Below are 72,089 nucleotides of genomic sequence, written 5' to 3' on the forward strand. Positions count from 1 at the left end.
GCGAGAGCAATTATGGGCGTCTCTAAGTATGCCCATATCACTCCAACACTCCGCAGTCTGCATTGGTTGCCGATCAGTCATGGAATCAATTATAAACAAATCAATTACTCTCCATTTAGAAACTAATAACTTGCTATCTAACAAACAATTTGGATTCAGAAAAAAATTATCCTGCAACCTGCAGCTTCTCCACTGCAAAAATATATGTACAACTCATCTAGATTAAGGGAAATCTATAGATGCAATTTATATTGACTTCTGCAAATCCTTTGATTCAGTGGTCCATGACAAACTACTCCTAAAACTCAAATCCTATGGCATCTCAGGATCCCTCCACAGCTGGATTATAGTATTCCTGTCAAACAGACAACAAGTGGTCAAAATAGGAAGCACCATATCCACCCCCACTCGGTTAAAGACCTCGATATATTAATAATAAAAGATTTAAGTGCCAGAGCCCACTGCAACAACATAGCCAAGAAGGCTTCAAGAGTTGTAAACCTAATCCTACGCAGCTTCTGCTCTGGCAATCTCACACTACTTACCAGAGCTTACAAAACGTTCGCCAGACCCATCCTCGAATACAGTTCATCCGTTTGGAACCCAAATCACATCTCAATCATTAACACCCTTGAAAATGTCCAAAGATACTTCACCAGATGAGCCCTTCACTCCTCCACTTGAAACAGAATACCCTACGAGACTAGACTTTCAATCCTGGGCTTACAAAGCCTAGAACTAAGACACCTTAAACAAGATCTAAGCAGTGTTCCCTGTAATTTTTTTTTGGGGGGGGGGGGGCGGAAAAGTATAGTGTCTGAGCGACAGTCCCTTCAGGACTGGGCGGCACAGAAATAATAAATAAATAAATAAATAAATAAACAAACTCAGAGAATATCAAAATAAAATACTGTAAAATACTGTACTGTGTGTCTATAGCAGTGAGCTCATAATAGGGCAACTCTATCAATATCAAAATGCCACTTAAATAGTTGAGCTAGTTTCAAACTAGATTTTGATTTTCTTTCTCTCTTCCTTACTCCCATTCTTTTTCTTTCTCTTTTCCTTCCTCTCTTTTTTCTATCTGTTTCTCTCTCTTCCTCTCTTTCTCCTTCCCTCTCCCTCTTTCCCTCTCGGCTTCTGGGCAGGTTTGGAAAACTCTGAGTTGATGATGATTTTTAAGTGAGCGATTGCTCACTGCTCAGCTTAGAGGGAACTATGGATCTAAGTATTGCCCACAAGATCATATGCTGCAATGTCCTGCCTGTCGACGACTACTTCAGCTTCAACCACAACAACACAAGAGCACACAACAAATTTAAACTTAATATTAACGTCTCCAAACTTGACTGTAAAAAATATGACTTCAGTAACTAAGTTGTTGAAGCGTGGAACTCATTACCTGACTCCATAGTGTCATCCTCAAACCCCCAACAATTTACCCTTGGATTATCCACGGTTGACCTATCCAGATTCCTAAGAGGTCAGTAAGGGACGAGTACAAGTGCACTAGAGTGCCTTCCGTCCCCTGTCCTACTGCTCTCCTATATCTCCTATACCTTCCTTCTATTCTTATATCTCTTCTTCTATTCTTTCATTGATATGTTCTATTCCTATAACTTCTCTTCTATTCTGTCTTAGATATATTTTACTATGATTACATCCTCTATAACCTTCATCATGTATTTTACTATGTGCTTACCCAATAAAACCCTCATTGTGTATTGGACAAAATCAATCAATCAATCAATCAATCAATTAATAAAATGTCAGAACAGCCAAGATACCTAGCAGCTATTGGAATTTTTTTTTTCATAACTCTGTGTAAAAGGAACATTGAAGGAGTGTGTGTGACCAAAGATCTCCACCTCTCCTGAGCCACATGAACTTTTTTTGCTACTCTTCTCTATATCCTCTTTAGAGTTTCAACATCTTTTTCTATTATGGTAAAAAAAAACACTGAATGCAGTATTCCAAGTATGTCTTACCAAAGTAGTATAAAGCTGTACTAGTATTTCATGTGACCTTGATAATATTGCTCTATTGATATAGCCTAGGACTTCATTGGCTTTTTTAGAAGCTGCTGCACACCGCTGGCTCATATTTAAGTGATTGTCCATTGAGACTCCTAGATCCCTCTAAAAATTAATGTTATTGAACTACATGCCACATATTTTATACCTAGCCATTTGATTGTTCTTGTCCAAAGATAAAACCTTACTTTTCTCACCACTGAATTTGCACAGCACTGAATTTGCATTTTAGAATCTTCCAGTTTTTCACTACAAAGATGAGGTACCAGTAAACTTGAACCAGTAATTATAACCTGGATCATTTGGTTTTACCATGTACTAGAAGAGCCACCTAACACTTTTATCATTGGATGCCATTTCTATGAATCAACATAATCCCATCAGGATTACGTTTGAATTGAATCATTTTCAAAAGCATTAAAATCTTTCTTTTTCATAGATCCTGTGAAAATCCCATTTAAACAGAGATCAGACAGAAAAAATAACCACACTGGCAGTTCCCATTGTTATCCTGCTGAATCACACTTCTGAGCAATCATGTCAATAATAAATGCTGTTCCAAGATAAGCTTAAAATTCATTTCTATAGGTTCAATCATAACACTCTAGATTACCAAGACATGATGGTACTTCCCACTGTCCATGAAGACACTTAGCTGGGTTGGTCCCAATAATGGCATGTTGTCGATTGCATTTGTATTTCACAGTGTCACCATGCCTGTATATGAATGACTCAACATCGTCAACAAATCCGTTTCTAATTATTGGAGGTCATCCACATGTTTTTGATTCCTCTGTTGAAAGCAGCAGAAAAAGGAATTACTACATAAAGGTATTAATAATTTAGCTTCTTCTAACAATTTGCCCTTGTTATAAGTTATATATCCACTATAACTCCATTATCAAACAATCAATCAATATAAAAATTACGGACAGTTTTTATTTTTTCAGTTTTGTTAGAGACCTTTAATATCTGTAACAGAAAGTTCTGACCAAATGAAGGAGGAAAATATATGTGAACATCCATATTCCAGCCAGTGTTCCCTCTAATTTTTTTGGGGGGTGGGCGGAAAAGTATAGTGTCTGAGCGGCAGTCCCTTCGGGACTGGGCGGCACAGAAATAATAAATAAATAAATAAATAAATAAATAAATAAATAAGCAAACAAACAAACAAACAAACAAACAAATAAAAAACCAACCCTGTTTTGCCTCAGAGAATTTCAAAATAAAATACTGTACTGTGTGTCTATAACAGTGAGCTCATAATAGGGCAACTCTATCAATATCAAAATGCCACTTAAATAGTTGAGTTAGTTTCAAACTAGATTTTGATTTTCTTTCTCTCTTCCTTACTCTCATTCTTTTTCTTTCTATTTTCCTTTCTCTCTTTTTTCTATCTGTTTCTCTCTCTTCCTCTCTCTCTCCTTCCCTCTCACTCTTTCCCTCTCGGCTTCTGGGCAGGTTTGAAAAACTCTGAGTTGATGATGATTTTTAAGTGAGCGATTGCTCACTGCTCAGCTTAGAGGGAACTATGATTCCAGCTAACACTCAATTCGTACTGATGTCAACTTGCAAAGCTTTCCAGACCAGTTTTCAAGTTGCCCTAAGTAGTAATGTGGGGAGCACTGACAGAGCTGCTCAGCTGCCTCAACCAAGAATACATTCCAAACATGCCTTTCTACAGATTGTATCCCAGGCTACCAGAGCCAGCAGGAGGAGTGTGGGTTTTACAGTCAGCCAGCGTGTTCCATTGGAGAATGTGATTTATAACACATGTAGGTGGGAGTGGGGAGACAGGGTCATGAAGTCCCATAAATTACCTGGGGTCAAAGCTGACTTTACTGGAGTAATTGCTGCAATATTACTCCTAATAAATGACTTTATTTCTTTTAAAACTTTGCTCAAGACTCATGAATTAATTAGGGCATCTTTCGGAAACTTCACAGAGAGTCAGCTCTGACCACATGTAATTCATGGACACCTGTGATCATGTCTCCCCCCAAGGTGTGTCATAAATTACATTTTCCAATGGAACATGTTAACTGGCTGTAAAACCCACACCCTTCCTGCTGGTTCCGGTACAACTGTATTACCATAACTTAAATATTTGTATGGCTAATTATTTGAATCATTTGCTGCAATTTCTTGTCAAGTTATCATTTAATTTTTAATATTGAAGTCTTAAACCTGTTATGGTACTTCTAATATGATTTCGTGAATCATCTAGCTACATTAAGCCCACATTTCCAATACATTTTTGAAAATATCACAAATTTTCTGAATATCATGCTACCTCTAACCATATCTGATTTTACCATTTGTTCTCATGGCGCCATGGAAATGTTACAAAGAGGAGGACAACTCTCAATTTCTACTTCCTGTTTGGAGGGAAAAAAGACTCGAGTGTTAGACTTAAGTACAGGAATATATTCATGACTCATGAGATTATTAGAATAAATCAGAATATAATTTAATTCCTCTATAATTTTGTTACTTAAACACTGGAAAGTAACCCCTTCCATTCTCTTCTAATGTATTGGAATCTGTTTTAAAGGAAGATTCCAGTTTACACACAATGGAACACTCCCCCCACCACTCCCCCTCCCAGATAAGTACAAATAACTACCATGTTACATTTACAAGTCTGTCTGCTCATTTTTCTTCTTGTGAACACATCTTTCAGGCAGCTGCTTTTTACCTATGCATGTTGCTAAGGGTGTCCATTCACCATCCACACACTCTATGATTTTTGATCCATATAGCACAAATGAGATATCACAATGAACTTCCAATAGATCACCATGCTCAAAAACTGCTTTATGTTCAGCAGTAATTATGCCATGTGGAATGATTGGTAATGCCAGACAATGTTTAACATTTTCTAGAAAAAAAGAGAATATCATTTTTATTTTTTATTTCTGCTGCACGAATCGCAGCGACCAGTTAGGTCCCACAGAGTTGGCCTTCTCCGGGTCCTGCCAACTAAACAATGTCATCTGGTGGAACCCAGGGAAAGAGCCTTCTCTGTGGTGGCCCCGACCCTCTGGAACCAGCTCCCCCAGAGATCAGAATTGCCCCCACCCTCCTCGCCTTTCGTAAGCTTCTTAAAACCCACCTCTGTCATCAGGCATGGGGGAATTGAAATATTCCTCCCCCCCAGGCCTATACAATTTATGCATGGTATGTTTGTGTATATGTTTGGGTTTTTTTAATAAGGGTTTTTTAACTATTTGAAATATTAGATTTGTTATATGCTGTTTTGATTATTGTTGTTAGCTGCCCCAAGTCTACGGAGACGGGCGGCATACAAATCAAATCAAACAAACAAACAAACAAACAAACAAATCCGACCGGCAGCTTAAACCACTGGCCGAAATTGCCCTCGGAGCAGGGGGATGCTGCTGGTGGCTCCACGGAGCCCCAAACTTCCGGTTTCATGTGAAACCGGAAGTTCGGCTTTTGGCAGCATGCCAGGAAGGCACGCTGCATTATGGGTTTAAGGGGAGGTCCTGGATCGCCCTACTTGAGGGTGGTCTGAACAGGACCTCCTCCTTGCTGTGCTGCCCCTGAAGCGAACAGAAGGCTTTCTGTTCGCCTCGAAGACCGGACCACATGGCGAGTCCTATCGAGGCCTCACTTCAGGTTTAATTTTGCTAAGTCAGAGGCCGGCTGGCCTCTGATTTTCTTTAGGTTTCGCTACCAGGAATTCATTCTTTGGGGAGTAGGCTTAGCCTACTTCCCATTGTGGTGGGGAGGGAGCCTTACACCCCCCTGTGACCTACCTCCCCCCCGTGACATCCCCCCTTACTTTAGGGCTGGGCCAGGGTGGGCTGGTAGGGGCTACTTAATAGGGGTGGGAAGGGCGTTCACTCCCCCCCAACCCCGCCCTCACACTTCGGGAGGGGGCCAGAGGAAGGGTAGCAGGGGTGGTGGGCCACCAAAGGCCTTTTTTATTGGATAAAAGCCTCAGTAGTACAGTGGTTAGAGTGCAGTACTGCAAGCTACTTTAGGGATTTTAATTTAGGGATTTTTAATTTAGTAGGTCTGTTTAACAGGGATTTAGCTAGTTTTTTCCCCTTTTAGGGCCCCAGGACCCCCCATCTGGGAGGCTTGGGTGATTTGGGTCTGCTTGTTCAAGAGCCCATTAGCTAGCAGGTTTTAAAAAAAAATAGAGTTTTTTTCCTTTTTAGGGACCGGCTACAACATGGCCCCCAAGTAGAGAGCTTCGACCCAGGGACCCCTGGGATCTCACCCCTGTAGGACACGGGCTCCTTCGATGCGGGCTAGGGAGGTGAGAGAAGCGACTCCTACCCCCCGGGTATGGGCCCCTTCTAAAAACCAGGCCACGGTAGGCCCTGACCCAGGCGTATCTGTCCAGTCATTTTCTGCTTTGTTGGATTGTCTAGATCAAATGGACACACACTGGGAAGCCGCCTTTGGAGCATGCTGCGGATCAGGACCCTTGGCTGTGCTGGGAGCCCCTCCGGGCCCGGAGGAATTACAAGACCCGGCTCTGGACCAAAGTGGCCCAGCAGCACAGGATTCAGGTTCCAGCGCTGTGGCCCTTGGATCCCCATCAGATGGCAGGGGTGAGTCAGTTACCAACACACTCACACTGGGTCTACAGGGGTTAGCCACCCTAACCCCCCTGGTGGGGCCAACCGGTCTGGGCCCCCGTTGGGGTCCAGCACCTCGGTGGTGTGCTCCCAAGTTTGGGGGGCCACTGCCCAACTGGCTCTGGTCCTGACTGGGGCATCACATGTGAAAACAATGACAATGGTGGGGGGAGTGGAGGCATTGGTTCCCCCGTTCAGTGGCTTAATCCGATGCCCTTATCTTCAGGGCCATCTGTACCATTAACGGGCATAGCAGATAGTGTGGGTGCCTTGGCAGCACCCGCCGTGGCAGGTGGGTCATCAACTGTACAGGACTGGTCCCCCTTGCTGCCGTGTTCGCTGCAGCAGGGATGGCTCACACCAGTTACCTCAACTGACCCCTTAGCGGCGGCTGGGGGGGCGATCCCCTTTGGCCTCCCATCTACCCCTTTGGGATATCATCTGCATCCCTCCATTAGGGAGAAGATCTAGCGGGGGGGAATACATTGACCTGTCTACCCTACTTAATCGGGAGGTCCCGAAAAAAGAGAGGGATGAGGAGGCCCGAACTGATCAGGCCAAGAAAGTTAAGGTGCCCCGATGCTTTAGGTCCTGGCTTTATGCCTTCTTAACCTATGCCACCATAATTATTCAGAAGGAACCAGGCAGGGCCACGGCATTGCTCAAGTACATCGACCTCATCGCAATGGCACACTTTGAGGTTAAAGGGGATGCTTGGCAGAAGTACGATGAGTCGTTTAGGATGAGGGTGGCTTTTGATAACACCCTGCCTTGGGACCAGGAGGTTCCCAACCTCTGGTTCCATGCGACTCAGAAAAGCGGTACTGGACAAAGGACCGACAGCGGTCATTTGATGGAGGAGGAGGAGCCGGTCACACCCCCCCATACTGGTGCGGGGCAGGGTGTGCGACCCACCCAAATTTGTTTTGAGTTCAGTGCCAAGGGCTCTTGTGCATGCTCCTCTTGCAAATTCTGGCACGCTTGTGGCAAATGCAGAGGCTCCAATGCCACACATGCATGTACCCGCCCCAGTAGGAACAGGAACAACAGGGACAGGAATAAACCAGCCGTTCCTGCGGCTAAAGGGCCCCAGCCCAGTGAGGCTTGACCGGTTGGCCAACCTCCTGTGGGGATATCGCCCGCCCAAGCGCATGGCTGCTATCCTTCAGGGTCCAAGCAGGACTTTTATTTCACAAAACCTTAGGTCAGTAACGAGGAACAAAGAACTAGTTAGGGCTAAAATTAAGAAGGAGGTTGATGAAGGAAGGATCCTAGGCCCCTTCCCTTCCCCCCAGTACCTAACAAGGGTATGCCCCCTTGGTGTAGTACCCAAGAAAGCGCAGGGCGAATATCGGCTTATTTATCATCTGTCCTTCCCCTGGGGGGAGTCGGTGAATGACTTCATCCTGGAAGACCTTTGTTCTGTACAGTACGCGTCGTTTGATGCTGCTGTAGCCATGGTACGGGCTTGCGGTATCGGGGCACTTATGGGCAAAAGCGATATTAAATCAGCCTTTAGGCTCCTGCCCATACACCCTGATGACTTCGACCTCCTCGGCTTCCGCTTCGAGGGAGGTTTCTACCTGGATTGGACTCTCCCCATGGGATGTTCGATTTCATGCGCTCTCTTTGAGAGTTTCAGCACATTCTTCGAGTGGACACTCAGGAGGCGAATGGGATCCAGGTCAGTCATCCACTATTTGGATGACTTCCTGGTGGCGGGCCCGGCAGGCACGCCTCAATGCCAAGCCTTAATGGCGGCATTTGAAATGCTATGTTCTTACTTTGGGGTTCCCCTAGCGCCCGAATAAACGGAAGGGCCATCCTCCAGGATTTCCTTCCTAGGCATAGAATTAGACTCTTCCACGCAGTCTTGTAGACTGCTGGAGGAGAAGTTAGTGAAGATACGGCTCAAGCTGGAGGGGTGTCCTGCCTTAAGTAGGTAACCCTCAAACAACTCCAGGAGCTCACAGGGCTGCTTAATTTCGTATGCCGGGTGATTGCACCCGGTAGGCCATTGTTACGCAGACTGTATTCTTCCATGCAGGGCTTGAGCTCGCCCCACCATCGTGTGTGGCTCAATGCAGGAGCCAGGGAAGACTTGCAAGTCTGGCAGACATTCCTGGCCCGCTTTAACGGGGTTTCCTTTTGGTGGCAAAATTTGCTTTTCCAAGCAGACTTGCAATTGCACTCCGATGCCTCGGGCTCCCTTGGCTTTGTAGTAATACTGGGAGATAGGTGGTGCCACTCCTCATGGCCTACTGATTGGGCAGCGGCTGGTATTTGTAGGGACCTTCCCTTCTTAGAATTCTTTCCCCTAGTAGTAGCAATGGAACTTTGGGGAGAACAGCTTGCCAACCGGACGGTCCACTTTTGGTGTGACAACCTGGCGGTCGTCCACGTGATTAATTCATTGTCATCCAGAAACGAATAGGTAATGCACCTTGTTCGCTTTTTCGTAAGTAGAGCTTTGGCTTTAAACACAATATTCACAGCGTGCCATGTCCCCGGATTGGAGAATGGTGCAGCTGATGCTTTATCCCGTGGACAGCTGGCCAGGTTCTGGGCTTTGTCACCCAGGATACGAAGCATACCAGACAGGATGCCACGGCATTTATGGAGCCTGGCAGGACTGCCAAACCCTGGAGGCAGGAGGCAGATCGGGCCATTGGGCTGTCTTTAGCCCCGAGCACCCAGGCTGCTTACCAAAGAGCAAATAAGGAGTTGTGGGACTTTAGATCAAGCAAGGGTTACAGGCAGATTTGGCCCATACCAATTGAACAGTTGTTGGAGCACTGTGTGCTGTTACATCAATGGGGTTTGAATGTTAAAACTATCAAGGGTAAGTTAGCAGGCCTGGCGTTTATCGCCAAGGCTCATGGGTTTACTGATACCTTTAGGGACTAGCGCATTAAGAGGATATTGGAAGGATGGTCCCGGGAACGCCCATGGCCAGCGGCCGACACTCGGCGACCATTGTCCATCCCACAGCTGTCGGCCTTAATCCAAACGTGGCCCGGGCTGTGTACTTCTCAGTATGAAGCCTGCCTGTTCCATGCGACAGCAATGATGCTTTTCTTTGGGGCATTTAGGATAAGTGAGGTTCTGGCCATTTCCAATAGGGATGTTAGTTTGCGTGTGCTCCAATGGAGCGATTTGCTTTACCAGGAGACAGGGTTCTCCCTCTGCCTGCACCAGTCCAAAACGGACCAGCCATTGGCCGCTGGAGGTCCGCAGCCTTCCATTCGTATGTTAGGGCCCCCCCAATAGGGTCCCCGTTATCGGCTGTGTTTTAATTGTTGCTTGTTCTTGCAGCCATTTCTGGTTCCCGGTCCGTCGTTTGGCTCTGTGGCCACAGTTTTGTTTTTTGGGCCGGAAGGTTTGCTGCGAAGTCTCCCTTCGGATTGCAGCTGGATGTCATTTGGTTGGGTCGCAGGTGTCTGCATTGGGAGGGGCTCCTCCCCCTGGTTTTTGGCCGGTGCTGATCCGAGAGAGCCCCCGAGTTGTTGGTGATCCACCTTGGGGGCAATGACCTCAGTGTTTTGAGTGGCTTGGCGGTGAGCATCCAAGCCCGTGATGACCTCAGTGCCATTGCTTCTGCGTTTCCAGACACACATATCGTGTGGTCCGAGATTCTCCCCAGACTTGTCTGGCAGAACACTGTGTCTCCCAAAGACCAGGAGTTAACCAGGCCATTGGGAAGGTTGTTAGGGAGTTGGGAGATACGTAGTGAAACGTCCCCTGATTAAATTTGGAAGGCCCTGGCTCTACCGGGCCAACAGCGTTCACCTCTCAGATAAGGGGAATGCCATTTTCCTGTTGTACCTGCAGAGGTGCCTCCAGGAAATAGTTTAGGAGGCTGGGTGGGAGTCGGGGGGCCAAGATTGAGATCTGACCCCCTCTCCATGGCAGGTTAGGGGTGGAAATGGGCAATTAGAAGCAACTGTGCATGCTCCTTTGGGCATCCTTTTAAAGGGTGATGGACCGCCTCTCTCCAGGAACTAGAGGTTGGAACAACATCGGGGATTGGAGAGAGGATGTCCATGGGAATCACTGGATCCAATTTTCCAAGGGGATTGGAAGGTGAGCTCCTCCCACACGACTAAGGGGTGTGGCTTGGATCCAGGTGAAGGTGGCTACCTTCACCTGGTTCAGCAAGGAGTCTTTGCCCAATGTTGCCAAGGACGTTTCTGGTAGGAATTTCCGCCCCGTTAGTTTTGGCCTCTGCAGGTCCTTAGTTATGTTGAATTTAAATATTTAAATTTACGTATTTAAAGTTACGTTATTTAAATTTATGTTAATTTAATAAAATGACCCTTTATTTAATCCACAATATGTCTCTGCGTCTTTACTACGCTTCCGGGGCAATTTGAGTGTCTACTCAGGTCCCACAGGGATATGCTTCATTACTATTGTTATATCTATAGCAACTATTACAACAACCAGTAGAAGAACAGCAGTAGGTAATGTTTGTTTAAAATGTCAGTATAAGTCTGGTGTCCAAGAGTATACATTAGAAATAGCCTTAAAACATAAATAAATAGATTTTTTGTGTCCACTATTGCTATATGTTACTCATTTCCTCCCATACTCTCAAAAAGATGCAAAAAGTGGTGTATTAAGTTTGCAAATCTTACAAAGACATATGAAGTTGCAGTAATAGCTAGAAATACTCTTCAGCAAGTCTACATGTGAGTTTTCAATAAATGTCTTCTTCAAAGCATGAGAAAAGTTAGAAGAGGATCAACTCTCATGCTTTGGTACTAAACAATGGGGGGGGGGGAATGAATGAATAAACATGGGAATAAACAATGAATGAAAATATTAGAAAGTTGAGGAAAGTTATATTTAGAACCAAGTGCTCCATTTTAAGAAATGTCATGCTGAACATGGTCAAACATTTATCTTAAATGCCTAGAAGAAATCTCAAGAGGGCCAGTTGCCGAAATATCAGTGCAAAGGCAACATTCTCCTTCAGATTAAATACTGAAGAAAACTCAAAAATAAATACCGGTAGCTTTTGAGTCATCCATGGCTGAAAAAAACAGGAACCATTCATAGCATCAATTACAATAACCTTCTGGACTAGTTTAGGACGTAGGAAGTGGAGCATTTATTGAGCATTTCTTCTTATTCCAGAGCTGCTTCCACTCAATGAAGGATGGAGCAGTCAGTGTAATCTGAACCTATTGCTTTGCGGTGTGACTAAAGGCTTAGCACATCCTGTTCTAAACATCTGTATGAAGCTGTTCAGGGAGGTCATTCACCAATTTCTGTACAGTATTATCCTATTTCAATTACACCTAATTGTACATTTCCTTCCCTAATTGTTCAAGTGAAATTCTCACAATCCTGTCACAGTATTGAGATGGCTGTGAGAGTCTGAATGGGGAAATTCTGAGTGGAATTGCACTTCTTTGCTTGGGTTCAGTTCATACTCCTTGCACACATGGCTCCTGTTTCAAAAGCAAGTGGCAAGTGTGGCTGGGGAGCTTTGCAAAACTTTATCTTGCATACCAATTGTGTTTGATCCTGACTCAGACCAAGAAATAGAGATAGAAGGCTAAAATGCATTTTATTAATATTGCATATAGCAAACTTGCAGACTTAAATGTCTTTCCCCCTCCTCCTTTTATATGCCGTGTAAATTAAACTGTTTTTTGTACAAATAGCTCCTCATTTGGGCTTTCCCAATTTTTATTTGCTCACTGATTTAGTAGCAGCTCTTCTCTCTATCAAGGACAATTTAATTTTTATAGGGAAACTTCTTACAGCAATTAATGCCTGAGTCACCTCCTGATTGAATTATTGCAATGTATTGCACATCTGACTATGAAAATTCTGGAAAGTTCACATGGTCCTGAATGCAATGATTGAATTATTGCAATGTATTGTACGTGGGACTATGAAAATTCTGGAAAGTTCACTTGGTCCCGAATGCAATGATGAGGGTAATTATGTACATCTCTGTTGTGGCTCCCAATAGACTTCAAGGTGCAATTGAAGGTGCTGGTTGCCATCTATAAAGCCCAACATGGCATAGGATTGGCTACTTGCAGGGCCAAATCCTCCCAAGTGTTCATATTGATCTGATTTCCTCAATGAAAAATGCCCTCTTATGGCACCCAGGTTATGTGCTTTTCTGATGGATGCATCAGCCTTTTTCAAACATTTCCCCTCAAAAATTGGTTACCACTTTAAACACCTTTAGAAAAGGTGTTATATATGTATTATGCTTAAAATGTTTTATAAATAAAAAAAGAATTGGTCCTCACCTTAAACACCTTTAGAAAAACAGATAAGATCTTTCCTTGGGCCTTTGGGACAGAAGAACCAGATTTCTCAAATGTTGAGTTTCTTACCATCATTTTATTTTCTTAGAAGATGTTAATGGAATGTTTTTATTATTATTGATGGGGTTTTTTTCATTTTGTATGCTTTTTCTTGAGCAGGGAGTTATACTAGAAGACCTTCACATTTCTTTCCAACTTCTGTTATTTCTTTATATATTTTTCGTTATCATATTCTTAACATTTTTTCTTTTCTATATCTGTTTCTTTTTTCATTCTTTTCTGTACTTTCTGTTTTTCTTTTTTTCCCAGTTTATATCTTTACTGTTGTAATCTGTTTAAAAGTTCTATTAAAATGTATGTTGTTTAATGATTACAATAAAGGAATGGACTTCAAATACAGCTGTTACTTGTCAATACAGGGGAATTGCCCATTTCTTTCCTTTTGCAATATACATTTCTGGTTTTGTGTAGGTGTTCAGTTCAATATTTTTATTTATTTATTTATTTATTTATTTATCTATCTATCTATCTATCTATTTATTTATTTATTGGATTTATATGCCGCCTCTCTCCCAAGACTATTACAAAAGATTTGTAATTCTGCTAGCTGACTTCTTTTTTGCTTGGCTATGTTAAAAGTACATTCAAAAGTCCTTTTAGTATAATAAAAAAGAAATATTCCCATTGCCTCTAAAAAATAAAAAACCTATAAAACAATTAATATTACTATTCATATAAACATTATATGAGTTTAAGAATACACTTCTGTTGTATGTTATATATGTATAAATGAAGATGTGAAAGAGACCTATTCAATATATCCTGCTAAGAGAAATCTGTTTACTACTCATTGATTAGCATTCCTCACACAATCTAGAAAACAGAATATATATATATATATATAGATATATAGATGAAGATGACGAGTGAGACCTCGTCGAAACGTCGCCAGAAATTTCCAAATCCTACACGGGAAGAAATCCGAATATACCAAGACCGTCATAACTGTACCCGTGAAAATCTACGAATATATATATGTGTGTGTGTGTGTGTGTCAAATGTTTTTTTAGCTGTTTTTAAATGTTTAAATATACCAGGGTGATCCAACATAAAAAAACAACAACAACAACATGGGGTAGCAATTGGGGTCGTTGATGTAGCTGAGGTATGCTGATTAGTTAGTGGTTGTAGATTAGGCGTGATATCCTGAGTAGTTGGAACTTGCAGGCTACTTGATTGTTTTGCAATGCGTGTTCTGAGTCTGGTTTCTATGGCTGGGATACGTTTGAGGGCTGGTTTCCAGATGTCTGGTAAGCGAGAGGTATCATCCCGCTTGTTCATATTTTGGGGATGTTTTTCTATCTCGATGCCTTCCATGATTATTCTTTTGCTGTAGTGTTCTGTTTTGGAAATTAATTTGGTACTGTCAAAATCAATTTCATGTCCTGTAGTTTTGAAGTGTTAGAAAAGGGAGGGTTTTTTTTCTATTTTCTTTAATGCATTCTTATGTTCTGCAACACGTGCATTTACTCTCCTGTTCGTTTGTCCAATATATGTGGCTGGGCAGATTTTACATGGTATTTGATAAACTCCCTGGTTTTCTAGTTGGATATTGTCTTTCGGGTTTCTTAGGATGTTGGCTATTTTTTAATCTGTACCAAAGGCTGTCTTGATGTTGTGTTTGCGGAGAATTTTACTGATTTTATCTGTGGTGCCTTTGATGTAGGGGAGGAGGGCGATGCCATTGTCCTGTTCTGTGTCTTGGTTCTTGGGGGGTGTCTCTTTTTGGATTAAGTTGTTGATTGCCTCTCTTTGGAATCCATTGGAAATTAATACATTTGTGAGACGGTGTAATTCAGGTTCCAGGTGGTCTTTGTCGGCTATGCGTTTGGTTCTGGAAATGAGGGTCTTGGCTACGGAATTGATCTGTGCGGGGTGGTGGTGGAATTTTGCGTTCAAGTAGCAGTTGGTGTGTGTCTTCTTTTGGGAGATGGTGTGTCCTGGGGAGATTTTTTGTAGATTAGGACATACAGGAAGGGAAGTTTGTTGTTGGTTTCTATTTCCATGGTGAATTGTATTTTGGGGTGTAGGCTGTTGAGATATGTGAGAAAGCTGTCCAGTTTTTCTTTCCCGTGTGGCCAAATTACGAAGGTGTCATCTACATATCTAAGCCAGAGTTTGGGTTTGTATTCAGATTTGTCCAAGGCATTGGTTTCAAAATATTCCATGTATAAGTTTGCGATGACGGGTGACAGGGGTGATCCCATGGGGGCTCCTCCTATCTGTTTGTATCTTTGTCCATTGTGGATGAAGTATGAATTCATCAGGCAGTGGTTGGTCAGATCTAAGATGTGCTTCGGGGGGTTGTATTTGTTTTGGATGGCTGTCAGGGCTTCTTTGATAGGCACTTGGGTGAAGAGAGATATGACATCGAAGCTTACGAGAAGGTCACTGGGTTGTAGGTTTTGTTCCTTTATGATTTCTATGAAGTGGAATGAGTTTTGTACATGAGACATGATGGATTCTGCATAGGGCTGGAGTTGTTTGGCGAGGAATTTGGCAAGATTCTGTAGGGGTGAGCCTATGGAGCTGACTATGGGTCTGAGTGGTGTTCCTTCTTTGTGTATCTTGGGGAGGCCATAGAGCTTGGGGCATCTGGATGATTTTTCTCTAGGGATGATTCTTTGCTGGATTTCTTCACTGATGGGAGAAGCTTTTATTTTGGATTTGGTGTTTTTTTCCAGGTAGGTGGTAGGATCTGTGCTTAGAGGTTTGTAAGTGGGGTCTTGGAGAAGGTTGGATAGCTTGTCTTGGTAGTCAGATGTGTTCATCACCACAGTGGCATTAACATTATATGAATTTAAGAATACCCTTCTGTTGTATGTTATATATGTATAAATGAAGATGTGAAAGAGACCTATTCAATATATCCTGCTAAGAGAAATATGTTTACTACCCACTGATTAGCATTGCTCACATAATCTAGAAAACAGAACATATTCCCTAATTTTCCTCCTCTCATCTAAAATACAGTAATAATTCTTAAATTGCCCATTTTTACCTTTACACGTTGGAGGCTGTGGAAACCATCCAAAATAATTACATTGTGCAGATTCAGAGCCAACTCTTGTAAATCCTTTGTTGCATTTAAAATGTACCACCATTTTATTCTGAAATATGTCCTCTCTTGGTTCAATTGCACCATTTTCCAAAAATGTAGACAGGGGACAGAAAGCATGCTGGTGCACTTATGCACGCCCCTTACTGATATCTTAGGAATCAAAAGTCACAGTGGATAGTCTAAGGGTAAAGTTTTGGGAGTTAGATGATGATACTAGAGTCAGGTAGTGAGTTCCATGCATTAACTACTCAGTTATGAAAGTCGTATTTCCTGCAGTCAAGTTTGGTGCAGTTTACTTTAAGTTTGTATCTGTTATGTGCTCGTGTGTTGTTGTGAGTGAAGCTGAAGTAGTCATTGACAGGAGTTGTAGTAGATGATTTTATGGGCTATACTTAGGTCGTGTTTTAGCTGACATCGATCTAAGCTTTCTAAACCTAGGATTGTAAATCTATTTGCGTAGGGTATTCTGTTGTGAGTAGAGGAATGGAGGGCTCTTCTAGTAAAGTATTTCTGGACATTTTCTAGAGTGTTTATGTCCAAAATGTGATGCGGGTTCCAGACAGATGAGCTGTATTTAAGGATTGGTCTAGCAAAAGTTTTGTATACTCTGGCTAGTATTGTGAGATTACCTGAGCAGAAGCTATGTAGGATTAGTTTAACAACTCTTGAAGCCTTTTTGGTGATGTCATTGCAGTGGGCTTTGACACTTAGGCCATTTGATATGAATATTCCAAGGTCCTTAATGAGTGAGGGTTGTCTGCAAGATCTTGTTTATTCAGCTTGTATTTGGTGATCTCATTCTTTTTGCCAATGTGTAGGACAGAGAATTTTTTGGTTGAGATTTGGTCTGGAGAGAGACAAAGGCAGCTGAGAATCGGGGCGAGGGAACTCAGATGCTGCCTTCTCTCCAAAAACCCGTCAGGCCTGCTGCTGTTTGCGCAGGGCAGGGTGGCTGACTGGCTTCGGATTTCTCCTTGCTTTTGGGTGAGGAGGAGGGGGAGACGGCCGACAAGGCGGGCGGCAGAAGCCGGCCTCGGTCACGTGGTGCTGGCGCAGAGGAGCAGCTTCTGTCGCCTGCAATTTTCCGCCGGCTGCTCATCACCCAGCTTTTTCTGGGGATGCTCCCCAGGCGCGGCTTTGTGGTAGCAGAGTCAGGCCGAAGCCACCGATGCCTTGCATCGCTTCGCCTTTGCCGCGTGGCTCAGGTGACTCTTCTGCCCGGCGGTGATGTAAGGCAACCCCAGCGCTCGCTCCCTCGCTCGCTTCGAGGAACCAGCTTCACCTGCTGGGGCTGAAGTAGGAGTCTTTTAAAAAAGGCCCTCCCCTGCCCGGCTCTAGAGGTTCAAGTGGCACCCTGTCACCAGCGGTGCCACTTTCTTTTGGGAAGGAGAGTCTGGGGCCAGTGGGCGCTTCTGTCCTACCTTGGAATGGCGGGAGGAAGGGGCTTCCTGAGCACAGAGAGAGGTGAAAAAAATGGGGCTGCTTCGGATGGGATCCGATTCTGAATTATGGAACTAGGCCATCGAGAGGGTCTGGCTGTGTTTTTAAGGCAGACCCTTCCTGGCGACGGAGCTTGCTTTTTTGTGGTGGCCCCGATAATCTTTCGACGAAGGACCGATAAAGGACGAAGCGGTAAAATTCCAGGACTGAGAGCTGTGGCTGGAAGGAGGAAGAGAGCAACGTATTGAATTGAATTGAATTTTTCTAAGCCTTTCTGCTGAACTAAAAAAGCTCTTCTCCCTCTTGGGTGATTTTTTTGAGTATTTTTAAAATAAGAATAAGAATAATTTAATATTTATTTAATATCACGTTTGTCCATTTTTCTCAAAAGGGATGCTTTATTTGGGACAAACTCTTAAGTTTGCATCCTCCCACTTTTGCTGCTACGTCAAGGGAATGATTTCTCTAAAATTGCATGCTGATTGATTGATTCATTGATTGATTGATTGATTGATTGATTGACTGTTCTGTTATGTGTTGTGAGCCCCCCTGAGTCCTCAGAGAGGGGTGGCATAATAAATAAGAAATAAATGATATGATGCCCAACTCCTGAAGGACTCTGGGCATAAATGCATATGCCATCTAAACATGAAGGTGGCATCCTTTTTTCCTTCAGAAATTATACTTTCACTCCAATAACAATGTGTATAGAAGCGATCAACTGTTAAAAACTAATTTAATTCATCAGTGGAAGCCTATGTTGACTTAATGGAAATATTCATTATTCTAATTAAGGTTAAGTTCTTAGATAGATGGGCATTGCTTTTGATTCCTCCTTACATAAATGAAAATTTTAAAAAGTTTCTTCAATTGGAAGTCTTCTGGATTATAATCAAATCTCTTCCTTCCCATTCAAATTTTGCAGAAGAGACGGAGTAACGACACGGACACAAGAGCAGGATTTAAACTGGGTCATTTTTATTAATAATAAATTAGCATAATTTATTTTATTAAATTAGCATAAATTAACATACTCAACTATGACCTGGCAATGGACCTGCAGGGTCAAACAAATACTTCCGGGGCGAAAAATGACGTCAGAACAAACTTCCTGGGCAACTTATGGGCGTAGCTCGATGCTAGTCCAGGTGAGGGACCCCTCCATCACCTGAGACCATGCCATGCACTTGCATGAGGGGGGTCCCGCCGGCTAACCCCTAACAGGGCACTTAAAGGTGCGGGACCCAAAGACAGGTTCCCCCCAACTACTCAGGAAGCCCCCACCACGAGCTTGGAGAGAACCTGTCAATCATCCCCAAAGATGCCCAAGGGAGAACGCGCAGTTGCTAAACCACCACCCAGTTTTCCACCCCTAACCTGCCACGGAGCAGGGGTCAGATCTCTATCTTGGCCCCCCGACTCACCCCTCTAGCTGCGCCAGCTCACGCAGAGACCGCTGCAGGTCCTGTAAGAAAATGGCGTTCCCCTGTTCTGACAGGTGAACGCCGTCGGCCCGGTCAAGGCATGGCCGATCTACAGTGATGAGGGGATGGGCCACTACAACCCCACCTAATTCCCTAACTGTTTTGCCCAGGGCCCTATTTACTCTATGCCTGACCCTGTGAATGGCCCTAAGGGAAATGGCGTCCCTCCACACGATCCTCGGGAGGATCTCTGACCACACCACTTGCGTGGTGGGCCACACCGTGCGAAGCCACCGCAGGTCTTCGCGCACTTGGATGATCAAAGGGAGACCACCAAGCAGGCATAGGTCATTGCCACCGAGGTGCAAGACCAGCCATCTGGGTGCAGCAATGGGATGCCGCCACCCAGTCCCGCCGGGTGCAGCCGTGGAATGCTGCCTGCCCAGCAACACCGGTAGGAGACCCTCCCACCGCATACCTCTTCGGCCCATCCAAACAACCTTGACCCACCTTCCCAATGACAACTAGGTCCCAAAGCTGCTGAGCGGCCGGCCCAAAAAATCATGCTGTGGCCACACAGCAGCGCCGTCGGTTTCGTGTTAGCATGGGGACCTGTAAGAGGACACACAGAGAGGTTACCTAGCCTAAGCCCTGCCTATAATCCTCAGCAGGCCTAACATAACCCAAATATGCCACTGACCGCCAGGGGCCGATCTCCCGAATCCGATGGGCCGGGAAACCAGAAAGTGCCGTGCTAGTGGCGGCGCCGATACGGAACGAATGCGTTCCATAGCCGGCGGGATCCATGCCTACCTGAGCCATTGCCCTGGACACTAAAACCCAAAATTGATAACGGGTCAGAGGGGTACCATCCAAATGCTTAAAAAGGTACCCTTGCCCCGACCCTCGCAAGCTACAATAAAGTTGTAAGGCGGCCACCGGACACACAGACTGGTCAGCGGCCGCACTGAGTTGGATACTAACCCCTCTGTTCAGCTGATCTGTCTTTGAATGCCTTACTACAAGAGATACCCCCCCCTGCCTAAAGGCTAGATCAGAATACTGGAAGGCACGGAGCGACGTGTCAGCCTGAGACGATGCCATGGCCTCACTGACCCTGAGGGCCCCAAAAAACATGACACAAGTCGCCGCCCTAAAAAGACGGGCCTCATACAAGGAGGCACACAGACTGTCAAAGGCCCGATTAATCAGGGACAGCTGCTGAACCGTCAGGGCCCGACGAGAGTCACCAGGGCCCCCCAATCGCTCCCTCATCCAGCCCTCCAACATCTTCCGAATGCGGAAGTCACCTGAAAAATCTGCAAACCCCTCCGCCTTGGACAAAAAGGCGAGGCCGGCTAACCGGGACCTGATAGTCCTAACTGACAGGCCCCGCTGCCTGAGCTGGACACAAAATGCAGCTAGGTGCCCCACTGGGGCAGGCCAACTCTTGGGGTAACCCCTACCCTGCCTGAAATCCCCAAACTCCTTACCTGCACGCTGGTAAACCCTGAGGGTGCCCGGTGCTACCGAGAGGGCAATTGCCCTGGAGGCCTCGTCTCTCCACCGCTCGGGAGCCCTCCCAGGCTCCAAAGGTGGTCTGGGAATGCCTCTGGCAACTCTCAGGCCCACGGGACCAGGGTCCGAAACCTGGACAACTGACCACGGGACAAGGCGTCAGGGACCCCGTTATCTAATCCGGGGACATGCCTAGCCAAAAACAATGTGTTTAGGGACAAGGACCTCTGCACGAAATGACGGACAAGCCGCATGACCCTGTCACTGTTAGAGGACAGGGCGTTCACCACATGGACAACCACTAGGTTGTCGCACCAAAAGTACACAGTCTTGTCCCTAAACTGCTCCCCCCACAGCTCTAAGGCCACTATCAAGGGGAAGAGCTCCAAGAAAGTCAGATCCCTAACCAAAGAAGAGGCACTCCATTCCGGAGGCCACGCTGACCAGCACCACTGGTCACCTAACACTACCCCAAAACCACAAGTCCCCGCAGCATCGGAGCAGAGCTGCAACTCAGCTTCCAAAAGAAGCTCATGCCTCCAAAAAGACCATTAAACCGGTCCAAAACCTCCCGCCACACGCAGAGGTCAGCCCTGACCCCTGCGCATAGGCGGGTACGATGATGGGGCAAACGGAGCCCCTTCATCGCAGTGTACAACCTCCTAGAAAAGGCCGTGCCCGGCACCACCACCCGGCAGGCAAAATTAAGTATCCCCGCTAGTTCCTGAAGCTGCCGGAGAGTGACCCTCCAGCAGCCCTGAACCTCATCGAGCTTACCCTTGATTTTAGTCAGCTTATCCAGGGGCAATCTAGAAGATTGCTCCTCTGAGTCTAATTCAATACCGAGGAAGGTAATCTTGGTGGCGGGGCCTTCGGTCTTCTCAGAGGCTAAAGGCACCCCCAACTGAGCGCAAAGGGCTTCGAAGTCCCGCATTAGAGCAAAGCATTGCTCCAAACGCGCAGGCCCCGCCACCAAGAAATCATCAAGGTAATGAACGACCGAACCCAGACCACTGCGCCTCCTGAGCGCCCACTCCAAGAAGGTGCTAAAGCTCTCAAAAAGAGAGCACGAGACAGAGCAACCCATGGGTAAAGCCCTGTCCACATAAAAACCACCTTCGAAATGGAAGCCCAACAGCTCGAAGTCGTCTGGGTGTATGGGGAGGAGCCGGAATGCCGACTTAATGTCGCATTTACCCATAAGGGCTCCAACCCCACACTTCCTAACCATGGCCACGGCCGCATCAAAGGATGTGTACCGGACTGAACAAAGTTCGTCAGGAATGAAGTCATTCACTGACTCCCCTTTTGGAAAAGACAAATGGTGAATCAACCTAAATTCACCACTCGCCTTTTGGGGGATCACACCCAATGGGGACACCCTAAGATTCGGGAAGGGCGACTCCGGGAAAGGCCCAAGGACCCTACCCTCAGCCACCTCCTTCCGAATCTTCTCCCTAACAATGTCTTCATGTCCCACAACCGACCTGAGGTTGTCGGACATGAAAGCCTTCCTAATCGCCATGTAAGGGATCCTGAATCCCTTTGAGAATCCTAGCAAGAGAGCAGCCGCTCTCGAGCGAGGGTGGTAGTCCTTCAACCAACCCTCAAGAGCTAGTAAATTAATTGGGCTGGGCCCCTTTACCCCCAGCAGGTGGGGGAGGTTTTGCTGGACCCCCACCCTTCTTTTCTGCCCCCTTCTTGGGGCGGGGGCACACGGAAGAGGCATGGTTCCCCCCACAATTCCCACACACATGCTTGTACCTGCAAAAGGGACGAAAACATGCCCCCTTTGCAGCAAACTCATGGCACGCCAGGGAGGCCCCCTTCCTCGCTCCCCCCGCAGCCGCCTTGGCTGGCGTGGAAGCCACGGGCTCCTCCTCCATAAAATGACCGCTGTCGGTCCTATCACAACCTTCCTTGCCGGACATATACGTGGCATGGAACCAAAGGTCCGGCACCACCATATCCCAGGGCAAGGAGGGGTCATGGGCTATACGCATCCGAAAACCCTTATCATAATGCCGCCAAATAGTACCTCCGTACTCGAAATTAGCCCTGGCAATCAAATCAATATATTTAAGCAGGGAAGCGGCCCTAGCCGGCTGCCTCTGAATCACCACGGATGCGAAAGTCAAGAAAGCGTATAGCCATGAGCTGAAACACTTGGTGACTTTGGTCTTTTTCACCTTCTCCCCAGGCACTACATCCTTGTCCTGTTTGGGGACCTCCCGGTTTAATAGGGAGAAGAGGTCCATATACTCCCCCTGCCAAATCGCCTCCTTCACCGAGGGGTGGAGGTGGTACCCCAAGGGAGTGGCTGGTAGCCCACATGGGATAGCCCCAGGCTTGATGCTGGCGAACGGGTCCCACACGGTGGAGGCCCCCGTTCCCAGCACGCCTAGCCCTGGTGGATACACCAAAGGGGGCGGGGGCATAATAGCGGGTGCTGGAGGGACCCAACCCCCTGCCCCAGGTCCTGGTGGGAAAACTACCCCCGGTGGGGCCAGCGGAGCCCAAACCTGACCACATGTGCCAGAAGTGGACCCCATAAAACTAGCGCCACTCCCCAAACCAGGCGGGTTGAACCCTGAACCCGGTAGGGGGAGGAGCGATGTGGTGGCTAAGTGTGGTGCAACCTCACCTGCCCCATACAGGGCTGAAGACATCCACGGGGGGCCCATCCGAGCAGGGCCCTGGAATGTCGCCATCTGCCCGGCCTGGGCCATCTGCCCGGCCTGGGCCATCTGCCCGGCCTGGGCCATCTGCCAGGTCTGGGCCATCTGCCCGGCCTGGGTGACCTCTTCTTCAGGATCCCTGCCCCAGGCCGCCGATGCAGCCGGGGGGAGCCCGCCCGGGCCCGATCCAGACCGCCACCTCTCCAATTCATCCAGCCTCTCCAGGACCCTGGCCCAAGAAAGAGAGGGAGAAACATCAGGGTGAGGGGCAGTGGGCAGAAATCCCACCACCCCCTCTTATGGGACCACACCAGGGGGCCCCTCCATGTTGGCCCAAGCTCGGGCCGAAGGCCTAAGAACCCTCCTAGGCCGTACCGCTGGTTGGGCCGGAGGGGCCCTGGCTTGCCTCTTCTTCGGGGCCATCCCACCTACTACCAATGCAATGTGGTAAAGGAAACACTAACCCCAAATCCCCCGCACTAAGGCCACAGGCCCTACCAGGGGAAGGCCCCGCTGACTGAACACCCTGGGGCAGAAGAACCCTACTACGGGGCACCCCCCCCCAGTGGCCGCAGGTGTCCCAGAGGCCAAACCCCCCCCCAACCCTGGGCAGGGCCCCAACAATGCCCCTTCCCAGCCGGGAGCGTTTCACCACTCCCCCTCGAGCCCGAGGGGGACCAAAGACCACCAGCGCCGACGCGCTCAGAAGCTCTCCGCTGCCGCCGTGAGCTCTGCAAAGGCCTTTTCGCCGAACTGAGGTGCCACAAAATGGTGGCCGCAACACGAGGCCGCTCCAAAATGGCTGCCACAAGCAGAACTCAGCCGAATGTCTGCTCGTGGCTGATATTCCGGGCGAAAAGCCTCAGCCTGGGCCTGCACGCCCTTATATAGGGCAGGCAAGCCCCGCTCGGACCAATCAGCAGTCAGGCCTTGTTGGCCTGACTCTCGGGCGAAGTCTCGTCTCGCGAGACTTCGCCCGAGACCCAAGATGGCGGCCGCCAGGAGCCCGTTGTCTTCCCGGCCCTTCTGCAAATGCTGCCGGCGGGTAAGTCCGCCGGCGCTAATATGAAAGTTATATGAATGTATTGCTGTCGTATGTTTATTGTGGAGGTAATATTAAATCTATGTGCCCTTTCTTTGTACAGTAGATTTCTTTTTAGGTAAATGGTGTTAAGTTTCTTCAACTGGAGAAGTTAGAGAGTTCTTAAATTTAAAAAAAACTCTGGATGATGCTAAAATTTGTTCCTTCCATTCAGATTAAAATTGTTATGGAATTATTGTTGCCTTATAGAGGTAATGTTAATTTTATATGACCTTTCTTTGAAATCATTTTAATGAATGACACGATGTTATTGGTTATGCAGATGAATCATGGCTATTTATCATTCCCACAAACGTGATGATGCTGAATAACTACAAAGAATAAAAATCCACATCTTTCTGGAGGCTATTTTTTATTTGAAGGATAGTTGAATAATTTTCAAAATTGTGGAAAAAGTTAAAATACTGTACTTGCATATCTAAGTGAATGAACAAAAGCTTTCTAGAACTTTGTTTTTAACTTCAGCTGATTGGTGCAAGTTAATCATAGCCCCTTTTTCAAATTCATCTGGCTTTTTAATTTTAGCTTGGAACAGTTCAGTTTTTTGAAATGGATTTTAGTTATAGGGTATGATATAATCATCAGTGGCTAATATTGAGACAGTGTCAGAAATTTAGATTCTGCTTCTATGAGAGACTCATATAGTAGTGTTGACAAACCATAGATGGCCAGCTAAATCTACCACTCTAATTTAATTTATAAACAAACTCTGAACTTCCTAAACACAAACCTAATAAATACATGAAAAATATACTAATTGTATTGAATTGAAAAATCTGGCCAACTAAATCAAAATTTCAACAAATCTTGTCTACATGAACAGTGGAGTAGGGCGTACTTGTATTTAGCACTTAGAAACACTTGGTCTGTGAAGGATCTCATGTGTAGACTAGCTGAAAAAAAATCCTAGAAGGCAATGGCAAGACCATTTCCATATTGTAGCCAGGGGTGGGCTACTGCCCGGACTGGGAGGTGGGGAGATGCAGTGGGGTAGCAAAATGGAGCTCCATCCCAGAACATCCAATTTGCACTGAAAGATGATGAAAGAAAATGCAGGGCGTCCTGCATAAACAACGCCCACAGTGTGGTAGTAAAAAGTTTGGTAGCCCTTCACTGATTGTAGCCCTCCACCCCCGCAAAAAAACCCACTTTATGAATCTACCTATGTTGTCATCAGGAATAAAATTCAACTCAAGGATTTGATTACCGGTATATTATTGCCTTCCCGTTCTTTGAAAATTTTTCTGAATTCTGATTATTTTATTTATTTATTTATTTGTTTGTTTTATTTTATTTTATTTATCATACAAATATAGTATTGTATTGTAGTATGTTTAACATAATATAAGTATAAAGTAGAGATAGAAAAGATAAAGAGACATTAGGACAGGAACGGTAGGCACTCATGCACTCTTAGAAAAGGGGAGAAGTCTATTGTAGATAATGTAAGGTTGAAGATTTTGGGATTGGGGGAAGAAACAACAGAGTCCGGTAGTGAATTCCAGGCCACTCTAGTGCTGAAATTGTATTTTCTGCAGTCTAGTTTGGAGCGATTTACATTTAGTTTGTATCTATTGCATGCTCTTGCGTTGTTGTTGTTAAAGGTGAAGTAGTTGTCAATGGAGTACATTGTGATGTATGATTTTATGAGCAACAGTTAAATCAGTTCGGAGGCGGCGTATTACTTTCAAATGATGATACCAAAAATGGACTGTATATTCACTAATGAGCTCTATGCATACATTTACTTCCTCTGGCTCTGATTTGGCAATTGAAGTCAATAAAGAGAATGTTTAGCATTATATTTGATAAGTTGACTGCAACATTTATATCAATAATTTGGTTTTGCATGGGTTTTACTGTATCTTGTGAGATTATGAGCATCTCTATTGGGCTGACTGTATTACAGGATCTATATGACATTAATAATCCTGTGGAATAGATAGTCACCTTGTACAAATATGATAGGTCCCACAAAATAATTTATATATGAAAATATTTTTGTACTGCTTTAGAATGAGCACAACATTATGTCCCGTTTAAATGCCAGTGTCAAATGAGATAACAATGATTTTCCTCCCATTTATCTTAATATATCAACTGTGCTTTGGTGCTTTTTGAAAGAGAAAGAGATGAATTGAGGAATCTGCCACATATAATATAGATCCTGGACCAGGGAAGAGGAGGGAAAGATAAGGGAAGTGAGCTTCTTTGTCCTTCGTATGCACAGGAATCTGTTCCCCAAATATTGCTTCTTTTGTTTTTCATAGCAATACCAGTAATGCAATTATATTTCTTGAGCATCATACAATTCTCAATAATAAATTCTTTGAATTTAGTTAATCTGGTTTTCTGGTATCTTCAGTATTGAAGATGTTGATAATATCTTGTCTTCATTCTCACAGTGGATCTACTTCCTATCTATTGTCTTTCTACCCAGACATGAATGGAAGAAAGCTCCATTTTTCAGATGAGAGACCTGCCTCTGAGCACACTTATTTTGGAATGGAGCCACACCGGCTTTTAACATTGTTGTTGTCCTCTACCAACAATTTGTAATACTGTACATTAAGGTCAATGTTGCAAATACAGAACTAAATAATTCACATGCCTTCTGTGGAACTAGAGGGTCAATAGAACTAGAAGGAAGTTTAAGCAGATTCTGTGACATCTGTACTCTAAGAGCAAACAGAATATATTGTAATTTCTAGGGTTCCTAATACTAAAAAGCCCAGGAAGTTTATGGAACTCCCTCAATGTGCTAAAGTTTCCTAGCTCACAGCATTTCAAGGAATTGGATTTAAAAATTGGTTCTGTGACTTTTCTCTGAAAGTGTGATCTGTATGACGGTAAGACATAGAATGGAGTTCCATATAATACACGTCTTAAAGAACCCACAGTTATTCATTATTGGACTTCTAGACCATTCAGAAGCCGTGATTCTCAGCCATTTTATGATGGTGCAGAAATCAAGCACGAGCCAAGGATAAATGTGCACGTAAGAGAGGGGGAGGATGGGAGAAATGTGGAAGATTTTTTTGAGAAATAACTCTTGAAACAATATCCTGTAAAATCTTAACAGGAAAACTGATAAACAAAATAATGTGTTTATGGAAAAAACCTCCTTATGTTTGGTTCCAAAAATAGTGCTTTCTGTGATAGGAACATGAGAACTATGGGAGAACTCATTTTTCTTCACTGTTAATATCTTTTTCACTGCTGTGATTAGTTGATGAAATAACATCGATGAGCTATACGTTGGCATGGAAGGTGCTGTAATACTTGTAGTTTGGAGTTGAAACTCTCATTGTTAAAGGAGACAATCACACCTTGAGTTTTAGATATGCTCACAAATACATGCATAGCATTTTTGGTTAATCATTCCAATATTGCTAATGTTTTTTTCTGTTCCAGCAATGGAAAATCCTGCTTGTAGGCAGCTGCAGTACTCAGGATGATGCACACTTATACAGTGTAAAACATCATGCATCAATGTACCAGCTTCTGGAAGATCAGTTAAGAAGAAAACTTAAATTTTTCTTTATGAATTCCTGTGAAAAATTCTGGGCCCGAGGAAGGAAACCGTGGAAGCTGGGTATACAAATTCTGAAAATAGCTATGCTCACTATCCAGGTGAGATACACAGCTGCAGTACAATTATTACTTACACATTTTTAGCTACTGCTATATAAATTCAAGAAATTATAGCCAGTTGAGTGTCAACCTCTGATTTACTGCTTCTTTAGAGACTTGTGTTTTTAGAACCATCTGTACGGTTGGTATTTGAAACTTTCAGACCTTAATACAGGCAGTCCTCGACTTATAACCATTTGTTTAGCAACTGTCTAAAGTTACAATGGCATGGTCATATGATTAGAATTTGGGCGCTTGACAGCCAGCATATACTAATGATGGTTGCAGCATCCTAGAAACATGTGACCTGCATTTGCAGCCTTTCCAGCTGGCTTCCAACAAAGTCATTCCAACAAGCAAAGTCAATAGGGAAAGCTGGATTTATTTAGCAACCGCATAATTCAATAAATTACTGCAGTGATTCATTTAAAAACCATGCCCCCCCCCCATTTTTTTAAATAAAATCAGGTACAACTCATGTAATAATTGCCTTCTTTAGCAAAGAGAAATGTTGGTCATAATTGTGATTGTAAATCAAGCACCATCTGTAAGTATTGAAATTACCTGTGTTCTTACACACTGAATATTTTGGAAGAAAATATTTTTGTCAAGTATTTAGTATTGACAAATTTAATAATGTTATATGTATCTTCATCATATGTTCTCCATCTGTGTTGCAAAAGAACTTTCATAAGTGCCAGCTAACATAGCTATCTCGTTAAGGAATTATAGAACTTTTAGTCCAAATATTTGATGGATGCTGGATTGGGGTAATGAACAGAATAAGCTATTAGTCAAGTGGAGACAATGAACAATATCAAGATTACACCTGCAGTTTCATTTTATTATTATATATGTCACTCTTCAGCCTTCTACTAATTAAATGCTCATTGTTCACCAACTATAAGGAAATCTGTGTGTTCAGAATATAGTATGAAAATGTCCAATATGAACTATACTAATATTATATTATGTTTTTATTCAGCAAACCAGATCCAAGATCAAAAAGAATAAAATAGTCATGATATTGAACTGGGCTAAATTATAAGTATAACAAGAATACAGTTACATAAATATAGGAGGAGTCTTTGACCACTGAATGAAAATAAAAGTTATAAAATCAGAGGGATGGTACCCAGCTTTTTTTCCCTATATGTTCAATTCCTGATTTATTTACCTTTCACACTCTCAGAGTAAAATGAAACTACCAAGAGAATGAGTAGGGAATGGTGGTAAATTTTCAAAATATACAGATAAGAGGCACCCTTTTCCTCCCTAAAAGAGGCTGAAAATTTGGGTGTGACTTATACTTTGAATGTTACTTTTTCAAAGCTTTTTTCCACAGCCCTAGCAAGGTGCTGACAATGTTCTCTGCTTCCTATGCCCTCCGAAGAAGGTTTTTTCCAGCCCTAAGTCTTTGCAGGCTTGCTTTCATTCCTACCCCCTCTGAAAAAGGCTTTTTCAGCCCTAACCAGAGGATAAAATAATGTGTTGAAGCTGAATTGACTAAGAACACTAGCCAGATGAATACCTGATACTAGCCAGATGAATACCGAAACTAAGGCGCGTCTTACACTCCAGTGTGTCTTATACTCTGAAAGATACGGTAGCTACGAATACTCCATCAATTAAAAAATTTAATATATTTGTGGTCAGAATGGACTTTTTGAGTATTTTAGCTGAAGAATTCCCTTTCTATTGATATTTTCAGCTTGTAGTTTTTGGGTTAAGCAATCAAATGGTGGTTACATTTAAAGAAGAAAACATGGTATCCTTTAAGCATCTATTCCTGAAAGGCTATATGGACAGCATGGATGACACCTATGCAGTGTACACGCAAACAGAGGTCTATGACCAGATCTCTTTTGCAATAAACCAGGTAATATCTATCTATCTATCTATCTATCTATCTATCTATCTATCTATCTATCTATCTATCTATCTATCCATCCATCCATCCATCCATCCATCCATCCATCCATCTATCTATCTATCGGCTGTATGTTCCAGCATAAGTCTGGAATGGCTCAAGCAATTTTAAACAAACTTGGTACACAGATGATTTACCCTCTGGAAACAAATACTGTGGGAGTAAGACACCCTAGCACCCCTTAGTGTATATATGTGTTCCAGCATAACTCTGAAACACCTGGGCCATTAATGAGAGCGAGTGCAGCGTCCTAGAGTGGACATTGTCTGTGATGTCACTTCTGTCACAGCTTCCTCTGGAAAGCCAGCCATGACATTCGCCCTCCACTGGACCAATGGGAAAGCACCTGATATTCCCTTCTCTTGACAGAAGGTGGGCCAAAGTGCCATGATTGTAGAAAGGGTGGGAAAGAGGAGTGCATTGGAGCGGGGAGGGACAGGACAGGGGTGATGGGCATGGGGGTAGGGGGAAGAAAGGCCCCTCTCAATGACTCCCTGTCAGAGGCAGACAATGCCCCCTGGTGGATTTGGGGCAAAGTGCCAAGATTGTAGAAAGAGCGGGAAAGAAGATCGCATGGGAGGGGGAAGGGGGAGGACAGGGGTGATAGGCATGGGAGTAGGGGGCAAAAAGACCCTTCTCAATGGCTCCCTGTCAGACAAATGCTTTGACGTCTATAAATACCTGTGTAGCGCTGGGTTTTCATCTAGTATTTTATAAAACATTGTACACTGAACCTAAAATAAGCTTGAAAAAGGCCAAGTCATTATATGTAAACAGATATGAATGGAAGGAAAATCACATTGGTTTCCTATACCATAGAGCTTGCATTGGCTCTAATGAGGCAAGAGATGCAGACCTTTTAATTCCATAATAACCTCATGAGATAAAGGTAACACAGGCAATTGGCCCATAAAAATGAGGTTTTCTATGACTGAATCCATTTGACCAAGTTTTATTTGAACCTTAATCTTTGTAATTCTATTCATGAGATCAATAAATCTGAAAAGCAGTATGTTCCATCGCAGACATTCTCTTGCGTCTCCAATTAGTTCAGTTTTCATTATCAGGCCGCTCCATTAACTGGTTGTACCTTGTCGCTTAGTTCTTACAGCTGCGTGCTAATTCGTTTGAAAATCACGCCTACGAAAAGAAAGGATCAGAAGAGATGCCCATGGCAATATGTCAGTACTTCTACAAGAGAGGAATTATCAGCCCTGGAAATGACACTTTCGATATTGACCCAGAAATTGAAACTGGTGATATACTGAACGACTCAAATCAGATAGATTGTTTCTGTGTGTGAGAGAGAAAGGAGAATGAGAGTGGGGTGGGCAGAGGTCAGAAAGAGAGACAACTTGAGCAAAGTCATAGTGTTTAAAAGCAAACACATAGTAATTTCCAGTATCATTACAATATAATGGGTAGACACTTCAGATATTTTATTTGTACAGGAAGAAATTCAACTACTGCAGATAGTCCTCACTTAGCAATTGCTTCATTCAGTAATAGTTCAGAGTTACGACAACAGTGAAAAGGTATATTTAAGACCAATCCCTGAACTTGCAGCTATTGCAACATCCATTGTTACCTTCTCAGCTTGTTTCCAACAAGCAGAATCATTGTGGAAAATGGCAGGAAGTCACAAAAGTCACATGCCATTTTGCTTAACGACCTGAGGTGATTTGGTTAATGACTGCAGTGGAACTATCGTGTGATGTTTCACTTTATGACTATATCACTTAGTAACTGTGATTAGTAAGTGAGGACTACTTGTACATTAGAGTCTTGTTTAAGTCATGAAAAACTGCAGTAGTGGTGCTTCATTTAATTCCTTGCCCCATTTCACTCAAATGATGTCAGCTTCCGTCAGACCTAATATATTCCATATAGCTGTACATTGTTTATATCTATGGAGATTCTCAGTCATCCAGGTTATGGTTGTCCTGAAGGTGCTTTTTCAAAAAGTAACTGGACTTTCTGGTTTTTCTTTGAAGATGTTTTGCTTCTCATCCAATAAGCTTCTTCAACTCTGAGCTGAAGAAGCTTCATGGATGAGAAACAGAACATCTTCAAAGAAAAACCAGAAAGTCCAGGTGCCTCTTTAAAAAAGCACCTTTAGGGTGTACGTGGTTTAGTTTCCAAGTGGCCTGATACCCTGCTGATAAAAATGGCTCACTCATAGCCCAGTGTGTTGACTTTATTGTATCTGAAGCAGGTTCTTCATACTGGTAATTATTGAACAGAGTTAAGGTGCATCTACTTGCAAGATACTGTAGTACAGTGTTTTTCAACCAGTGTGCCGTGGCACACTAGTGTGCCGCGAGACATGGTCAGGTGTGCCGTGAAGCTCAGACAGAGAAAGAAAACAAGACTGAGAGAAAGAAAGAGAGAGAAAGAAAACAAGAGAGAAAGAAAGAGAGAGAGAGAAAGAGAGAGAGAAAAAGAAAGCAAGAGAGAGAGAAAGAGAACAAGAGAGAAAGCAAGCAAGAGAGAGAGCAAGAGAGAGAAAGAAAGAAAGCAAGAGAGAGAGAGAGAAAGAGAGGGAGGAAAGGTGGGAGAGAGAAGATAGAGGGAGAGAGAAAGAGAGTAAAAAAGAGGAAAGAAGGAAGAGCGAAAGAAGGAGGGATGGAGAGAGAGAGAAAAAAGAGGAAGGGAGAGAAAGAGGGAGGAAGAGAGAGAATTTTTTTGTCCAAACTTTTTTTAGCTGCCCCCACCCCCAATGTGCCCCATGGTTTTGTAAATGTAAAAAATGTGCCGCGGCTCAAAAAAAGATTGAAAATCACTGCTGTAGTATAATCAAAATTGAAGCAATTGATGTCCCTCATCCACAAAAGGGTCTTGCAACTCAACATTGCAAACATCACCAACACTAATTGGTGATTCAGGTTCAGGGTGAACTTTACTATTAGGAAAAGTGAGGCAGTGCCCTCAGACTGTAGACATGTGATAGAAAGCATTAGTAACCTGTTGGATGACATAAATGTTTGCTGTGTGGATTATTTTGCGCTCTTAGTTTTGCCCTGAAGTATTGAAGAAAATGTCACCTTACAATGCACTTACAAATCCAGTTAGCTTATCTGCCTGAGCCATCATGTTTATGTGCTTTAGGCAAATACCGAAATATATTGGCTGACTCTACTGGCCTTTGAAACTTTGTGAATAAATTGAGTGGACAGTCTTAACTGTTCAACATGAATATTGAGTACTGAACATATAGAATTATTGGTAGTGTCTGTTATGAGAATTCAGAAGCATTGTGACTTATTTTTGGAGTTTAGAAATAGTGACATAAATAATCTCTTAGCGAACTAATGTAGTAAACATATGTGCACAACATTTCCAAACAATACCAAAAGCTGAATTGTGTAAGGATACCTTAGCTTAACCCTCTTGGGTTTGAAAGGTATCAAAGGACTGTTGAAAGATTGAGGGTCTTTTCTGATATATGTATGCAAGTATAAAATTGGGTTTATTTTTAACAAGCAGATATTTCCAGGGATTCTTTATCAAATAAGAATTCCCATAAGGCAGAAGTTCAGTAAATATATGCATTAAATTAATGAAAAAACATAGCTGCTTTTTTCTTGCAAGTATGAAGAAAGATTTTACATCTCGTATTATTTAGATAAGACTACGAGTGACCAGACTGGATTTAATTTCCTTATTACTGATTTTCTGTCTTCCTCATCTTATTAAATATTGAGCATTTTCTATATGCCGTAAAGCAGAGGTCCCCAACCTTTTTTGCACCAGGACCGGCTTTAAGCTAGACCTGTTTTCCATGGCCCGGTGGGGGGGGGGCTTTGGTCATATGGGGGTGGGGTTATGGAGGGGTGGAGCCAGGGCCGCCATCAGGAATTTTGGGGCCCCATACAGCCTAAGTGTCTGGGGGGCCCCTCCCCGCCATTTTAAAACTACTTTATTTTGGCGACATACCAATTATGTATGAAATTACCTTCTTTGGGGAGGGGTGAAAGGGAGAGTAAGAGAGGAAGGAGTGAAAGAAGGGAATGAGGGAGGAAAGAAGGGAGGAAGGAAAAGGAAAGCAAGAAATGGAGGACGGAAGGAAAGAAAGAAAGAAAGAAAGAAAGGGGGAAGGGACAGGAACAGAGGAAGGAAGCAAGGAAACTTATGAAAGGGGAGAGTAAGAGAGGAAGACTGAAGGAAGGGAGGGAGGGAAGACGGTAGGAAGGAGAAAGAAAAGAAGAAATAGAGGAAGGAAGGTAAAGAGAAAGAAAAAGAGAAAGAAAGAAAGAAAGAAAGAATGAAAGAGAAATAAAAATAGAGAGGGGGAATGAAAGAAATGGAAGGAGGGAAGGAGAGAAGAAAAAGAAAGAAAGAAAGCAAGAGAGAAAAAAGAATGAAAGAGCAAGAGAGCAAAAGAAAGAGAGAAAGAAAGAAAGAAAGGCAACTTCAAAGAAAGGCTCACTGAGCATCTCTCACTCTCTTTCTATCCCTCTTTCTTTCTCTCTCTTCCTTTCTATCTCTCCTCTTCCTTTATCTCCTCTCTCTCTCTCCCTCTCTCTTTCTCTCCCCCTCTCTCCCCCTCTCTCCCTCTCTCCCTCTCTTGCTATCTCTCCCCCCTCTCCCTCTCTCTTTCTCTCTCTCCCTCTCTCTCTTTCTCCCTCTCCCTCTCTTTCTCACTCTCCCCCCTCTCCATTTCTCTTCTCCCTCTCTTTCTCTCTCTCTCCCCCTCTCTCCTCTCTTTCTCTCTCTCTCCCTCTCTTGCTATCTCTTTCTCTCCCCCTCTCCCTCTCTCTTTCTCTCCCTCCCTCTCTTGCTATCTCTTTCTCTCTCTTTCTCCCCCTCTCTCCCTCTCTCTTTCTCCCTCTCCCTCTCTTTCTCTCTCTCTCCCCCTCTCTCTTTCTCTCTTTTTCTGTCTCCCCTCTCTCTCTCCCTCTCTTGCCAGCTCTTTCTCTCCCTCTCTCTTTCTCTCTCTCCCTCTCTTGCTATCTCTTTCTCTCCCCCTCTCTCCCTCTCTCTTTCTCTCCCTCCCTCTCTTGCTATCTCTTTCTCTCTCTTTCTCCCCCTCTCTCCCTCTCTCTTTCTCCCTCTCCCTCTCTTTCTCTCTCTCTCCCCCTCTCTCTTTCTCTCTCTTTCTGTCTCCCTCTCTCCCTCTCTCTCTCCCCTCTCTTGCCATCTCTTTCTCTCCCTCTCTCTTTCTCTCTCTCCCTCTCTTGCTATCTCTTTCTCTCCCCCTCTCCCTCTCTCTTTCTCTCCCTCCCTCTCTTGCTATCTCTTTCTCTCTCTTTCTCCCCCTCTCTCCCTCTCTCTTTCTCCCTCTCCCTCTCTTTCTCTCTCTCTCCCCCTCTCTCTTTCTCTCTCTTTCTGTCTCCCCTCTCTCTCTCCCTCTCTTGCCATCTCTTTCTCTCCCTCTCTCTTTCTCTCTCTCCCTCTCTTGCTATCTCTTTCTCTCCCCCTCTCTCCCTCTCTCTTTCTCTCCCTCCCTCTCTTGCTATCTCTTTCTCTCTCTTTCTCCCCCCTCTCTCCCTCTCTCTTTCTCCCTCTCCCTCTCTTTCTCTCTCTCTCCCCCTCTCTCTTTCTCTCTCTTTCTGTCTCCCCTCTCTCCCTCGCTCTCTCCTCTCTTGCCATCTCTTTCTCTCCCTCTCTCTTCTCTCTCTCCCTCTCTTGCTATCTCTTTCTCTCTTTCTTTCCCCCTCTCTCCCTCTCTCTTTCTCTCTCTCTCCCTCTGTTGCTATCCCCCCTCTCTTTCTCTCTCTCCCTCTCTTGCTATCTCTTTCTTTCTCTTTCTGCCCCCCCTCTCCCTCTCTCTTTCTCTCTCCTTCTCTTTCTCCCTCTGTTGCTATCCCCCTCTCTCTTTCTCTCTGTCCCTCTGTTGCTAACCCCCCCTCTCTCCCTCTGTTGCTATCTCTTTCTCTTCCCCCCTCTCTCTTTTTTTCTCTCAGCAGCGGCAGCAGGGTGATCAGCTGTGAGGCGGAGCTACGGAACCGAGGCACGGACGGCGGCGGCGCAGGCTCGCCCAGCTGGGAGGCGGTGTTCTCGCCCTCCCCCCAGCTGAAACTGACATCCGGCCGGGGCGATTCTTCCCCGGCCGGACAAGCACGCTTGTGCTGCCAAAGGCAGCGTGTGGGCAAGCCTGCGCTCTGCTCAGGCTCGCCCAGCCTCCTGATTCTCCCCGCCCTGCCCGACGCCCCACCCTGTTCTGCATAATGTCTTCTGCCGGAGGGCAGCGCCGCCGCGGACCGGCTGGAAAACCCCAACGGCCCGGTCCCGGTCCGCGGACCGGCGGTTGGGGACCTCTGCCGTAAAGCATCTGTCTTCCCACAGAGTGTCTTTATGTGGAGCCAATACTACCTCTGGAAAATGGGACACTGAGGAAGACTCCTTTCAATTTTACTTTGGACTTCCAGAGGTGAGGAGAAATAAAAGTTGCTGGCATTCTTGAATATTTTTGGTAATGGTGAAATAAAGCTCTAGACTTGTAACTCTGACACTCACATTCAAACTGAAGGCCATTAATCTCCAGACCATTCGACAACATGAACTCCCAGACTGCTATGATTTCACACTAACAGTAAGTACAAAGATGGAGTCCTTGGAACTTTCTGAGTTTGGTTGTTTATGTACAGATAAACTAGGAAGCAAGTAAAAAAAAAATGAAATGATGAAGACTTGTAATTAGTCATTTTCTGAAGGGCAGGTTTGGGATGGGAGAATGGGCCTAGATCAGTGATGGCGAACCTATGACACACGTGTCAGCACTGACACGCGTAGCCATTTTCGGTGACACGCGGCCGCCGGAGAAACGGGGAGCTTTAGGGAGTGGCCAAGATGCAAATCTCCCTGCTTTCCAATTTCCCACCGACTGCAAGCAGGTACAGCAAGCGCAATTATTATTATTATTTTTCCTCTCCCCTTAATTTTGTTTTGCACCGATTAAAAAAAAATCGCGCCGGTTGCAATTTTAATTTCACTCCCAGGGCTATTTACCCAGGGGTCCTACGTTGCTTACATTAAACTGCTCATCCCGTAAACAAATATTGCTCCGCCAGGAAATCTACTCCAACCTCCCCTCCCCTCCTTCGCTTCATTCCCTCCACGAGCAGCGCGCGGTGTCCCCTCCCCTTGGGTCGATCGCATTGAGGAGGGCAGAAGAGAAAAATTGAAATCCCTCCGCTGAGATGGGTCTGGTCCTGAGTTTGCAAACCCGGAAGTAAGGTAGCAGCAGCAGCAGCAGTTGCTGCTGTAGTCATAATAATAGTTGGAACCCCTCGGCGGAGTCCTGCTCAAGGCGCTGTTTCCTCTTATAGCTGTTGCAGGAGACGGTGCTAAGGTAAACCCTTACCGGTTTAAATGTAAAGGATGAGGGGTTATTAATTTGTAATTAAAAAACCATGCTGGGCTTGCAAAAAAGAGAGTCCGAAAAAAGAAGTGCGTGGACGTCGCACCATTTGCTTCCTCCTTTGGCGGCTCGGAACTAGATTTTTACAACCCCCCTCTAAATAAAAGCACATGCCGGAAGGGGTGGGGACGAGGAGGGGGGAAAGGTTTGAGGAGATCAAGTAGATTGAGAAGTTCAAGTAGATCGAGTGGGTTGAACAGATCGCGGTGTCATCCTATGCACATTACTCAAAAGTAAACCCCAGTTCTGTGCTGCCCAGGGCGCAGTCTCGGATGAATTGATATTTTGACTGCAGCAAAAAAAAAAAGAGAGAAAATAAAAGGGGCCTTTTCTCCCCCACAATGCACCACAAGCTGGGCTGGAGGCACCTGAAAGTGAGACCCCAAAGCTTTACATCCTAACTAACCCTAATTCAAATCAAAGCATAGAAAGGCTGACTCGGGGGTGTTCCTTAGTTTTTTTTTCTCTCCCCCCCCTCTTTCTCTCCCAAGTAGTAACTGTGTTGCATGCTTCTTCTCTCTCCTTCCTTCCTTCCTTCCTTCCTTCATTCTTTCCACAATGCCATGACTGCAAAACGTGTGGAAGGAGGAGGGGAGTGAAAAAAAAGACGTAGCTGGGACCGCTCCTGATCCTCTGGTTTTTTTCTCAAGGTGACACACCACCCGAGTTATGCTCGGTTTTTTGGCGAATTTTGACACACCAAGCTCAAAAGGTTGCCCATCACTGGCCTAGATTGTGTCAGCTTCTTCTTAAAGTGGACTATTGCAGTATATACATTAGCAACTTAGAAGTAGAGAATGAAGTGAAATGATAACGCTGGAGCTAATCAAGAGGCAGGCACCAATGATTTATTGCTACCAGAGATTTGCCTGCCCACAGCTGCAAATACCCATTTGGTAAATCACCTATTCTTTGTGTGTTTGTTTGTGTGTGTGTGTGTCCTGCATTTCACACTAATTCTCACGGTAACTCACCTATTCTCCTTTTAGTTAAGTTCAAAACATAATTCTGTATAGTATTAGTTTTTCGACAACAATATTAACAATAATATTAATACTTTTGCTTATACGTAATTGTATTGTACATTTTAAAATTTGTTTCTATTTATTTTTGGTTGACTGTGGCTGGCGGTCAACTTGAATACTCCTCAGATGGAAAGGTGCAATAAAACCCAAATAGTGATAAGAATAGAAATATTTCTGAAACAATATTAAAAAGATGAGGACATTGGGTCAATGTTCTCTTGTTAAGTTTTGTTCGAGGGTTATTAGATATAGTCTTCCTTTATTCTATTTCTCCACTTTATTTTTAAACTGCTTAGATTTGGGGGAGAATGGTACAATGACAGAACTAAACTAATCCCAAGCATTTTCTGTTTTCTACAAAACATGCTTTTTATATGGCATCACTACTTCAAAGTTATACTTCAAGTTAACTATAAGACTTTATGGCTTTTTTGAGAAGAATAGTAGAAAGATAGATAAATAGATGGATGATGGGTAGGTAGGTAGGTAGGTAGGTAGATAGAAAGATAGATAGATAGATATAGATTTTGATTTTATTACCAAGCATTTGGCATAAATTATTCAGATTCTATCTGAACTAACGAGTGTTTAGAAATAAGAATAATAGCATCAATTCCATCTCCACAATATCTACAGATACTCTTTGATAACAAAGCTCATAGTGGAAGAATTAAAATAAGCCTAGACAATGATATTTCCATCAAGAATGTAAAGACTGGCATGTTTCTGGATCAAGTAAGCTTAAAAAACATACTTTTGTTATTATTTATTTAGTGCTTATTAGGTTTTATTGAAGGCTTAGTGATGCATGAAGTTAAATACAGTATTTGCTATAATCTGCAGTAACTATATTTTTTAAAGTATGCTTGTCAACTGAGCACGCAATTTGAATGTGTGTTACATCATTTCACCTATAGTCCTTAAAAAAAGTCTCTTTCTATATGGTTAATATTTACAGTACTGGCGAAATTCAAAATTTTTCCCTACCAGTTTGGTGGGTGAGGTTTGGTGGGCGTGGCAAGGAAGGATACTGCAAAATCTTCATTCCCACCCCACTCTGGGGCCAGCCAGAGATGGTATTTGCCGGTTCTCCTAATTAGTCAAAATTTCCACTACTGGTTCTCCAGAATCTGTCAGAACCTGCTGAATTTCACTTCTGATTTACAGTATATTAGAATGGAATTCCCCACAATGGGAAATTTGCCCCAAGTGCAAATAAGTACACAACTTGAGGGAGGAGGGGTCCTCTTTAGACTACCAAAAGTGTGAGGCATTCATTCTTTTTGATGGATTTGAATCCTTTAATTATCCACCTCTCCCTGTATTGAAAAATTAAGTAAGATGGAGGCCTCTTCTCCATTATTAGCACTCTCTCAAGGCAATTTCACGAAGAAAATTTCCCCTCAGACACAAATGAGTAGGTGTTCTATGAGAGTATCAGGTTAACTATTATGCATAGACAAATATTTATTTTTATTTATTTATTTATTATTTGGATTTGTATGCCGCCCCTCTCCGAAGACTCAATCTTATCAATCTTTTTTTCCCAGTACAGAAGAATACCCATTATATGATGATCTTTGATGGTTTTGTCATACTGACATGTCTTGCATTACTGATTCTCTGCACACGATCTGTAATTAAAGGAATTTATCTACAAAGGGTAAGCTTATGGTTGTCAGTATCTCTTAATAAATTTAATTGCAGCTTTTCAATAGCAATTTCTCTTTTCTTGCCCTCTCACGTATCCTAGGAATTTGTGACTTTTTTTCAACATCACTATAAGAAAGAAGTATCTTTCTCTGATCTAGTAGAATTTGTCAATGGATGGTATATCATGATCATCGTTAGTGACCTTCTTACCATAGTTGGTTCTACATTAAAGATGGAGATACAAGCTAAGGTAAGTGACTTGAATGCTGATTAGATCGCCTGTGTTCTAGTTTTGCAAGTCCCAATTGAAATCTTATTGACCAACCTGAATTTTGTTATTTTTATAGTTCACTTGAGTCTTCAACTGGGGAAAATGGTCACGTTGAGAAAACTGCTGCTCCAGAGAAGGCATTTTTCTAGCTGTATATTTTACCTATCCATGGTAATATCATTAGAAATTAGAAATGAGCAGTATCTGTGCATATCATCAAAAGTCTATTAATTTGCTGTGTAATGCATTTGTCCTCTTTGTCCACCAGGAAACAGCCCTGACATTTTTAGCCCATTTCTTTTTAATGGAATAAGGTTTACTCACCTCCCAAGAAAGGTCTCCTAATCTAGCAAAACTTTATGTCACCCATCTCAGTGTCAAAAGAAAAGAAATTATGGTATCCCCAAGAGTTAAAATGAATATAAAAGGTCCTTTTTTATGGGCACCCCACCTGAAATTCCGTTAGTGTAATTTATTGAACATCATCTTAATCTTCATATAGAGTCTGACAAGCTATGATGTCTGCAGTATCCTGTTAGGAACTTCCACCATGCTTGTGTGGCTTGGAGTGATCCGCTACCTCAGCTTCTTTAAGAAATATAATGTAAGGATCTTCTGGAACATTCATGCTCTTGGTATTCTTTTCTGTTATTACCTGGCAATGCTGAATATCTTTGGAAAGTCTAATGAGCATCTCTGGGTTTTTCTTGGGCCTTGTTTTTCAGCTGCTTATTTTGACTCTCCGTGCAGCATTGCCCAATGTCATTCAATTTTGCTCCTGTGCGGCTATGATCTATCTGGGTTATTGTTTCTGTGGCTGGATTGTGCTGGGCCCATATCATGCTAAGGTACTGTGACTTGGATGTTTGTCATCTAGTTTTGTATCTGAAGGGTCTTGCGCAAATGTTAACAAAATGAGCACGCTGCCAAGATATCTGAAAGGGCCAGTTTATCACTTTAGTTATGTAACTATACATGATCACCAGAATTGTCACGTATAGGTATATATTCTGCATTATCTGAGGTATTGATGCACATTAATAAAATATTGTAATATCCAGAGATTTTCAAGGGCTGGTATTGAGTAAAACATGTAACATTTATTTGCAGTTTACTGTATTTGACCAATATTTTTTAAACAACTTGAGCAAAAATGGAAATAATTTTCTTTTCTTTTGTCTGTTTGTTCCTGAATATTTGTTCTCTTCTAGTTCCATACCTTGAATATGATTTCTGAATATCTTTTCGCTACATGTTTGCTACTTTTGCAAAAATGCAACAGAAAAGCTACCTGGTGTGGCTGTTCAGCCGGATCTACCTCTACTCTTTCATTAGCCTCTTTATCTACATGGTCCTGAGTCTCTTCATTGCCTTAATTACAGACACGTATGAAACAGTGAAGGTACATAAACATCACTATAGGATGTTACGTTTAATTTTTGAAATGTGAATTTCCAAAAGTTCTGAAATAATTTTCTGAATATCAAATGATTTTGTTCATTTCATTAGTCTCTTGTGCAAACAGAGATATTCTACACCTTTGCAAGAATTCAGCATAACATCATGGCATCATCATACAAATGACACAGAGCTTGATAAGTTCATATTTACTGCAAGTAAGCAAAAAAGGGCCATTTGCATGATGACATCATGATGCAGTGTGATCATGTTTATGTCAAACTCACAGTCATGTTACCTTCATATGATGTATTGCGATGTTTCCCCCCTTTGCGGAACTGGGGTGGGCTTGGCCTGCGCATAATGCATCCAAATCACAGGCCATCTGTTCGATTTATTCCAAAGCTGAGTGATAATTTTTTTGTATTTAATGTTTTTTTGTTAGCATGGTTTATCTGGTTCTAAAGAACTGAGCAAGTTCTTTAGAACAACCAAGACTGAAGTTTAAGGCTATAACATATTGCTTAATTTCCCAACTCTATTTTAATCTGAACTACTATGTTTAATTTCCCTTGGGCAAGAGGACATGTACTATGATAACAGTTGTTTTTCCCTTCCCATTGCCTATAATATGAGGGAATCTCTTCAGAAGAGAGTTTGGGTGCTCCAACTTCCTAATATCCTCTGTAGGCCCTAAAGACAAAAAATATATAAAAAGCCCTCAAGCACTCTTCTTGCAATACTGACATGAGAAGACCCCAAGAGCAAGACAAGATTTTAAGTTAATTTATGTTTATATTGAATTACAAGGATATTTAATTCAACACAATTCCTAATTCCATGAAGTCAATTAAATCTCACGCTGACTGCTTCAGTGACTCCATCCAGCCACCTCATTCTCTATCACAGCGTATCCCAACTGGTGTGCCGCGAGACACAGTGAGGTGTGCCACAAAGCTCCTAGGGAAGCTCCAGCTGGGTGGGGCGGGGAGGTGCGGGCAGTAGAAGGAAGCTGCGGCCGCCCCTGCCTCTCCATGGTGCCTTCGGCCCCCTCGCGCTCCTGGCCTCTCGGCCTTGCCCCCCGCCCGCCCGACCTGCCCCCTCTCCTCCTCCGCCGCCCTCTGCCTTGGGGCGCAACCTCTCTCGCGGCAGCTGCGGCTGCAGCTCCTCGGGACGAAAGCGCTCCTAGCCAGGATGCTGCGAGAGGGGCGGGGCAGGCTTTCCCGAAATGGATGGAGAAAGCCCTCTCTCACAGCCCCCTGGCTGGGAGCGCTTTTGCTGTGAGAGAGGGCTTTCTCCGTCCGTTTCGGGAATGCCCGCCCCGCCCCTCTCTCGTGCGCGCCACTCCCCTATTCTCTCAGCCCTCCCTGGCTTTGCTTCTCAATCCCTCCCACCTTCCGTCTTTCCTTCCCCTCAGCCGTTCTGTCTGGGGGTCTCCCACTCTTCCCTTCCCTGCCTCCCAGGCTTTGCCTTCGCCACCCCCCCTTTTTTGGTTGGCAAGGAGTCCTTTGCCGCATCCCGCAGTTCACACTCGGCTCGAGGCCGCTTTCCCTGGCTGCGCTCGGAACCGACAGGGCGCTGCTCTTTCTCTCTCTCTCTCTCCCGTGAGGCGGGGGAAGGGAAAAAAAGCAAAAAAACCCCTTCTTGCAGCGGGCCCGCATGCGCGCTCGTGCCCGCGCTCGTCCATTCAGCAGCGAGGGAGGGAAGTCAGAGGGCGAGGGAGCGAGCGAGCGCTCTTGTCCTCGGTGCCCTCTGCAGCCTGCCTTCCTTCTTCTTTGCCGCCGCTGAGGGATGGAGAGAAAGATAGAAAGGAAAGAGGGAGGGAGAGATAGAAAGGAAAGAGGGAGGGAGGAAAGAGGGAGGGAGAGATAGAAAGGAAAGAGATAGAAAGGAAAGAGGGAGGGAGGAAAGAGGGAGGGAGGGAGAGATAGAAAGGAAAGAGATAGAAAGGAAAGAGAGAGCGAGGAAAGAGGGAGGGAGAGATAGAAAGGAAAGAGATAGAAAGGAAAGTGGGAGGGAGGAAAGAGGGAGGGAGGGAGAGATAGAAAGGAAAGAGGGAGGGAGAGATACATTGGAAAGAGAGAGGGAGGAAAGAGGGAGGGAGAAATAGAGTGAAATGGAGGAAGAGAATTTTTTTGTCCAAACTTTTCTTTAGCCCCCCCCGCGCCCCTCCAGCCCAAGAGAGAGAGAAAGAGAGACATAGCAAGAGAGAGAGAGAAAAAGAAAGAAAGATATAGCAAGAGAGAGAGAGAGAGAGAGAAAGAGATAGCAAGAGAGAGAGAGAGAGAGATAGCAAGAGAGACAGAGAGAGAGACAAAGAGAGAGAAAGAGAGATAGCAAGAGAGAGAAAGAGAGACAGAGAGAGAGAGAAAGAGATAGCAAGAGAGACAGAGAGAGAGACAGAGAAAGAGAGAGAAAGAGATACAGAGAGAGAAAGAAAGAGACATAGCAAGAGAGACAGAGAAAGAGAGAGAAAGAAAGAGAGATAATGAAACAGAGATAGCAAGAGAGGCAGAGAGAGAGCAAGGGAGAGAGAAACACATAGAGGGAGGGAAGGAGGGAGAGAGAAAGAGAGCAAAAAAGAGAGGAAGAAAGAGGGATGGAGAGAGAGAAAGAAGGGAAGGAAGGAAGAGAGAGAAAGAGGGAGGGAGAAATAGAGTGAAATGGAGGAAGAGATATTTTTTTTGTCCAAACTTTTCTTTAGCCTCCCCGCCCGCCCCGCCCCCGTTCAGTGTTCCCCAGGATTTTGAAAATATGAATAATGTGCCGTGGCTCAAAAGAGGTTGGGAAACACTGCTCTATCATCCCCTTATTCCTTTGCCCTCAATCTCTCCCAGCATTAGGCTCTTCTCCAGTGAGTCCTTCCTTCTCATTAGGTGGCTAAAGTATTTGAGTTTTATCTGCAGCATCTGGCCTTTTAAAGGGCAGTCAGGATTGATATCTAGGACTGACCGATTTAATCGCCTTGCAATCCAAGGGACTCGCAGAAGACTTCCCCAGCACCATATTTCAAAGGCCTTGCTCCCTCTCTATTATTTAATTATTGCCTTAGTAGACATCAGCATCTTCAGGTAGCTAACGTACGATTTGACAAAGCAGATTTGGCTCTGGTTAGCTTTCATATCAGAAGTTGAAAAAAATCTAGTGCTGTGGGAGGTTGAAAACCCATCCTGGAAGATGGCAGAACCATATCACTTTCTTACCATTCCTGGGCAATAAAACTGAATGGATGTATCCATGTAAATCACAAGGGGCCAGAGAAGATGGCTTTGCTCTTTGATTTCAGCATTTTCCTCTTCTCTCATATGAAAAAGTATAATTTGGCAGCATCATTTGGAAGACATCTGAATATTTCCTCCAAGGCTACTAGAGTCTGCCTGGAATCCTGAGGCTCAAAGTTGTGTTCCCCTGTCATTTCTACCAGAGCTTAAAGAGCTTAAAGACAGATAAAATGCAGATTACAAATCTACCCTAATTTCACAATCTCATGTGGAAACTTGGGGGAAGGTGGATGAGAAATAGGGTGCAAGAACCTCACTTTTCTACTTATTTAATGGCTTCTAACTCACCAGGAGAAACCTGACCTTTCCTTTTTTTCCTCACCCCTCTTTAAAAATTTAAGAGACAGAACTTCATTCATTCATAGCCCAGTGCAAAGACCTGCCAAACTCTGGAAGATACAGATTAGAAGAGGAGAGTCCTATAAATATTTTCTGTTGTTGTAAAAGGTTGGTGACTGAAGGCCTGGGTGACAGTTGCATCATCTGACAGCTTGGTTTCTTCAATATTAAATTAAGTTGGCTGCTAAGAGAACAGAAAGCAGGTTAACAGAACATCAGTCTTGAATCTAGTGAAACTGTAGGCACTTCCTCATAAGCCTAGTGACCCTACACTGGTTTGAAAGCTGCTCTGGATTCCCATGATCCCCCAATGTCATAGATGGATGGATGGATGGATGGATGGATGGATGGATGGATGGATGGATACCCATTTTTCAGAATTGCAAATGGTTAAAAGTGAAAGCAATTACTGATTTATTTTAAACTTTCTGAGGGTTGAGGAATAAAGATATCAGTGAACCTTTTAAATAATGGTGCATAAGATAACTGGTGTTAGTTATACTTTTCTAAAGTGAGCAATTGTGATTATCCCCACTAATTCTTTGGATTTTTTTATAACAATACGGTATCTAATCTTGCACTTTTTATTCAGGGTGACTTATATTTATTAAAATTATGTTCTTTAGATCAATAGATCTTGTTTGATTTATAAAATGGGACCATTTTGATTTCTTCCTCTTTATTATATATTTTGTGCAGCTGGATAACATCTCTGTACCTTTTCTCCTTTTTTAGGTCTTAATAAAAACATTGGCAAAAATAGCTGAAAGTAGTTGGAGATTCTGGAGCTAGACAATCATCACAGATTCAGTAAGAAATCATCAAAGAGGAAATTCAATTATAAGAGGCACAAAATTGTCATAAATGTTTTTGAAATATGTGCTGGTAATTATGTTAATTCTGAGTCCTAATTAACATATAACGCACAGCTTAAACTTTTTATGAAAAACATATTGTGATGTACTATCATTACTCTTACTATGTTTTGTTACAGGCACAATGTATGAATAACTCTCTATGTAAATTACTGTATTTTTCGGAGTATAAGATGCACCTTAATTTTTGGAGAGGAAAATAAGGGAGGGAAATCTGCCTACCAGATATTCATCTGGCTAGCGTCCTTAATCTGGTCGGTTTCACACATTATTTTATCTCCTGGTTAGGGCTTAAAAAAACCTTATTCGGAAAGAGTAACAATGAAAGAACCTGCCAGCTGGTCAGAGCTCGGAACATTATTAGTGCCTCGTTAGTGCTGGAAAGAAACTTATTTGGAGCAAGTAGAGCAGTGAAAAAAAGCCTGCAAAGACTTAGGACTGGAAAAAACATTATTCGGAGAAAGTAACAATGAAAAAGCCAGCAAGGTAAAACCTGGGAAGATAATTAGCATCTTGTTAGGGCTGAAAAAAAACCTTTGGAAAAAGCTACATTCGGAGTATAAGATGCACCCAAATTTTCAGCCTCTTTTAGAGTGGAAAAATATGCATATTATACTCCAAAAATACGGTAATCATACAAGATTTTCTCTGGTTTTTATAGGTAGCTAAATTACCTTAAAAGTAAAAGAGAGCAAATGGTTTCAGTATCTTCTCTCTGTGATTTGAGACATCACTAAAGGACTTTTGAGTCCCAATTGTTTATTGTTTGTCAAATCTGTTGAATTTGTGAATCAGTTAGTTCTTCAGCCAACATAAAGATGGTTGGCTTCGTTATTTATTCTAATTATTTTATGAAAAACCTCCTTTTTTGGAACTTAAACAGTCTCTTATCCATCGCTTTCATGTCTAAGGCAAGACTAAAATTCACAGGCTCCTGGTTTCTAGCCTGGTGCCTTAACCACTATTAATGCCCTGAGTACTTGTACCAGAAAAACATTCTTAACTTAATATATTTCTATTTTAAGAAATGCACAGACATGTTTTAAATGTTAGCTAGTAGCATTTCTTAAGTGAATCTCTGCAGCTGTTAAATTGATAGCACACTGGTTTCCCTGTTGACTTTGCTTGTCAGAAGTTCGCAAAAGAGGATCACATGATCTTTGATGCTATGTGATCCATGGGGATGCTACAGTGGTTTTAAGTGTGAAAATAAGTCACTTTTTTCTATTTCGAACAGTCACTAAGTGAACTGTTGTAAGTTGAGGACTGCCTGTATAGATACATTACAAGTTAATATTAATAGTGAAAATGTTAGTGAATCAACACAGCATTGGATCCATGGCCCTTCCATGAGCCAGCCCCCTTCTGGTTCTTTCTGAAGTCAAGGTTCATTGACATCAGAATCTGACTGGATCTTGAAGAGTACTCACATCAAGGCCAGATTCTTTGCATTAGAGCGGAAATCCTATAGTCGTCCTAGATGATGTATTACAACTTTTCTCCCCTTCACTAAACCATGGGTGGACGTGGTCAGCGTGTGACGTATCTGGCCCACAGACCGTGAGTTTGACACACCTGCCCTAGATCATAGAATTAAAACCTAAGCTTTATCCTGGTTTAATCTCTGTTTAAAATTAATTAGAGGAAAGAAGAAACTTGCAGTATTTGCTCCTAAGAAATTGTTTCCCTCATAGACTTTCACAATAAGTATTTGTTAGACAGTGCTGGGTTTTGGCATTTAGTGGCTGTGCTCTAGACCACAAATTTCCTAACAGACCACAGGCAACAAAGCAGGAAAAGTCTGGGTTTCTATCTTTATAGGCAGATGTCCTCCTTTTGATTAACCAATGTGATTAAATAATGTTTTAATCCAATTACAGCCAATTTTAATGGCTATTGTCTTGTCTTTAATACGCTGTCCTAGTTTTGGCAAAGGCCACAGGAGAGGTTGTTACTAGAGGGACCAAGCTTGGGTTTTCATCCTTCCAAGAAGCTTTCTGAAGTATTTTTTTTCCAAAAAAGTAAAAATGACATCAAACTATTGAAGACAAACATACTCTTTTAATTATTGCTTCTCATGCCTCCCCTGGAAACTTTTAGGGCTGTCATTCAGTGGTTTACTTTTTGATTTAGCATAGTAATTTTAGAGAGCTCCAGGGCTTAGAGGAAAAAAACAAAGTGGAGACCACCTGTGATCCACAGGTTTTCTACCACATCAGTTGTTAAAATTCAGTACTGACTTTATTTGATGCTCTCCCAATTACAGTAGATGAAAATAATTGGATTGACACATTTGAATTCTTTGGTCTATTCTTAGATAAAAAGAGATCATTCAGTAATAGAGAACTGAATATTTTATTACAGTATATAATAAATGTATCATCAGTGCAATGTGTTTCTCAAATCTTTATATTAAGTAAATGCTATCTGCTTGCAGTAGAGCAAGAATGGGCATAACATGAAATATGCTTAATTATAGTTTTTAACTTTCTGTCTTAGAACTGTTAAATAATTGCATAAAAATCTTGAAATGAAACTTGACTTTTATGGATGTCTAATTTGTCATGTGATATTGAAAAGCAAATCTGAAAAATAAATTCTATTTTTAGACTGAAATTTTCAGATGCAGAAGCAATAATTACAGCACAAACTGTTGGCAGAAGGCAAAACAATATATTATAATGTACTGTGTACAAACTTTTGAAAGTATGAAACATGCTCGCTGTTCTCATTTGTAAATCGATACTGTAGAAAATAATATATTATTTTGAATGTACATCTGAATATTATATTGAATGGTACATAATATTAACACTAGAAATAGATATTTCTTTATCTAGTAATATCTTTGTGTAATTAAAAAAATGATGTGTGTGTGTGTGTGGTATGTGTGTATGAGAGAGAGAGAGAGAGAGAGAGAGAGAGAGTAGTGGCCTAGACCAGTGTTTTTCAACCAGTATGCATGAAACATGGTCAGGTGTGCCATGGGGAAATTAAACATGAGTCCCCAAACTACAGCCCGCGTGCTGGATACAGCCCATGTAGGCCATTTATCCGGCCAGCCGCCTCCATCCGAACATAAACATTCCCCTCACAATCCCGCCAGCTATCAGCGACAGGAAGAGTGGAAGCACAGGGAACACTCATTGACCAATCACCTTCTAGGATTCATCCCGATCATTAGTGATGAACCAATAGCAGGCCGCCTCTCATCTACACCCAGGAAGGTCACCACTTGGGCTGCCGCGAACTTGTCATTGTGTGGCCATGGCGAGTAGTTGAAGCTGCTACTCCTCCCCATGGTCCCGATTTCTAATCCTGGTCAGGACTGGAGGTAAATGTTGCCACCACTAGATGAATCCTCAGCTTCAGATGGTTATGTCTATCCTGATGGTGTATATTATTAACTATATGTATAATATGTACTGTATTAGAGTGTCATTTTGGTTGGTGGTGTGCCCCAGGATTTTGTAGATGTAAAAAATGTGCCGCAGCTCAAAAAAAGGTTGAAAATCACTGGCCTAGACAACTCCCAAAGGAAGGAGAATATAAAGTTGCAGACTATATTTTCTTCTGCTTTACTTAAAAGTCTTTTTATCAATTATCTACGTCCTACCTTAAGTAATTAGCAGTAGTGAATTGATATGTCACATTGTGTGATGGTTTTATGAAAAAGTAATACAAATAAAATTGAGGTGTATTTTTCCCAATTGAAATTAAACTGAGTGAAAGTCTTGTCAAATCCAACCATGGAATATTGAACCTCAGAACTTAAATGTTAAAAGTAGCCTCCCCTTAAAGGTTTGCCTAATAAAGTTGGTAACAGGGAAGGCTAGAATTAACATTTCTGAGCCACAAACTACTATCTTCAGTTATTTCAGGCAATATCCACCTCTAATTAATTTCTCTTTTGTTGCTTTTTAGCAACAAAATTTCTGTTTAATACAGAAAAAAGAGCAAAAAGACCCTGTGCAAGAGTAAAGTGTACAGTCCAATTTGAACACATTTCTTCAGTCTAGTAAAGACCATTGCTATGTTTACCTCATGTTGAATTTGCCTATGGAAGTTGTTGCGACTATAATACCACCATTATCTATCTCGAAACTTTCCATTCTGGATAAAGTTGAATTATACTGGATCTTACAACCTAAGAATTGTCCTCCTCAACCATACTGGCTGGTGATCGATAGTTCTACTATTCAACCTGTCTCTTGCCATTTCCTGTCCTATAGTTGCATGGGGGATCACTGTGTAATAAAACCTGACGAATCTTGTGCTGTGTCTGCTTAGGAACAGCCGGCCGGTTAGAGCCGTGCGATTGGCGTCCCTATCCTTGGTGCTGATTGGTCGCGTATCCCCAGATACATTGTAAGCGGGAAAGTTAATGTGTATGGATTGGATCCTGCCTCAGCCTGTGTGTGATATATAAGCCTGTTATGTTGTTATTGCTTTAAGCCTGTACCTGCCAGCCTGGCACGAGTTCTGTATTAAACATGATGATTAATTAAGGCCTCACTTGTTATACTGGCGACGAGGATTCGAGCCATCTATTGAGGGATTTTTTACGTAGACACTGACAGTAAGTGAGGATGTCTGTGCAACTTACTTTTGCCCCTTTTGACCCACAAGGGGAGACGTGGGACTCGTATGTCACCCGTTTTGATTGCTTCCTGATCTCCAATGGCTACATGGAGATTTCTGGGGATAGGAAAAGGTCATGTTTCCTTGGGTTTTGTGGCCCCGAGATGTTCGAAACCGCCCGAGCCTTATTTGCCCCGATCTCCATCCACGATGTTTCTTGGGAGGATTTCTTAAAGACTTTGCAGGACCATTATGCCCCAGCGCCCTCATGGTGTACGCGACGTTACAAGTTTTATCAGCGAAACCAAGCCGAGGGGGAGTCGATTAATGACTATGTGGCCACTCTTCGCCGAGCAGCTTTGTACTGCGAGTTTGCTGATCTTAATGACTATCTACTGGACAGGCTAGTTTTCGGGGTGAGGGATGGTCACCTAAAGCGGCGCCTCCTGGCTATCCGCGATTTGACATTTCAGGCGGCGCTAGTGGAGGCTCGTGCTTTCGAGCTGTCAACGCAATCGCTGGCTGCCATGGACAGCGCCGTACATGTCACTCAAAAGGTATCGGAAAAAGCGGATAAAGTCAAAGTTTCCCCAGAAGAGGAAGGCAGTCCGGGGGCAGAGGAGGAAGATGTGTGTAAGCTGGCAGCAAGTCGGAGCCGAGACCTGCCACCTGCACGGCCCGTCCCCCACTGTCAACTTGTCTGGGGTGCGGGGGTAATCATTTTAGGTCCAACTGCCCTTCCCGAGACTCGGCGTGTTGGCGCTGTGGTGCCAAGGGCCACATTGCCAGGGTCTGCCGTTCTCACAGGTCTTCTCCAGCCACGAATAGGGAGCAGAGGGAGCCCCAAGGTTTCACTCCCCGATGACAACAGAAATTTTCCTCAAGTCGACGCGAGGATTGCAACGCCGTCTACAGCGAGCCACGTTTGGCTATCACGTATGTCAGGGAGACGTCTGACTCCACGGAGAAAATTTTGGTGGAGGTTCAACTGGGGGGTTCGCGGTGCAAGTTGCAGGTAGACACTGGCTCGGCCCATTCATTCGTTTCTTGGGCTACACTCAAACGTTGTTTCCCCACTATGAGCAAGGGTCGCTTACAGCCTTGTACGTTACAATTGAAGGACTACCAGGGAGCACCGATTCCGGTTCTGGGAGAGGGTCGTTTCGTGGTCCGGTTCAAGACTTTTGCAGGCAGATTACCACTGATTGTGGTGAATGGACTGTTCTCTAACCTTTTAGGACTGGACTGGTTCGAGTCATTGGGACTCTCTGTTACGGGGGTAAATGCAGTCAAGGAGTCTGGGGGATTTGAGTCGGCACGGGAATTCCCTTCAGTATTTGATGGCCATTTGGGATGTTACACGGGAACCCCAATTTCATTTAGTTTAAATCCCCAAGTTCCAGCAGTTCGTTTAAAAGCCCGCCGAGTTCCCATTCCTCTTCGCCCGAAGGTGGACGCTGAGCTGGACAGGCTAATTGCCCAAGGGGTTTTAGAACCAGTAGACCAGGCTCGGTGGGAGACCCCTGTGGTAATTGCTTTCAAGGGGGATGGGGGTATCAGATTGTGTGGGGACTATAAGTGTTCCGTGAACAAAGCGTTGGCTCACCATTCATACCCACTGCCAGTCGTGCAGCAGTTACTGCATACCCTGGGCAAGGGTCGAGTATTCGCAAAGCTTGATCTCTCTCAAGCTTATCAGCAGCTCCCCGTCGATCCACTGACCACGGAGGCCCAGTCTATCATCACCCACCGGGGGGGATTCAAATGTCATCGCTTGCAGTTTGGGGTCTCCATTGCCCCAGGAATTTTCCAGGGGTTGATGGAAAGGTTATTATATGGGCTGGAAGGAACGGTCCCATATTTCGATGACGTTCTGGTGTCGGGGAGTTCCATGGACAAATTGATGGCAAGAGTAAGGAAGGTATTATCAAAAATTTAAGGACGCGGGGCTTAAGCTGAAAGCCAAGAAATGTGTGTTTGGGGTCCCAAAGGTGGAATTCCTGGGGTTCACTGTGGATGGGGAGGGAATCCATCCTACCCCTTAGAAGACACGGGCGATCAGGGACGCCCCTAGGCCAACATCCAAAGCTGAACTTCAGGCCTTTTTAGGTCTTCTGAACTTCTATGCGGTTTTTATTCCGCATAAGGCGTCGGTGGCCGAACCATTGCACCGTTTATTGGACAAGCATTCAAATTGGCGTTGGGGTGAGAGGGAGGAGGTCGCATTCAATGGAGTTAAAGCTTTACTTACCTCTAACAATGTTCTGGCCCAATACTCACCTGGGTTGCCCTTAGTGCTCACATGTGACGCTTCACAGTACGGGGTAGGTGCAGTCTTGAGCCACAGACTGCCCAATGGAGCAGAAGCCCCCTTGGTGTTCTTTTCCCGCACCCTAGCTAAGGCGGAACGGAACTATGGACATATAGACAAGGAGGCACTGGCATTAATAGCAGGGGTCCGGCGATTCCACGATTATTTATATGGCCGGCATTTCAAACTTGTAACCGATCACCAGCCATTATTGGGGCTATTGTCAGGCACCCGACAAAGTCCGACTGTCTTGTCCCCCAGAATGTCACGTTGGATAGTTTTCCTAGCTAACTATTGTTATACCCTGTTGTACAAACCTGGGCGCCACATAGCGCACGCAGATGCCCTCAGTAGGTGCCCATTGACCGATGTTTTAGTTGACCCTGCTCCAGCTTGCTCTGTATTCTCTCTCTCGGAAGGGGCCATTACCTTGTCTGCGGCTGAAGTGGCTTGGGAGACTGGGCGGGATACGATGTTGACCCAGGTAAGGCAATGGGTACTAAAGGGGTGGCCCTCAGCTACCCCTGCTGAAGCTTTTGTTCCATTTTCCAGATGTAGGACAGAACTCTCCGTGGAGAAAGGGATCCTGCTAAGAGGGAGTAGGGTAGTTATTCCTGGAAGGCTGCGCAGCCAGGTGTTGACACTCCTGCACAGAGGCCACCCTGGCATTGTGTGCATGAAGAGTCTGGCTCGGGATTACGTTTGGTGGCCAGGTATGGACAAAGAAGTGGAGCATCAGGTGGCGGTGTGTGCTGCATGCCAGGAGAGTCGTCCATTACCCCCCCCCCCGAGCCGAGCCGTTAGCGTGGGAACCGCCTGCTGGGCCATGGACTCGCATACATATAGATTTGGCTGGTCCCTTCATGGGACAGACATTCCTCATCATCGTGGATGCCCATTCCAAGTGGGTGGAGGTCGTGCACCTAAAGTCAACGCAGTCCCAGGCTATTATAGATGCCCTAATGACACTATTTGCCACACATGGGTTCCCCGACCTCCTGGTCTCGGACAATGGCCCGCAGTTTACTGCATTACTGTTTGAATCATTCTTGGCGTCAGCTGGCATAAGGCATGCATTAACCTCGCCATGGCACCTGGCTAGCAATGGTCAGGCAGAACGGGCAGTTCGGTCAGTGAAGGATGCCCTAAAGAAGATGCCACATGGTTCCTGGCAGGCTAGGCTGGCTGATTTATTGCTGGCACAACATACCACCCCGTGTGTGGCTACGGGTAAGACCCCCGCGGAGTTACTAATGGGTCGCAAGCTCCGGATTATATTAGACAGGTTACATCCGTGGTATTCCCAGACTGTTCCGTGGTCTGAACCCCCAGCCAGAGAGGTGAAGGTAGGAGATGCCGTGTTTGTGCGCTCGTACTCCAGGGGGCGAATTTGGGAAAGAGGAAGGGTAAGCCGAGAGCTGGGGCCTCGGTCTTTCGAAATAGAGTTAGCCAATGGCAGATGGTGGAAAAGACACCTGGACCAGATCCGTCTGGACAGAGGGGGTGACCGGAACAGAAATATTGACCCCGATCAGCCTGAATCTGTGCGCAAGGAGCAATGTCTACCAGTGAGGATTCCCGAGGAGCCAGCCCAAGGGAACTTTCCGCGGGGGGAAAGCGTTCCGGCTCCTGAATTAGAAATTAGGGAACCTCATTCCGAGTTCAGGGTAGATCCTCCAGGCGAACCGCGGCGCTCGGAGAGAATTCGTCACAAGCCTGCATATTTAAAGGATTATGTATGTATCATTCAAGGGGATAGGAGTGCTGTGTCTGCTTAGGAACATCCGGCCGGTTAGAGCCGTGGGATTGGCGTCCCTATCCTTGGTGCTGATTGGTCGCGTATCCCCAGATACATTGTAAGCGGGAAAGTTACTGTGTATGGATTGGATCCTGCCCCAGCCTGTGTGTGATATATAAGCCTGTTATGTTGTTATTGCTTTAAGCCTGTACCTGCCAGCCTGGCACGAGTTCTGTATTAAACATGATGATTAATTAAGGCCTCACTTGTTATATCTTGGATACAATTGAAGAGATTCAGATGACATTTACATGTGGAAAGTACTACCTATAATGACAACATAGTGTAGATACATAGATAGATGATCTCTACACATAGGGCTTCCACAGATAAAACCTGCCAGATGGTAATCAGATGGGATGAGATGGCATGGGGTGCATTTAAAAACTGGGGGAAATGAAACAAGCTGGCTAATCCCCTTTTCCATCCATTGTGAAGCAGCTTTCCAAGTTTGAGAAGTTTAGGGCTAGGACTTGTCTGACAGATTCTGGAGCTTTTGAACCACACAGCATCAAAATGTCTTTTGTAATGGGACAGTCTTTTCTGGCTGGCATCTTCCTTCCTTTTGCCTAATAAGCACATCCTATGCTTCAAGAAGCATATTTAGGTTGCAAATATCCAGAGGACTATTTGGTAGTGGCAAACAGTTTGGGGTTTCTGTGACTCTTGTGATTTTTGCAGCCAATATATCCATGCAATCAAGTTTGTTGAAGGCACAGCAAGAGAGGTTTGTGATCTTCAGGGCAGTTTCTTGTTCTGCCTTCACTATGTGTATGGACACTTCTGACTTCTTCACATCCACTACTGTCACTGTCCAAATCCCATGAACCAGTTTTAAAATCACAACTGTTCTCAATCTAGTTACCAAAATCTCTTAAATCAGGGAAGAGCAGTCTTTTTTACAGGGAGCAAAATCATTCCCACCCTTACTTTGTTTAAGATTAGGTAAGCTGGTCTGCAAACATCCACATGGCAGGACAAAATAATCTTTTCACATTTCTCTGCTATCATCTAGTAGTCAATCTAGATTTCTGCAGTCAGATATGGTTCAGTTCTCTTAGCTTTGCTGCTTGTTTTGTTGCAGACGTAAAGGCAAAATAATCCTTACCTAAATATTAAATAAAAATAATAAAGTTAGCCATCAAGACTTCAACCACTTTTCCTTAATGTTCTCCTGATCATTCAATAAGCTTTTTTTAAATAGACCCACAAAATAGGCAAGATACTAAAAGGTCTCTTTGCTGCCATCTAGTGACCACTCTCTGGAATCAATTGACCCCTGTGATCCACACTCTTCCTACCTTCCTGGCTTTCCTGAAGGCTGTGAAAACTTGGCTTTGCCTGCAGGCCTGTGACCGATGAGTTATACCATCTAGCTCCGGCTAAAAGGATGAATTATTTATTTTCTTGTGGTTTTAAATAGTTATTATATTGTTTTAAATTGCTGTACGCTTCCCAGAGTCCCGAAGGAGTTGGGCGGCTTATAAATAAATCAAATTAAATTAAATTAAACTTTTACAGCCCAAATATGGTAGATCTAGTCTTGGTGGAGGGGGAGAGAAATGTTTTCCTGCCAGTAATACTGGGAGATAAAATATCCTGAGCTGAGAAGCCCCTGAGTAGCCTCACTCACCACGGCACTAAAGACATTCCTCTTTCATTCAACAGATTGAAACAGCCTTGTTCTGGGGATCAGCAAGAGGGGAAGAAATTGGAGAGGTTGGGAATGTTTTTAATAAGTTTTGTGGTTTTATTAGTTGTATTTCATCCTAGTGTGTGTATTGCCTACTGCCTGTCCTTGTTAGTTGTATATGGCTTGCTGTCATTCCCCTTGTTAAAAGGGCATTATAAATAAATAAATTAATAATAATAATAATAATAATAATAATAATAATAATAATAATAATTATTATTATTATTATTATTATTATTATTACTATTATTATTATGTGAAAGGACAGTGGAACAGGTGTGTGCACATCGCAATTGTGCATCAGTTTAGTGCAAAAGAGATCCCCAAGATTCACAATCACAATCAAGCCCAGCATTTCCCGAACTGCTGTCTTCCAGATGTTTATTTATTTATTTGTCTAAACATACAAGATAGCAGGTATTGGTATAAATATAAACAAAAGCAAAGTAGGTACAGGTAAATTTGGACAATAGGACAGTAAGACAAGGATGGTAGGCACGATGGTGTGCTTATGCACGCCCCCTTATAGACCTCTAAGGAATGCGGTGAGGTCGACTGTAGACAGTCTAAGGCAGTGATGGCGAACCTATGACATGGGTGTCACAAGTGGCATGCGGAGCCATATTTGCTGGCATGTGAGCTCCAACATGCAGGTGTATGCTGGCCAGCTGATTTTTGGCTCACACAGAGGCTTTGGGAGGGTGTTTTTGGCTTCCAGAGAGCCTCCTGGGGGATGGGGAGGCATTTTTACCCTTCCCCGGTTCCAGGGAAGCCTTTGGAGCCTGGGGAGTGAAACAAGAGCTTATTGGGCCCACCAGAAGTTGTGAAACAGGCCATTTCCGGCCTCCAGAGGGGAAGGTGTTTTTCCCTCCCTCAGACATCATCATCATCGTCGTCGTTATTATTATTATTATTATTATTATTATTATTATTATTATTATTATTATTTAGATTTGTATGCTGTCTCTCCGGAGACTCGGAGTGTCTCCTCACAAGAATTCACCGCATTTTTGCTTTCTGTGCATGTACAGAAGCAAAAACATGCTGGGGACATGCACACATAACACATACACAAGACAACCAAAGCTGCATACGCAGCACACCAGTAGCAGCGGACGGTAATAGCAATTTAAGTTTAAGTTTATTGGATTTATATGCCGCCCCTCTCTGAGGACTCAGAGCAGTTTACAACATATAAAAAAGACAATATACAGTATATCGAAATCCAAATAATTCAAATTCAGTTACAACTAAAAAAACTACATTTGCCCCTGATTTGTTTTGAACCTCTCAACAAATTTAGGCGAGGCGATACACATGCCCGCTCGCTTGAGGGAAATCTCTCTTTTTCTGAACATGCATAAAAGATAGATAGACTGTCACTATATTGTTTAAATATTAAGAGAGAACTTAACCGCTGTTATTACAGGCTGCAAACACATACTAAGAAAGAACTGACTTGGGCGAGGATTAGGGTTATGTTCTCTCGGTTTGTGTTGTGTGTGTGTGTGTGAGAGAGAGAGAGAGAGAGAAAGAAAGAGACAGACAAAGACAGAGAAGGGGAGGGGAACATTAGAGTTAGCCTAACCTCCAACAGCTATACTAGACCAGAAGTTTCCAACCTTGGCAACTTTAAGACTTGCAGACTTCAACTCCCAGAATTGAAATTGACTGAGGAGTTCTAGGAGTTTAAGTCCACAAGTCTTAAAAGTTGCCAAGGTTGGAGACCCTGTACTCAGGGATGGGTTGCCACTGTGCATCAATAGCAGCCCCAGGACCGGCTGAAAGTCATGACAATTCCTGTGCGCAACGTCCAGGGGGACTCCAGTCTTAAAGTTGCTAAGTTTAAAGAGCCCTCCTTTAAGGCTTCTTTTCCACTTGATCCAGTGATTTTGGGAAAAATTGGGTGCTCAGGATGGAATCTTGTCTTTAAGATATCTTCCCAGCATGCCAAGCAAGTGTGGGGGTGCCCCGGTCTTCCCCATGGACAATCAGTGGCCTGGATGATTTCTCTGTAGGAAAGACACTGCTGGCAATGCTGCTAGGAGCTCCCTGGTAGAAACCAGGAGTGAGAGGTTGAGGGATCCCTCGTGAAAGTGAGTGGGATTCAGAGATACCAAGTTTGAGTTTGGCTCTGCCTCGACTTCTGATGGCCTATCAGCTGGAAGGTGAGGTGGCTGTGTCAATCTAGTCAAAGGCACATCCTGGATGGATCTTGTGGCACTCAGTAGTTTGAAGGCAGATTCTTACCAAAAGGCCCCCAAAAGGTCCATTTCTGCCTTGTTCCATTGGGCGGATTCTCTCCAACCCCTGAGCTAAAACAGAATTCATCTCGTTGGGGACACCAATTTAGACCTGCAAGAGGGCCGCTTTCTTGGTCTTAAAGAGCCAGCCAGGTGGGGCTAGATCTCATGCAGTTGGGACATCCCTTCTCCACCAGAGACCCTGGAAGAAAAGTTAGTCCTACCCCAAAACAATGGCAATTAATCCTGTGCACAGAGCAGATGGGCGGGGCCCCAAAAATGTGCTGGCGATTATGCTGGGCATTTTCAGATCAGGATAAATCTGGAAAAATTTCCCCTTTTTTTCAAAGGAAAGTCAAATTAACTTTAACTATAGCAAGGAATGTGTTTGGCAGGATGCCAGTTACCTTATGTAGGAAGAAGGACAACTGCATCCCATCTGATCCCATCCCTCAAAACAACATTTCATCTGGAAGGTTTTTCTAAAAAGATCAGTAGGATCCATTTAAAAGCTGACAGGATTTCATCCCACAATTGAAATTTTCCTACCTACCTGCATGGGGAAAAGAGCTCAAGCAGGTCAAAGGAATTCCTGATTGTGGGAACGCGGGAACTAGTGTCTTGGAATGTGCGTGCGAAAAGCATAGACCTTGAGCATGACACGTATGATGACCCAGTTTCTCTAGCAACATTCTCCTTCCCAGCACTCTTGTCTTGCCTTCTTTGCTGCTAGCCTAAGAAAAGTGCAAACGTTATATATCATGAGGTGGGCTGAAGGGACCTTTCTCTCGCTCTCGCTTTCTTTTTCTCATGAATCATCACTTTGAAACTTAGCCCAGGTTGTGTGATTTTTATTGGTTATATTTTGTACGCTTAATACGTTATGAGTTTGAATTGGTGTAACAGACCCATGTGAAATGTAGCATCGTAGAAGCCTGCATTTCTGTGTCTGCTTTGAATAAAAGGGTCATCCTGGCGGAAAGTCAGGAAAAAACACTATAATGAAATACCCAGATGGCTATCCACTCTAGAAGCTCAAATTCATCCAAATATAATAAGCCAAGAACAAAAAATAACCTACGAAGTCCTATTAAATACTAAAGGAAGTCTTAAAACTAGAGAAAGACTTAAAGAGGAAGGCATAGTAATAGATTGGCTTCCATATTACCAAATTCAAAGCAGATATAAAAGGGACTTGGTAAAATTTGGAATATGTAATAAACAAAATGAAATAGACAAAATATTGACAGGATCTGACAAAAAATTTATAACCAAAATGTATATTTATCTATTAAACTATGAAAACATCGAAGAAATTGTTAAACCTAACATGATATCTTGGATGACTAACTTTGGATATGCAATTCAGCTAGAAGACTGGGAAAAACTATGGTCAGTTAATTATAAGATGACTTTGTCAACACCATATAAAGAAAATCTTTATAAAATGTTCTTCCGATGGCATTATGCGCCAGCACGCCTAGCCAAATGAATGTAAACATTAGTAACAAATGTTGGAAGTGTAAAAAAGAAGTGGGAACATACTACCACATATGGTGGCAATGTAACGAATAAAAAAAAAATTGGATTCAAATTAGGGCATGGATGGAAAAAATATTGGGCTATAAAATTGAAATAAAACCGGAAATGTATTTATTAGGCATAATTAGAGGCAAACATAGCAAAGAAAATTACTACTTAATAAATCACTTACTTACTGCTGCAAGATTAGCATATGCACAAGTCTGGAAACAAGATAAGATTCCAAACAAAGAAATGGTAATTAAAAAAATATTAGACTGCGCCAAATTTAGCAAATTAACATACGAAATTCAAAACCAACAAAATAAGGACTATTACAAAGTGTGGGAAAAAATTTACAACTGGGTGGAAATTAAGAAAAAGGTATAGTAAATAGAATTGTTAAAAAATAAATCTTGTAAATATATCAAGTGTAAATGTTTAATGTTGTATTGTTTGATGTCTAAATGTTTGTAAGTCATATAAAATAAAATAAAAATATTAAAAAAAAAAAAGGGTCATCCTGAATTGAATCTAGGTTGTCTCACCAAAGAGAAAAAGTTGTTTACAAGTTTCTTGTCCAAGGTTTTTTCTCTCAATTGGATTTTTTAATTTAATTTTATTTATTTATTTATTTTGTGACATACGCGCAGTCAGTTGCCAGCTGCAAGCCTCCGTAACCCCATACCTGATCTTAAGAAAGAACTTTCCTCTGCGCAAATCCAAAGAGATTTCTTGGGGCAACTTTTCAGCACCATAAAATAGTGCACTCCGTCAGAGGTGGGAACCTCCCCCCCCCCCAATCATTCTGTTTGGGCCTTGTGGGAAATTCTAGACAAGCATCAAGACCAACAACCAGAGATAAGGAATCAAATATTTTGGTCTATAACATCACCACTTCAGAGAGTTGTGCTAGCAGAAGGGGTCCTGGGAACATAGCAGCCACTTCTACCATCATTGACATCAATGACTAAACTCAGGAAAAAACCCTGGAAATTCAGGTGCTGGACTGGAGGGTTTTGTAGCAGTTCCTGCCCAGTGATGCAAAGATGAATTTGAGAATATGGAGTGGAGATCTGTTTCCTGAGCCAGGAAGATGACAAGGAGGGAAGTAGGAGGGAATCTGCATAGTCCCTCCCAACAGCCACATTGTTGAGGGAAAATCTCTCTGGAGGATCTAACTCAGGTCACATCAGGGTTGGATTGCATGAATGATGTGAGGTCCCAGAAGTTCCCAACTGCCTCCATCTTCTGTTACACTCAAACTGTTTCAATCAAAGAGATTTATTCCCCGTTCCCTTCCTAGTCAGCTGAATGCAAATTCCTCATTCATTGGGATCAGCTTGATTTTGTTCTTGGGCAGCAGATCACACCATAGTAACCCCTTCTTTTTATTTAGGAGACTAATGTGGACACCCATCTTATGCCCAACATTCCTGGGTGGGTCAGTGCTTAAGAATAAAATATAAAAGCCAACAAAATGATAGTAATCACAAACCGTGCAGCATATCATACCAACAAAACCATTCTCCCTCCACACCTTCTGAACTCTAGTCTCAACTTACCCCATATGTTAGAGGAAGAACCAACTGTTTGACGAGTCCATTTCACCCAATAAGGGGATGAAGGGGGGATGCTGAATGTTATAGAAAATCCTCTTACCACTTGGCAGGGGCAGCTATGGTCTCACTGGGTGACAACGTCTAAGCAAGGGGACCCGGAGACACCCATTCTTATCTGTCTCAGACAGAGAGAGGCCTTGCAAGTATCCTGGCTCTGTGCTATTCATGGTTTGAAAAGTGACGACCTTATTTTAAACCTGAGAAAAAACCCAAAAGTCCATGCAGCATGATAGCCAAAGGAAGACTCGATATACAGCCCATTACATGAGTGCAATTATGAAGGGACCAAGTAGTGAGGGACCATGAACAAATGGGAGGAGATGACTCTGTGCCAAGCCAGCTAGCCACAGATAAACAACTGCTCCTCCAGCAACAGTTGTGAGTCCAGAGCAGGGATGGGTCCCTCCTAGCTTGGACCGGTTCACCCAAACCGATAGCGACCCACTGGTGATGTCATGATGATGTTAACGAACCGGATTGGTCAGTGTCGGTCCATGGGCACAGCCCTCATTTTATTTTTTATTTTTATTTTCTTCTGAGCATGTGGAGAAGCCCAGTTTCCAGCACTGTGTATGCAGTCACCATCTCGAGGAAGCGAACCAGTGGCAAGATAAGTTAGAACCCACCCCTGCTTGGGTCCCCTCAACTTTTCAGTCCCAGAAAGTGGCTGAAAAATGCCCTTCTCCTATTTTGCAGCCATGCACCATTTTCTGTCCTTGCCTCCTTCCTGTTTTTATTTGGTTTTCCCTCTCACTCCGAAATCAAAAGGAAGTGAGGGAGGAAAGTGGGGAAGAAGGCACTGTTCCCCGTAAGCTACGCTCGTAAGCATGCGCGCGCCACAAAATACCCCCGCGCACCCTTTTCCACGGGCGCGCGCTCCCCATCTCCCTGCCAGCCTGCCGGGGGGCAGGGACAGAGAGGCGCCAACAGTAGAAGGAAAGGGAGCTGCGGCCTCCCCAGCCTCCCCATCGTGCCTCCCGCCCCCGCGTGCCCCTGGCCTCTTGGCGCTGCCCCCGCTCACCCGATCCGCCCCCTCTCCTCCTCTTCCAAGAAAAGCGCGGAGGCTGCCTGCTTGAGCCTCATGATGCCGCTTCGCCCTGCCTATCTCCGTTGTGTTTTCGGGGGGGAGCGGCGGGAAAGCCCTGTGCCGGCCAGGAAAGCCAGCTTTCCAGGAAAGCAGCGTGCCTTTTAAACACGCTGCTTTCCTGCACCTCTTTCCTGGGGGGGAGTGGCCTCCCCCCCCCTGCCCAGGAAAGAGTTGCAGGAAAGCAGCGCATTTGAAAAGTGCGCTGCTTTGCCGGAAAGCCGGCTTTTATATTCTTACTCTTTTCCCTTAATATCTTCTCTAAATTTGTTTCTTGTTTGAGGAATATTTCTTTATTTTCCCTTTTACTTAAATACCTACTTATTGAGTTAACTTGTAACCAATTTTGTTGTCCAAGGCATCTCTCTATTTCATTTCTATTGATCCTTCCATCCTTTTCATATAACTGTTCAATTCTCTGTATACCTTTTTTCCTTTAATTTCCATATTATCTTTGTGAGGTTACTTTCTTTCTTTATATTTATCACATGCAGCGTCGCTAATTTAGAATTTGTCATTTTTAATTTGCCTTGCCATTTCATCCAACTTTCTATAATAGCTTTAGTTGGATCTATTAATCTATTTATTTCTATCTTGTTCCATTTCCTAAATAATAATTCTTGATTCTTAATGTCATTAATTCCTTTCTCTAATTCTACTCATGGTTTCTCTTCTAATAATTGTAATTCCATTAATCTATCTATTTGATATGCATCCCTGTAATACTCCAAATTTGGATTTCCCCAACCTTCTTCGCCTTCCGTGGCTATCAGCCATTTTTTTTTTATTCTTGGTCTTTTATTACCTTCTATCCAAGCATTTAATTTAGTATCCCATTCTTTTAATTTCCTTATTGGGAAGGTTCCATGCATTAAAATGTATAACATTTTTGAGATAATCATCATTTTTAATGCTCTTACTCTAGCCAATCTTCTCAAATTTTTATTTCCCCAATTCTTAATTTGTTTCTGATTTTTTTTCCATATTAAATTATAATTAAATTCCACCATATTTTCTGGGTTCTTTAATAATCAAACTCCTAAATATTTCATTTTCTTATTCCCTCGTTTTAAACCTGATACCTTCCGTATTTCAATTTGTTCTTTAGGCCCGGTATTTAGACAAATAATTTCTGATTTTTCCATATTTATTTTTAACCCTGATTGGTCTTTAAATTCCTGAAGTATTATAATCATTCTCTTAATCATATCTACTGGTGTCTCTATAATTATTATAGCATCATCTGCAAATAGATTTAATTTTAATTCCATATTCCCTATTTGATATCCCTTCCATTGTTTGTCTTTTCTAATTTTATTAGCTAATGTTTCAATTGCCATCGTGAAAAGCATTAGGGATAGGGGGCATCCTTGCTTGGTTCCATTATTTATTTCTATCTTCTCCATTCTATTTCCATTCACTCTACCATAGGCTATATTTTCCTTATATATTTCTTTTATTACTTGGCAAAATGTTTCCCCATATTCAGGCTATTACATAATTGAAATAAATAGTCATGATTTATTTTGTCAAAAGCTTTATAAACATCTAACTTTAATAGTCCCATTTTCCTTTTAGTTCTAGTAGCATGGTGCAGCACATTCACTATATTTCTAATAGGTTCATATATTCTTCTTCCTTTTATAAATCCATACTGATCCTTTCCAATTATTCTTGGTAGTATATTTTCCAATCTGTTTGCTAAAATTTTCATCAAAATTTTATAATCTTGATTTAGTAGACTAATTGGGCGGTAGGAACCGGGTTCTTTTAAATCTCGATCTGGTTTAGGAATTGTTACAATTTTGGAGTTCTTCCATGTTTGTGGAACATCTAATGTTGTGAGGACATTATTATACAATCTCTCCAAATGCGGTAGCAAAATTTCTATATACGTTTTATAATATTCTCCTGTAAATCTATCAGGGCCTGGTGCTTTACCAGGTTTTAACCCTTTTACCACTTTAATTATTTCATCCCTTGCTATGTTTGCATTTAACATTTGTCTTTCTTCTTCATTCAACCTTTCTTTAACCTCTATATCTTGTAGCATAACATGTTCTTTTTCATACAATTTTGCATAAAATTCTCTCATTACACTTTCTAACTCTCTATTACTATATTTCATTACTCCATTTTTGTCTCTTAGACCATTTATTAGTAATTTTTCCTTTCTTTTTTTGAGGTAATTCGCCATTTGTTTTGCTGATTCCCCCCCCCCCCCATATTTCTATTCTCTGTTTTACCATCATCCTCATATTATTCAATTGTTGTTCCTCTATATCCTTTAATTGTCTTTGTAAGTTTTAACAAATCATTCCATTCTTTTTTTCTTGTTATTCTTAAATCTTCTCTTATTAATTCTATTTCCCTTATTCTTTTTTCCCTTTCCATTCCCCAACTTTTTTTAATATAAGACTCCATACTGATTAAATTACCCCTAATAACTGCTTTCTTCATGTCCCAGATAACTGATTGCCTCATTTCACCATTTTCATTTATATTATAAAATTCCTGAATATCTCTCTGAATTTTTTCCCTATTTTTTTCACTTACTGAAACAATTGTGTTATATCTCCAAATTCTTTGTCTACTAATGGAGTCTATTTTTATAACTGCTGTTATGGGTGCATGGTCAGATATCCAATTACTCTTAATTTCTGCTTTTTTTATTTGAATATTTCCTGTTTTATTCATAAATATATAGTCAATACAACTAAACTTATTATGTCTTACAGAATAATATGTTCCTCTATTTAAATTATCAGCATGTAGGTCTGTCATATTTAACCTATTTAAATTTAGTTGTTTCTTTTCTTTGTTGTTAGCCATTATTTCTACATTGAAATTCCCAGCATATATCATCGTCCCTTCTGAAAATAAATCCAATTTACATTTTGCATTCATAATAAATTGGTTAGCATTTACATTTGGAGCATATATTACCGCAAGTGTTATTGTAATTTGGTTTATTTTTCCTTTTACAAATAATAATCTTTCTTCTTTGTCCCCTTTTGTTTGTATCACCTGAAATGGGTTCCTTTGATTTATTAATATAGCTACCCCCTACTGTTTATTTTTCCTTTAGATTCGAAAATACCTTTCCATTCATTACTGTCAATCAGTTTATCCGTTCTTTTCCGTCCCTTATGGGTTTCAGTAAGAAATAAAAAATTGAAATGATTTTCTTTCACTAATTTCAATAGTCTGTGCCTTTTTAGAGGTGATGCAAGACCGTTTATATTTAATTCCATAATTGTTCGATCACTCATAGTATTTCCATTTAACGTTTTTCCCTCCTGTAACCCAGAGTTCTATTAAATTCTTCATTTTTATAAAAGAATCTTCCCACCCAGGTGCCTCCCCATGAATTTCTCTCACAATGAGAGAAAAGCGCGGGGGGGGGGGAAATCCGCTGTTTTGATCAGGCACCACTGGGGGCACGATTCCACCACAACTGTTGCTCTCCCCCTAACACTTTTTCTTTTAAAAAGGAAATAAAACCCCACACTCCCCTCCCCCAGTCTCCCTGAATTTGATTAAAATTAAAACAAATATTAAATTAAATCAGGACCAAACCTTAACCTTTTTCTTAATATATAAAACAATCAAAACAAAAATATTTTACAAACATTTCATTTCTTTTTTTGCCTCGTAACTCTCGCCTCCATTTTGGAAGAATCTGGTGCTTCTTTCTCTTTCTCCAAAAGAGCTTGCCTTTTCAATTAGAACTCCTTAATGGGGAATGTTAATTGCAGAAGTTCAAAAAGATTTTTAACCCCGTCTCCTCCTCTTGCACCCCCCTCTTCAATCGCCTCTGTTTCTTTTTCTGCCTGTTGCTCTAAATCCGGATTCAAACCAAGTTTTGCCAGCATTTCCTTCCCTTCCTCCAACGACTTTGCTTGGTACATTTTCCCCTCTCGAAAGACCATTATAATTGCCGGATAGTGCCAGCTGAAATGAATGTTTCCCTTAAACAAAGCTTCTGCTATCGGACGCATCTGGCTCCTAGCTTCCAGGTTCCAAAGTTTTAGCTTTTTACTTAGTCCAGTTTATTTGAGACTCCAAGAGGTTCAATGGGGTTTAAAATCCAAAGTTTATTTTTTTCATTTGAGGAGCGTTCATTGTTCAGCAGAGCGTCTACACCAGTGATGGTGAACCTATGACACGTGTGTCAGCACTGACACGCATAGCCATTTTCAGTGACACGCGGCCACTAAGGAAGTCAGGTATCCATTTTTCCAGATGAAGAAATATCGTCGCTTCGTGTTCTCTTTCATTGAGTGAGCCGATTCTTTCCATTACAATGAAACCTGTTCCTTCCAAAGAGCCCCTTCCGGGAACGGAGCTGGGCCGAAGGGGTTTTTCTACTCGTTTCCAAGGGAGCAATACTGCGGTTTGTCCAGCAGATGACATTACGATCCCATTCATCGCTCGCGCAGAAAATGGGTCTTCTAAGCACGAAGTTGCCGCCTTTTGTCTTACTGTCTCTTGGGGATCATTAAGTCTCCACCATCAGACATTACAGGGAACGCGCAGCTTCCCAATGTTTGGGAGTGGGTAGGTGAAAGAGGGCCGTCAGATGCTGCACAAAACGCGGGACTTCTCGAGATCCAGGTCGACCTCGACTGGATTTTAAATCTTCGAACCAACTGCGGTTCAGAAATTTCAAACAATGGGAGGAACGATGGAGGGATTTGGGGCGCCCACGCGTGGAGGAGGGACGTTCCCGTAGCTCTTCCATTCGCTCTTCTGGATGAAGCTCCCCCTCCCTCTGTTCGATTTTCTATGCCAGGAATTGGGCAACGGAGGCAACTGGCGGAGCAGCCTTTGCTTACTTCCCGCAGCTTCAGCTAGGCGTGGGCTGGAGAGGGCCTTGCTCCTTGGGCTATTCCCGCTTCTCACCAGAAAGAGAGAGGCTGGGCTGCCCTTCGATGTGCCACCCATTTTCAAAGCTTATGGGATCTTTCTTTTTTTCTTCTTTTTTCTTTCTTTCTTTCATTCTCTCTTTTTCTCTTTCTCTCTCTCTCTCTCTCCTTCCTTCTCTCTCTGTCTCTTTCTTTCTGTCTTCCTACCATCTTTCTTTCTCTCCTTTGTTTCTCTCTCTTTCTCTCTCTCCCACTTTGTTTCTTTCTATCTTCCTTCCTTCTTACCTTTCTTTTTTCTCTCTCTCCTTCCTTCCTTCTTTTTCTTTCTTTCCTTCCTTACTTCTTTTTCTCTCTCTTTTATTCTCTCTTCCATCCTTCCCTCCTTCATTTTTTCCATCTCTCTCTCTTTTTCTTTCTTTCTAACTTCTTACCATCTTTCTTTCTTTCTTTCCTTTCATTCTCTCCCTCTTTCTCTCTCCCTCTTTCTTTCTGTCTTCCTTCCTTCTTACCATTCTTTCTGTCTCTCCTTCCTTCCTTCCTTTTCCCCTCTGCTCCATCCCTTCCTCCTTTCATCTCCTCCTTCCCTCCCGTCTTTTCCCTTCTTTTGAAGTTTGCTCTTTGCTTGCTTTTTCTGTCAAACCTTTGCAAGAATATCTGTCCGAGGCTTCTGGAAATAACGCCGTTTCAGTGAGTCTTTGGGGTCGAGAAGAGTCCATGCAAACGCACACACCTGCTCAAGCTTTCTTCAAAGTCTTCCGAAATTTCTTTTTTTTCTTTGAAAAGTTTCTTGTTTTTGTTAACAAGTTTATTAATTTTTATTTCCAGTTCTTCTTTATCATTACGCAGTTTCCAAGTTTCCATTGCCTTCCTGCAAATAATGAAGACCAGAGAGAAATTAGCCCCCAGGGTTTTTTTAAACTTGAATTATCAACCTTTTTATTGAATTTTTATTAAATACACATTAAAAATACCTTATGAAATTATGAATGTCATACAGACAGGGTGAACTTAATAGGATTGTGCAAAGATTTGATGAACTATGTGAAGACTTACGAGCCTTTCCTCTGTAGTTTCTGGTGGCTATCTAAAAATTTCTCACCTCCACTGCAATTTGTGATGTTCTCGGCAGAGCTCCTCATATTTATCAATTTTGTCCATTTTTTGGAATGTAATTTTTTCCATTTCAATTTTCATTTCTTCTTTTTCTATTTTAATGTTTTCCATTACTGCCGTTTTTCTGTAAAATATAAGGACCAGAGAGATATTAGCTCTCTTGCAATATAGAGGCGGGAGGAGTGGAGGAGCCCATATCTAGGGTGGCACAGGGCCGGAATATCCCGGTTTTGCTGGGGAGAGGCAGATATGTTGGGAGACATGGGGTAGGCTGCACTCGGGGAACAAGAGCTCGCTGCTTGAAACCAATCCCTTGTTCCAGCCCCATGAGCTTAGCTCGGGGTACTGGCGACAAGCGAATCTCGGACCCTAGGCTCAGGCTGTTGATATTCAATGCCAGGTCAGTTGTAAATAAAGCTCCCCTCATCCAGGATTTACTCCTAGATGAGGAGGTTGACCTGACATGTGTTACTGAGATCTGGCTGGGTCCAGAAGGAGGAGTCCCTCTCTCTGAAATGTGCCCAGCTGGGTTGCAGGTGTGGCATCAGCCATGACCCCAGGGAAGGTGGGATGAGTGGCTATTATAGCAAAAAAGACATTCAGCCTACACAGGCTCGCTGCTCCTGAGATTACGGGTTGTGAGTCCCTCTTTGTGAAGTTGAACATAGGGGTTCAGTTGGGCTGGTTGCTTGTGTACCTGCCTCCCAGATGCATGTCTACAGCCCTGCCTGTGCTACTCGAGGAGGTAGCTGGGCTGGCAGTGGAGTTCCCCAAGCTTATTGTCTTGGTGGACATTAACCTGTTGCTCGGAGAATCCTCTGGATTGGTGCAGGAGTTTATGGCCCCCATGGCAACCATGGACCTGACCGAAGTAATTTAGAGTGCAACTCATGAGGGGGGCATGCTCCTGACATGGTATTCCCCACAGAGCAGTTGAGCAATGATCTGAAAGTAAGGGTCTTAAATATGTTGCCTTTGTCATGGTCAGATCATTTTCTGCTACGGTTTGATTTCAAGGCTTCAATCCTCCTCTGCAGGGAGATGGTACTGATTAGGGGATTCATTCCCAGGCACCTGATGGACCCAGAAAGCTTTCAGAGGATACTTCCATCTGCTGGTCCATTACTCTGGGGGGGAAAGAACATCATCTTTCAGCTGTGGCAAGGGGCACGTTTGCCTGGTGCACCAGTTGCGGCCTTATTTGGACCGGGAGTCTCTACTCACAGTCGCTCATGCCTTTATCACCTTGAGATTCAACTACTGCAATGCTCTCTACATGGGGCTACCTTTGAAGAGTGTTTGGAAAATTAAAATTGTGCAAAATGTGGCCGTGCAAATGGTCATGGGCATTCCTAGACATGCGCCTCTTTCTCGAACACTACATGGATTGCATTGGTTGCTGATTGGTTTCTGGACACAATTCAAAGTGTTGGTAATGACCTATAAAGCCATACATGGCATCGGTACTTGGCAGTACTTGTGGGACCGCCTTCTGCCACATCAATCCAAGCAATTGGTGAGGTCCCACAGAGTTGGCCTTCTCCAGGTCCCATCAACTAGACAATGTCGTTTGGTGGTGCGTAGGTGAAGAGCCTTTTCTGTGGGGGCTTCTGAATCAGCTCCCCCTGAAGATTCGCTCTGCCCCCCCCATTTCATTTATGCCACCAGGCTTGGGGCAGTTAGATCTCAGTCCCCCTGGCCGACCAAATATTTGTATGGCTGTTGTTTGAATGGGTATGACTGATTTTTAATATAATTGGGGGTTTTAGATTGTCTCTATAGTTTTAATTTAATTGTATTTGTATTGTATTTGTTTTTATATGTTGTAAGCCACCCTGAGTCCTTGGAGAAGGGCGGCATATAAATTCAATAAATAAAATAAAAATAAACATTTCTCACCTATGCAGTTCTTCTTTCAGTTCATTAATTTCTTGGAGGAGCTCTACTTTCTTGATGGCATCTTTTTTAATTTTTGTGCTCAGACTTTCATTTTCTTTTATAAATTTTTGAATTTCGTCTTCTTTCTCTGAAGTAATTTTCCTGTAAAATATCAAGAGCAGAGTGAAGTTAGCCCCCTTAGGTTTTTTTACTCAAATTGTAAAACTTGTTTAAAATTAAAACTAATTGAAATATTGAAGAAACGACGAGAAAGTCAGGGTTGCTATCAAAAATTTTCACACCTCCTTTCATTATTTTCTTGGCAAAGTTGCTTATTTTCCTTTACAAGTTCATTAATTTTTTTTCCTAATTCTTCTTTTTCAGTCAGCAGTTTTGAAATTTCCATTGTCTTCCTGCAAATAATGAAGACCAGAGAGAAATTAGCCCCCAGGGTTTTTTTTAACTTGAATTATCAACCTTTTTATTCAATTTTTATTAAATACACATTGAAAATACCTTATGAAATTATGAATGTCATACAGACAGCGTGAACTTAATAGGATTGTGCAAAGATTTGATGAACTATGTGAAGACTTACATATATCTCTGCTCCCTCACTCTCTTCAAATCATCATCTGCTCTTTCCGCTTTTGCCTGAACAATCTAGAGAAGCCAAAATAGATCATAAGTCAGGAATATATTTCTGTAGCAGCCCACTTGCTACCCCTCACTACCCAGTCACACTGGGCCTTTCCCCCTCTTTTTATGATATGAACTATGTCTCGGTCATGCACACTCAACAGGTTCCTTATGTACTAGATTGCTTACCTGATGGGAACGCAACTTTATGCTGGGCTAGAAAATTGATAATTGCCATTCTTTTACAGAAATTACAAATAAACTAGTCTGTATAGATGTGTGTATGGATTTCATATATGCAATAGAAATATAAAGCGAACATATATACTACATAAAATATGCTGCACATGCATTATTAACCATTACCAATTGTGAAAAAATCATTTATTTTCATTTTTCTCATAATTGTATTCTAAGGTGAGCTGCAAGTATACATTATATACCTCAGCATGCCTTTGTGCCAGAATCCCTACCTAGCTACCTAGCTACCTGCCTAAAATTTCTATATGTTCCATCACACATTTACTGTGACAGCGTATGAACAAATGTTTTCTCTTACCTCCTTTTGGAGAGGTTTCATGTTTTCTCCTGATTTTCTCAACAAATTGTTTTCCATCGCAAAATCAGTAATGGAAACTAGAAGACAAAGTAATAGGTGAGAATGCAGAACAGCCTTGACATTTTTATTTCCAAAATTGGAATCTAAACTTGAGAGACAGTGTCCAAAATAGCACATAATTTTAAA

At 43.0% G+C, this 72,089-nt stretch overlaps 1 long non-coding RNA gene and 1 pseudogene across 1 annotated transcript in view; one reads left to right on the top strand and one right to left on the bottom strand.

Moving 5' to 3' along the window:
- Positions 1 to 24,111: 24,111 nt before the first annotated feature.
- Positions 24,112 to 45,266, top strand: LOC139165377 (mucolipin-3-like; annotated as a pseudogene).
- Positions 45,267 to 71,302: 26,036 nt separating this feature from the next.
- Positions 71,303 to 72,089, bottom strand: part of LOC139164359 (uncharacterized) — a 2,603-nt gene continuing 1,816 nt past the window's right edge. Inside the window, exons 2-3 of the long non-coding RNA XR_011558612.1 lie at positions 71,904 to 71,980; positions 71,303 to 71,368 (exon numbers count right to left, since the gene is read on the bottom strand). This is a non-coding gene — a long non-coding RNA (uncharacterized lncRNA). The remainder of the gene's footprint in view (positions 71,369 to 71,903; positions 71,981 to 72,089) is intronic.

This window comes from Erythrolamprus reginae, chromosome 3, assembly GCF_031021105.1.
Source record: "Erythrolamprus reginae isolate rEryReg1 chromosome 3, rEryReg1.hap1, whole genome shotgun sequence".
NCBI lineage: Eukaryota > Metazoa > Chordata > Lepidosauria > Squamata > Dipsadidae > Erythrolamprus > Erythrolamprus reginae.